Source organism: Macrotis lagotis, chromosome 1 (genome assembly GCF_037893015.1).
Source record: "Macrotis lagotis isolate mMagLag1 chromosome 1, bilby.v1.9.chrom.fasta, whole genome shotgun sequence".
Classification (NCBI taxonomy): domain Eukaryota; kingdom Metazoa; phylum Chordata; class Mammalia; order Peramelemorphia; family Peramelidae; genus Macrotis; species Macrotis lagotis.
This window is the reverse complement of record NC_133658.1, coordinates 407192290-407253237: the sequence shown is the minus strand read 5'-3', so window position 1 is coordinate 407253237 and position 60948 is coordinate 407192290. Positions and strand designations below refer to the sequence as shown.

General features: G+C 34.4%; 1 protein-coding gene across 1 annotated transcript; it reads left to right on the top strand.

Moving 5' to 3' along the window:
* Positions 1-1693: 1693 nt before the first annotated feature.
* LOC141503052 (butyrophilin-like protein 8) lies at positions 1694-33934 on the top strand. Its single transcript, XM_074208208.1, has 6 exons — positions 1694-1711; positions 3113-3239; positions 8801-9148; positions 9362-9637; positions 31178-31204; positions 33351-33934. Exons 1-6 carry the CDS (start codon positions 1694-1696, stop codon positions 33932-33934), a joined length of 1380 nt encoding a protein of 459 aa, XP_074064309.1.
* The last annotated feature ends 27014 nt before the right edge of the window (positions 33935-60948 follow it).

Below are 60948 nucleotides of genomic sequence, written 5' to 3'. Positions count from 1 at the left end.
ATTTGAATCTGTCATTTGATTGTCTTTGAAGACTTCTGTCATGAGAATAAATACATCTGTTTTAATATTTGTTTATAATAACTTTATAGCATTACCTTCAAAATGTTGTCCAGAGTTTAAATGACTTGATTTACGATTATATAGCTACTATGTATACATTTGTTTTCAGGGCTTGCCTAGCTAGTTTATTCCACTGATGATTTTTACATGCATGTATGTATGTGAGTAAACTAAAACGAACTGGCAATTATTTTCCATGCCTAAACAAAGGGAGCCAAGGAGAGATAGAGATACCTAAAGAGACAAGAGACAGAGTCAGGAATTGAGCCCAGTATGAGCCCTCTCTGGTACACATACATTATAACTTCAAGAGGGAATAAAGAACAACCTTCTTTGAGGAAAAAGAACAAAATGACATATGAAAGACTTTAGGTTTCAACACTGGCATTATCCAAAGTTTATATAGTTTCAGTGGAAAATGGACAAGGTAAAATAGTTTTGTCACATTTTTAAATTGGAAACTAAATGGGCATTGATTTTTATCTCTCATCTTGTTATAACTAATGCCTACTTTTAGTTTCACTTTTTAAAAATTCTTACAAATTTTAATTTATTTTTTAATTCATTTAATTCTTTAAAACAAAAAAATAGCAATTTTCCATTTGCAAATCAGATATTTTTATGATCAGCCCCAAATAAACAGACAGTAAGACTAAAAGTTGTATTTCTCCTCTCATTCTTCTTCTGGAGTTGAATGCTTTTCTAAGTGAGCTTCAATTATTATTTAGATTACAAAATATATACAGCATTTCCTACTACAGGTATAAACTTACTACTCTACTTTCCTCTGTAAATCTTACCTGAAATACCTGCATTTCTCACATTATAGCAAATATGAGTTCCATGTGTATATCCTCTTTTAGGTGCTCTACCATTAGCTTCAGCTATTCCCTTCTGTAAATCCATGAATACAAAACCATTCAGAGTGATATAAAGTACAGAAACAGGAGATTTCATGACTTTTTTTATACCCATCGACTACCATGTGTTCTCTCTTACTCTTTTCCTTCAGAAGGAAGTGACAATTTGCTTATCCTCAATTATGATCTTAGTTTTCCATGTTGCTTTCTACCAGGAAGTCAAGTGAACTGATTCAACCATTTTGGAAAGCAATCTGATATTATGCCCAAAGGGTTATGAAAAGGTATATACTCTTTGACCAAGCAACATTTTTATTTGGTATGTTTCTTAACATGATGAGGGGAAAAAGGAAAATAAATTACATGTACTAAAATATTTATAGCAGTTCCCTTAGCTGTGGCAAAGAAGTGGAAATTGAGGAAATGCCTGTCAATTGAGGAATGAATAAAGAAATTGTGGTGTACAATTGTGTGGAATATTGCTGTGATATTAGAAATGATAAGCTCATTGTTTTTTGAAAAAAACATGGAAATATTTGCATGAAATATTGAAAAGTACTGTGATAGCAATAGTGAAAGTTACAGTATAAAGTAGCAGCAATATTGTCCTAACCACAACTTTGAAGGACTGAGTTCAAATCAACTACAAAGGACCTATGAAAGAAGTTACTATATACCAGCAGAAAAAGACCTAATATATATGTGTATACTATGGTTTATGGTTTATATTATATGTGTATTTGTGTGTGTGTGTGTGAACATATTTGGGTCTAATGGCATCCTTCTCTAAGGTAGGTTGGTAAAAGAAGAAAAAAAATAAAAAGTACACAGTAGGAAACAGCATAAGAAGCAGAGAGAGAAAAAAAAGGTAGCTTTGAAAACAGAATATAGAAATTATTTAAACAAAAACAAATACTGTAGAAATGGAAATCCAGGTTTTATGTTGAATCCTCTTTTTATTTTTTTGTGTACTTGGAATTTGTTGTCTTTTTTTATTTAAATTCAACATGAATAGAAAAATAAAAAAAAATTAACAATCACTCTGGATAGCCAGTCAATGAACCTTTTTTAGTAAGCACTTACACTCTGTTAAATGTTGAACTATTATCCTAAATCAATCAGAACTGACTCCAGCACATTCTCTGGAATTACCCTCCCATTCTACTAATATCATCAACCAATTAACCAATCCTTTCTGTCCCAATTCTACTTTGCCTGCCACAGTCACATAACCTTTATACAGTCCTTTTTTTCCCAAGAAAGGAAATGGACTAAAATTTTCCTCCTTTCCTTGCTCCTGTGCACTCTCTCCCCAAGAGATTTTTCAACTGTTGAGCAAATGGTAGCAATAAGGATAAGGAGGAAGAGTAGAAAGTCTGGATTCTTATTTCTGATATGCAAAAAAAGGCACATTTTTACACAGCTTCAGAACTTTATATTTTATCTATAAAATAATCTTATGAATTACCTAGTCTATATATGATAGATGAGAAAACTGCTGGTCAGAAAGGGTGAAGTGATTGCTCTGAAATGGTACCGATCATCTAATTTCTAGTTTAGCTATCTCTCCAGTTTTATATAAAAATCATAGACCAAATCTTTTAACAATGAAGCATGGAGTTGAAAGATCAGTCTATGAAACTAAAGGAAATCTGGAAGAGGTTACAAAGTTGTCATTAGTCTTTGACTTTTCATCTTTCCTTTTTGCTCCATTTGTTTTAATATGACTTCTAGAATCATCCATCTCTGTTCTGCCCTTTCTGTCCTATTGGGCATAAAAATTTGCTCTACTCAGTCTTGTAAGGGAGACAACCCTCTTTCAGATGTTACTCTTAGGGATTTGAGAAGGTCATGATCAATAAATATGTTTTTCCCTATGTAATTTTCCAAGGGTATCATATCTTAGCAATTATGGGACTCCTGCTAATCACAAACCAGGGAATTATACTCTTACTTCTTTTTTTTTTTTTTTTTTTTTGCAAGGCAATAGGATTAAGTGGGTTGCCTAAGGCCACACAGCTAGGTAATTAGAAAGTGTCTGAGGTCTGATTTGAAGTCAGGTACTCCTGACTCCAGGGCCAGCTGGTGCTCTTATCCACAGCACCTCCTAACCACGCCTTATACTCGTACTTCTGATAGGACTGTAGTGATTCCCAAAATCTACTAAGCTATACATTTGCATTTTGTTGCAGGTTTTGTTAAACAGACCCAGAGATATGTTGAATTACCCAACTTTTCAATGCCCCAGTCAAGTCTTCCATCTTTATGAGTATTGTTTCCTCTTTCTTTCTGCCCTTAGTCTCATAAGACTGGGATCAGGTAAGTCTCCCTGTCTATTTGTTCCATTCTCACTCTTCTTTTTACCTTCAGGTCTATTCTGATCAATTGAACTGGACAAATAATGAGAAACAAATATGTGATAGATATAATAGCTCAGTTGGTTAGATGCTATACTTGTCCATTGAAGCCCACTAAAAACAAATTCCTATTTTGAAATACTGCCTTTTAATCCTAGTCAACTAAATTCAAGTTGCTACTATTATACTATGGGCAATTCTAATCATCCTTACTTCTAGAGAAACAAGACAAAATAAGCATTCCTGGTCTTTTTGTATTATTTGAGGGGAACTAAAATGTACCTTTTTCACCAAGGAAGTCTCCTAAGTCTGGCATAATTGAAATTTCTAGTCACTTCATTGACTGAAATCAATGAAATACTCCATTAAAATATATTTCCTCCTTCCCTCCCTCCCTCCCTCCTTCCTCCTACCCATCTTCATTCCTTCCCATCTTCATTTTTTCCTTCATTCATTCTTTCCTTCCTTAAAGTATTTATTCATTGTCTGTATGATAAATTTTGCTCAGTGCTGAAGAAAAACAGGAATGTAAGACAAATTAGAATATGTGTATACTTCAAAGAACTTTCATTTCATTGGTTTGGGTTCACCCTCTCTGTCTGTCTCTATATCTACACATGCAGACCAGTTTTCATGAATATATATTATATATATATATATATATGTAACTCATAAACTATCCAAACTTACTTAGACTGACTCTTGGAGAGCTCTCAATCATATAGTTTTGCTGACACCTCTTTTTCTTTTCTTTTTTTAAGGGGGGTTATCTGGAAAAATGTGCCCATTTTCCATGATGTTACAGATTTCACAGACCATGGTTTCATAATCATATTATCTAGTTTGTTCAAAACTCAGGGAGATGACTAATATGAACCCAATGACTTCAATCTCATTTTGCTTAGGGAAACTTCTGAAATTAGTGAAATAAGAACATTGAACTTTAATAGGTGAAGTAAGTTCTGCCCCTTATTTATCTTATTGATCTACTCCCTATTGATATTTTATTCTGTCCCTTTTGGTGCAAAGACTGGGAAGAACAAGGGCAGCTAGGTGGTGCAGTGGATAGAGCACTGGCCCTGGAGTCAAGAGTACCTGAGTTCAAATCCAGCCTCAAACACTTAATAATTACCTAAAAGTGTGGCCTTGGGCAAGCCACTTAACCCCATTTCCTTGCAAAAACCTAAAAAAAAGAGTGGGAAGAACAAGACAAATGATAAAATAATTTTGCATTCTGTCCCCCATTCCATTACCATACTAATATGTCTGAGCATCATCTTATCCCATCTAGTGAAGAATGTTAGATGTATCAGTATAATAAATGGAATCCTTTGGGCCCAAGGAACTTCTACATTTTAACGGACTGACCAGTGATCATATCAATGTGAAAATTCTCTTAAAAATGCTGGATTTCAACCCTTTCATGATTGTGAATCAAACTATATTTATAAAATATATGAAGGGTTATTATGGAAAAAGAGGAAAGTAGAAAAAAATCAGAAAAGCTATAAAAGGCAAAAATAGGACCAACAAGCACATTACAGAAAATATGATTTTATTTCAACATAAATAATACTTTTATAATTTAAAGCTATCTCAAAATAGAATGGATTTCCTTTTACATAGTAGGGTCCTCAACCACTGGTAATGAGCAAATGATGACCTTTTAGGAATATTGCACAGGAAATTCTGGCATGTGATGGAAGTTTAGATGAGAGCTAAAATCCCTTCCAATAGTAATATTTAATTATTTTATGTTATAAGCAAAAAATTCAAGGTGGAGTTAAGTTAGCAGGGAATTGCCTGATTTCTTCCCCAAACCATTTCAAATAACTTTAAATAATGACTCTAAGTAGATTCTAATGTGACAGAACACACAAAAGACTGAATAAAACAATTTCCCAGCTCAAGGTCAACTTGGAAAAGATCAGTGGGAAGAGTTTGTTGCACTGGGCTTAGAAAGTACTCATGGTGAAGTCCCAGGCTACAGAATGAGCCTGTCCCCAACCAGAACAGGCTGTAGGGCAACTAGGTCAGAGGCAGTGGTGGTAATTTCCAGACCCCTCAGCCCAAGGATTCCAAAGACAACTTGGAAGGTCAGTAGGAAAACTCTGTCACACCAGAGTGAGAGCAGTGCCCAGGCCTGTACAGGACTCAGCAGCACAGACCTACCCTAGCAAACCAGGAGTTACTGAATCAGTAGCAGTTGCTGCTTCCAGAGCTTTCAGCCTAGGGATGGTAAGGAGGTCAGAAGGTAATTACAGGAGTCTCTCTACTATCAATGAGGCAGAACTCTGTTGTTTTGCTGATACTCAGGATCTACATCCGAGTCTGGGGTCCCAATTCCAAGAAGAAGAGCAAAAGCAGAACAGAAATTACTGTCTTATTGGAGCAAGGAATCTTCTCCAAGTTCCAGGGAAGAAAGGAGTGCTTGTGCTCACCTACAGAAAAGAACACAGGCCAGGAATGTAGTGAAAAACCTCTCCTTAGATCATAAGACCTTGAAAGAATTGAAAACTTGCAGGTCCCTAGAAGTATTTCTGCAAACAACTGCAAAACCCCTCAAAAGTTTGGGACAGTGAGTTCTCCACCCTAGAAGCAGAATCCCATGTTAAAATGAGCAAATAACAGAAGAAAAAAATATGATCACAGATAGTTACCATGGTCATCAGGAAGAGCAAGTAAAAAATATTCAGAAGAACATAACAAAGTTAAAGCTTTTATATTCAAAATCTCCAAGAAATATATGAAATAAAGTCAGGTTATGGAAGTGCTCAATAAAGAATTTTGAAAATCAAGTAAGGGAGGTAGAGGAAAATTAGAAAGAGAAACAAGAGTGATGCAGGAAAATCATGAAAATGAGATCAGCTTGTTGAAGGAGAAACAAAATAAATACTAAAGAAAATAACTTGTCAAAAACAGATTTGGCCAAATGGAAAAGATACAAAAGCTCACTAAAGAAAATATCTCCTTAAAATATAGAATGGAACAAAGGGAAGCTGATGACTTTGTAAGAAATTAAGAAACAATAAAACAAAACCAAAAGAATGAAAAGCTACAAAAAAAAATGTGAAATATCTCTTTGAAAAAACAACTGACCTGAAAAATAGATCCAGAAAAGATCACTTAAAATTATTGGATTACCTGAAAGTGATGACCAAAAATAGAACCTAGAAATAATTTTTCAAGAAATTATCAAGTAAATTAGCTTGATATCCTAGAAGCAGAGGTTAAAATAGAAATTAAAAGAATACACCACTAACCTAAAAGAGATACCAAAATAAAAACTGCCAGGAATATGATAGCAAATTTCAGATCTCCCAAGTCAAGGAGTAAATACTGCAAGTAGCCAAAAAATTCAAGTATCTTGGACTGTAAGGATAATGTAAGATTGAACAACTTCCACATTAAAATATCATAGGGTTTATGGTATTCCAGAAGGGAATAGAGTTTGAATTACAATCAAGAATAGACTACTCAGTAAAAGTGAATATAATCTTTCAGGGGAAAAGATTAACATTGAATGAAATAGGGAAGTTTCAAACTTTCCTGTTGAAATAACCAGAACTGAATTTGAATCAAGACTCAAGTGAAATATAAAAAGGTAAACAGGAAAGGCAAATCATAAGGGATTTAATGATGATGATGATGATGAACTGCTTAATTTCTTGCATGGGAAGGTGATATTCATAATTGAAATGAAATTTCTCATCTATTAGGGCAGTTCAAAGGAGCATATATAGAAAAGTAATAAGTGGGAATTTAATATGAAGGAATAATATATTAAAAAGTGGGGCAGTGGATAGGGCACTAATTCTGGAGTCAGGAGGATTTTAGTTAAAATCCAGCCTTACTTGATATTTATTAGCTGTGTGACCTTGAGCAAGTAACTTAACCCCATTGCCTTACAAAAAAAAACTCAAAAAAAGAGATGGAGTTAATGGGAGATAGAAGATTGTTCTGGGAGAAAGGGAAAGGGGGAGGTATAATGGAGTAAATTATTTTATATAAAAGAGACAAGAAAGCTTTTGCAGTGGAGAGGGTGAGCAGGGAGGTGAGGGAGAGGCAGTGATCCTTGCTCTCATCAAAATTGGTTCAGAGAGGTAATAACATGTACACTCAATCGGGTATAGAAATACCTATCTTATCCCAGGGGAAAGTAGGAGGGGAAGGGTATGGGAGAAATGGTGGGGGAGGTGATAGAATAGAATAAATGGAGTTGGGGGAATAGGATGGAGGAAAATACAGTTAGCAATAGCAACTGAGAAAAAAATAATGAAACAAGCTTCTTTAATTTGGACCTCAATTCTCAAACATAGAGAACTGAATAAAATTTATTAAAAAAGTCATTCACCAATTGATAAATGATCAAAAGATATGAACAATTTTCAGATGAGGTTATAAATGATATCTATTTAAATTACTTTCAAAATATCCTAAAACACTATTTTTAGGAGAAATGCAGATTGAAACAATTTTGAGGTACTACTCTATACCTATTGGATTGGCTAATAGGACAGAAAAAGAAAATGACATGCTGGAGGAAATGTAGGGGAAATGAAAATGCACTGTTGGAGGAGTTATGGAATGATTCAACCATTCTGTAGAGCAATTTGGAACTATGCCCAACTGGCTATAAAACCCTTTCTATATTTTGACCTAGCAGTGCCACAACCAGGTCTGCATTCCAGAAGAGAGGAAAAACAGGAAGAAAAAGGAAGTCTATAAGAATATTTATAGGATTTCTCTTCTGGTGGCAAGGAGCTGGAGATTGAGGGGATGTTGATCAATGGGGAAATGACAGAAAAAAATTGATTAAGATGAAATGGTATTCTGTTATAAGAAATGATAAATGGGATGCTCTCAGTAACAAAAAAACTTTACATGAGCAAAGTGGGAAATGTACTATATACAATGTAACAGCAATGTTGTAGGATGATCAGCTTTGAAAGACTTCCTTTTCTTAGCGATGTGATGATCCAAGAGAACTCTGAAGGACTTACGATGAATACAATTCATCCCCAAAGACATAGTTGATGGTATCTGAATACAGATTGCAGCATATTTTATTTTTACTTTATTTTCCTTGAGAGTTCTTTTTTTTCTTTGAGGGTGTCCTTTGTTTATTTTCACAATATGACGGTGGTAAGGAGGTCAGAAGGCAATTACAGGACTACATTTTTGAGTTATGTCAAATAACTTATCCAATGAGGTGAAATGGGGTGGGAAGAAGGGAATTTGGAATTCAGGTTTTTAAAAGTGAATGTTGAAACTTGTTTATGTGTGTGTAACCAAGGGAAAAATAAAATAAAATATGTAAAAAAAGAAACACATGAATAACTGAAAAAGTATGCAATTCAATCTCATAATCCTTGTCTAGTGTCATTGGAAGAGGGAAAGGTTTCTGTCCTGAGTGAAGTAGTTTTAAATCAAGAAGGAGCTATATGTAACCTTCCATTCAAGTTCTGTGCATTATCCTGACAAATGTCATGATTAATAAACCTTTTCTGCTTATCCCTACAGGTCAATTTCAGTTAATTGGCCCAGATGACCATATTCAAGCATTGGCGGGAGAAGATGTTGTTTTCTCCTGTCATGTCTCACCAAAAATGAATTTAGAGGACATGGAGGTGAGATTCTTCCGGAACCATTTCTCTTCTGTGCTACTTCTATACAAGGATGGGAAAGAAGTAAAAGAGAAGCAAATGCAAGAATATCAAGGAAGAACAGAGCTTATGCAAGATGCTATCATTGAAGGGACAGTCTCTTTAAAACTAAAGAACATAATTCCTTCAGACAAGGCATTATATGGATGCTGGTTTAGCTCTAAAACTTTCTACCAGCAGTATACTTGGGAACTCCAGGTAGCAGGTCAGTTACTTCTTCAATGATGTTATCTTTAGCTAGAACATGCTACTGAAGGGGTCCATGCTGCTGTGTTTTCATACTTTGATGAAGGGAGATAGAAACAAATTCATAAACTAGTCCAGAGCTAGATAAGTTTTATTTTGAATATCCTTGAAAATACTTCTGAATATACTTGAAATGCTTTTTTGGTTTGACTTTATTTCTTGTTTTCTGCAGCTCTGGGGTCAACCCCTATTATTTCTTTTGAGGGATACAGAGATGGAGAGATCTTGCTATTGTGTCAATCAGTTGGGTGGTTACCTGAACCAAGTGTGCAATGGAGACAGGATCCAGGACATTTGTTAACAAAGCATACAGTAGAGCAGGATGATAATGGCTTCTTTTTCATAAAAACTAACCTTTCTATAAATGAACATTCAAATAAGAACATCTCATGTTTAATTCTGAACCATGTCCTCAAACAAGAGAAGGAATCCAGGGTGCATATAGCAGGTGAGTAGAATGAAAAAGAAGGCAATAAAAGGGATAAGTGCTTGATGGCTTGATAGAAAATGTGGTCCTTAGCCTTGAATTGACTGTTGTGTGTATGTTAATTTTATGCTTTTGAAAAATGAAAACTGAAGGTAAATAGGTTCAAAGTTCATAGTCACAAATGCTTTGGAAAAGATGTGTACCAACATTTTTGTTTGTTAAATATAAAACTATTTTACCTAGTCAATGAAATAATTGTTATGAAAAAATTCATTTTATGACCAATGAAAGGAATTAATACTTTAATTAGCACAGACTTAATTTCTGGGATGAAAATGAAGGGAATTTTAGGAGGGAGTGAAAATTACCTCCTAGAATTTATGATAGAGAAGAGAGATGAATGAATTTTCGCTGTAGCCCATAGAAAGTCAAATTTACTTATCACAACTCAAGCTTTCACAGATGAATTTTATGTCCTAAAACAAAGCTTATATCCCCATCAGGTACTAGGCTTTCGAGGATATATTTTATGCTATCTCTTGAGTGTCCACCCAAGTGATTTCCTCCAAGAACATCAATTTAGTGGACCATTCTAAAGAACTTTTAGAAAGAGACTTTTATTTAATTTTTTTATTTTATTACATGCAAAGATAGTTTCCAACATTCATAAGTTGTAAGATTTTGAGTTCCACATATTTATCCCTCCCTTCATCTCCTCCCTAAAAAGATCAAGTAATCTGATATAGATTATACATGTGCAATCATGCTAGACATATTTCCATGTTGGTTATGTGAATGAAGAAGCAGAACAAACATGGAATTAAAAAAATATTTTAAAAAATGAAAATAGTTTGCTTTAGTTTATATTCAGACTCCACAGTTCTTTCTCTAGATGTAAATGGCATTTTCCATGGTAAGTTTTTCAGAATTGTCTTTGATTATTGTATTGTTCAGAAGAGATAAGATGGGCTGCTAGATGGCACAGTGGATCAAGCACCGGCCCTGGAGTCAGGAGTACCTGGATTCAAATCCGGTCTCAGACACTTAATAATTACCTAGCTGTGTGGCCTTGGGCAAGCCACTTAACCCCATTTGCCTTGAAAAGAAAAAGAGATAAGTCTATCATTGTTGATCCTTATACAATGTTGTTGTCATATACAATGTATTCAATGTTCTCCTGGTTCTGTTCACTTCTCTCAGCATCAGTTCATGTAAGTCCTTTCAGGTTTGTCTTAAATATGCTGACTCTTCATTTCTTACAGAACAATAAGTATTTCTTTTTTTTTGGCAAGGCAGTGGGGCTAAGTGACTTATCCAAGGTCACACAGCTAAGTAATTATTAAGTGTCTGAGATCACATTTGAACTCATGTCCTCCTGACTCCAGGACCAGTGCTCGATCCACTGTGCCAGCTAGCTGCCCACCCTCAGAACAACTGTATCTCATCACATTTATATACCAAAACTTGTTCAGCTGTTCCTCAATTAATAGACATCTCTTCAATTTGAAATTCTTTGCTACTACAAAAAAAGCAACTATAAATATTCTTTACATGAGCTCTTTTTTGATTACTCCTGCTTTATAATATAATTTTAGATCTAGTGCAACTAAGTCATTTTACTTTGTATTTCATTAATTCCTTTCATCTTCTTGTTTCTCCTGATGAATTTTGTTACCATTTTTTGAGATCTATAAAGTAATTTGTAGTATTATGACTGGTATGGCACTGAATGAGTATATTAATTTAGGTACAATTATTATTTTTATTATATTAACTTGACCTTTCCTTGAGCAATTGATACTTTTCCAATTGATAATCTTACTTTATTTGTGTGAAAAGTGTGATGTAATTGTTTTCATACAGTTCTTGGATTTGCATTGGCAGGGAGACTCCCAAATATATTATGTTATCTATAGGTACTTTAATTTGCCCATCTACTGCCTTCCTTGGATATGGTGGCTGTTTCTCAGGGCCCCTATCTGGAGGCTGAGAAAACTTGAAATGTTCCATGCTGATGAATCGACTATCAAAAGCCAAGTTATCTATACCATATTGCCACAAAACTATCACCAAACATAACCATCTTGATATTATACCTGGCATATGGGAAGGAAACCATATCCATGAGATGAAGGACTCTAACAGCATCCCAACATCACCAAAGTTCTGCTTCCTATCAAATCAGATCAAGTGGTGAAACTTTTCTGGAAAAGGCATTGAGAAGGATGTCTTTGCAAAACATGCCTATCATTATAATAAGTCTAATATCTAAGTCATGTCATCATGTATATACAACATGGTACTATTCGAACATAAAAGACAATCATTGTTCTGCATAGTTACTTTAGAAGGAAGAGTTTCTCTTTCCACCTCTGGATTCTGGGCTTTGTTGTTAATATATAGAAATGCTGATATTAATGTGGGTTTTTTTATATTCTGTTATTTTTCTAAAACTGCTAATTGTTTCAAGTGATTTTTTAAAGTTGATTTTTTAAGATTCTCTAAGTATACTATCACATCAGTTTTGTTTCCTCACTGTGTAGTCTAATTCCTTCAATTTCTTTTTCTTTTCTTAAGATAAGCTAACATTTATGGTACAAAATTGAATAATAGTGGTGATAATAGGCATCCTTGTTTCAACATTGATCTTACTGAGAATGCTTCTAACTTATTCCCATTACATTTGCTGTTTGCTGATGGTTTTAGATAAATACTCCTTATCATTTTAAAGAAAATTTAGTTTGTAGCTATGCTCTCTAGCATTTTAATAGGAATGGGTGTTGTATTTTATTAAAAACCATTTCAGCATCTATTGAGATAAACCTATGATTTTTCCTAGTTTTGTTATTGATATGGTCAATTAAATTGATTGTTTTCCTAATATTTAATGATCACAGCATTCCTGGTATAAATTTTGCCTGGTCATAATATATTAGTCTGTGATAAATATCAGTAATCTCTCTGCTATTATTTTATTTAAAACTTCTGCATCAATCTTTATTAGGAAAATTGCTCTATAATTTTGTTTGTTTAGGTTCTATCTGATTTAGGTATTAGCACCATAAGGACTCCTACTTGACCAATTTTTTCAAATAGTTTATATAGAGATGGAATTAGTTTATCTTTAAAACTTTTCAAGAATTCAATTGTAAAATCATCTGGCCGAGAGACTTATTCTTAGGGAATTTACTGATGTTCTATTTAATTTAATTTTCAAAAATGAGATTATTTAACTATTTTATTTCCTCTTCTATTAATCTGGGCAATTTTTTATGTTTTGTAAATATTCATGCATTTTGTTTAGATTGTTAGATTTGCTGGCATACAGTTAAGCAAAATAGTTTCAAATTATTGCTTTAATTTCCTCTTCATTGGTGATAAGTTTATCCTTTTCATTTTTGATACTGTAAGCTGATTGTGAACTTTCTTTTTTTAATCAAATTAACCAAAGGTTTAGCTATTTTATTTTTTTATAAAACCAACTCTTTTTTTATCTATCTATCTATCTATCTATCTATCTATCTATCTATCTATTTACTTATTAGCTCTCTTACTTTTAATTTTACTGATCTCTCCTTTGATTTTCATAATATCTAATTTGGTATTTTATTGAAGAATTTTTATTTGCTTTTTTCCTAACTTTTGTTAGTTTCCTGCACAATTCATTGATTCCCCCTTTCTCTATTTTATTCACATGTGCAGTTAGAAATAGAAAATGTCAGGCACTTAACCCCATTGCCTTGAAAAATCTAAAAAAAATTGAAATAGAAAATATCCCTCTGATATCTGTTTTAATTGCATCTTGCAAGTTTTGATAATTTGTCTCATTAATCTCATTGTTTTAGATGAAATTATCATTTCTTTGAGTTGTTGTTTGACCCACACTTCCTTAAATCGGATTAGTCAGTTTCCAATTAATTTTAGTCTGTCTTTCCATGGCCCTTTATTACATGCCTTTTTATTGTATCATGATCTAAAAAGAATGCATTTAATATTTCTGCCTTCCTGCATTTGACTGAAAGGTTTTTATGCCTTAATGAATGGCTAATTTTTGTGTGAGTGCCATGTATCACTCTTCTATTTGCATTCAATTTTCTTCAAAGGTCTAGCATATCTAACTTTACTAAAATTCAGTTCTTCCTTAACTTCTTTCTTTTTTATTTTATGATTAGATTTTTCTAATTCTGAGAGACAAAGTATCTTTTGCTATCCATTTCTTCCTGTAATTTCTTTAACTTCTTATCTAAGAATCTGGATGCTATACATTTGGTGCATATATATTAAGCATTGTCTATCTAAATTTAGGAAGATGTAATCTCTTTCCTTATCTCTTTTAATTAGATCTATTTTTCCTTTTTCTTTGTCTAAAATCAAGATTGCTACCCCTACTGTTATTGTTTTTTTGTTTATTTGCTTTTTATTTCAATTGAAGCATAATATACTCTACTCCAATCCTTACTTTAGATGTATCTCTCTGTTTCATATGTGATTCTTGTTAATAACATATTATTGTATTCTGATTTTTAATCCACTTTGTTACCTACATCCATTTGATGGGAGAATTTACTCCATAAGCAATCACGGTTATGATTCTTATCCTATTTTCTCCCCATTTGTGCTTTTCTCCTTCACTTTTATCTCTCTTTACCAGTGTTTTGCTTCTGACCACCATTTCTCTCAATCCACCCTCTCTTTTATCAGTCCTCCTTTCCTTTTATTTCCCTTTCCCCCCTCCTTCTTCTCCCCCTCTCTTCTACCTCTTTTAATCTCAGCCCCTCCTTTTTCTTTCCCCTTTACTCTCCTAATTCTCTGTAGAGTAAGATAAATTTCTAAATCCCACTGAATGTATATGTTATTCCCTCATTGAGCTAAATCTGATGAAAGTAAGATCTAAGCAATTCTCACCCTCTCTCTTCCTTCCCTCTGTTGTAATAGTTCCTTTGCACCTCTTTGTGGATGTAATTTACCCTATTCTGTCTCTGCCTTTCCTCTTTTTCCAGTACAATGATTTTCATGCCTCAATTTTTTTAACATTCCATTAAAATAAACTTATGCCCCCACCCTCTAAGTATACTCCTTAGATATTTATAAAGAGCTAAAGTATCAGTTTTCCTTGTAATGATATAAAAAATTTTAACTTTATCGAATAACATTTTTTCTTTCCTCTTTACTTTTTTTCTGCATTTCTTTCTGGTTAGCTGCAATATTTTAACTTTGACCTGATAATTTTTGAATTTGGCTACAATATTTCTAAGAGTTTTCATTTGGAGATCTGTTTTTAATATAATAACTTTATTTGTTTTTCCACCTACATGCAGAGATAATTTTCAATACTCATTTTTGTGAGGTTTTGGGTTCCACATATTTCTCCCACCTTTACTTCCCCCTTCTCTTGACAGTGCATAATGTGATATAGCTTATAGGTTACACATAAATTCATATTAGTCATATTATGAAAGGAGAATCAGAAAAAAGGGGAAAATATGAGTAAAAAATAATGTAAAAACAAATTTTAAAAATTGAAAACAATGTGGTTTGCTCTGCATTCAGATCCCATAGCTCCATATCTGAATGAGGATAGTATTTTCCATCACAAGTCCTTTAGAATTATCTTTAATCATTATACTGTTGAGAAGAGTTGTGTCCATCATAGTTGATCATGTTGCCGTTAATGTGTACAGAGTTCTGATTCTGCTCTCTTCACTCAGCATCAATTCATACAAGGCTTTCCAGGCTTTTCTGAAGCCTACCTGTCCATTTAGGGAACCTTTACAGTGGTGATCAGTGAATTTTTTCAATGATTTTTTTACCCTCTGATTCTAGCATATTAGGGCAGTTTTCCTTGATAATATCTTGGAATATGTTATGTGAGATCTTTTTTGATTAATCATGATTTTGGGTAGTAAAATAATAATCAAATTATTTTCCCCGTATCTATTTCCAAGTGAGTTGTTTTTCTAATGAGATATTTTACATTTTCTTCTATTTTTTCATTTAAAATTTTATTTGATCAATTCTTGGTGACTCATAGAGTCATTAGCTTCCACTTGCCCAATTCTAATTTTTAAGGCATTATTTTCTTCAGTTAGCTTTTATATCTGGAAATATTTTGTTTTTTTTTTAAAGTTTTTTTTGTAAGGCAATGGGGTTAAGTGGTTTGCCCAAGGCAACACAGCCAGGTAATTATTAAGTGTCATTTCAAAACTTTAAATTCTGGGGCAGCTAGGTGGTGTAGTGGAAAAAGCACCGGCCTTGGAATCAGTACCTGGGTTCAAATCTGATCTCAGACACTTCATAATTATCTAACTGTGTGGGCAAGCCACTTAACCCCATTTGCCTTGCAAAAACCTAAAAAAACCCCTTTAAATTCCCAATTCCTTACCTTCCTATGACCTCATGCCACCCCTCTTGTTGAAAAACCAAGCAATTTAATATAATTAGATATATGTATATTATTTATGCAAAACATTTCCATAATAGTCCTGTTGAAAAGGAACTCTAGCCTCCCCCACAAAAATATCAAACCCAAGAAAAATAAAGAAAGGAAAAAATAATATACTTCGACTCTTATTCAGACACCATCAATTTTTTTTCTAGGGATGGATAGCAATTTTTATCATAAGTTCTGTATTACTAGGAATAATTAAGTCATTAACAGCTGATCATCTTACAAAATGGCTGTTTCTTTGTTATACAGAATATTTCACTTTGCATTGGCTGATATAAGACTTTCCATGTTATTTTTCCTGAGCATATTCTGTTCATCATTTTTATAGCAGAATTTCATTATCACATTCCAAAATTTGTTGAGCCCTTCCCTAATTAATGAGGATCCCATCAATTTCTAATTCTTTGCAACACAAAAAAGAGCTGCTATATATATATATATATATATATGTATGTATATATATATACATACATATACATATATATATATATATTTCCTTTTCTTTTTTTAACTCTCTTTTGGGATACAAACATAGGCTATAGCTAGGTCACAGGGTATACTTTGTAGCCCTTTGGGCATAGTTCCAAATTGCTTTGCAGAATAGTTGAATCAGTTCACAACTCCACCAATTCATTAATGCTCCCAACAATGATCCTTTTATTTTTCTGTCTCATTAGCCAATCTAATAGGTAATATCTCTGAAATATTACTTTAATCTCCTCCTATTGGTAATGAGTTAATTCACCCTTTTCATTTTTTGATACTAGTTTTCTTCTTTCTTTTTAAAAATCAGATTAACCAAAGATTTATGTATTTTATTGTTTTTTTTTTTTCAGAAAACCAACTCTTAGCTTTATTTTTTAGTTCAAAACTTTGGGGCAGCTAGGTGACCCAGTGGATAGAGCACTAGCCTTTGATACAAGAGGATGGAGTTAGAATCTGGCCTCAGATACTTGCCAGTTACTAGCTGTGTGACCTTGAGCTAGTCGCTTAACCCTGACTGCCTCACATCCAGGGTCATCTCTGGTCATCCTGATTCATATCTGGCCACTGGATCTAGATGACTTTGGAAGAGAAAGCGATACTGGTGAGTTAGCATAGCATACTCCTCACTCAAATCCAATTCATGTGCTTGCCACAGCATCATTCCTCTGATGTTGTCTTATTTAAAAATGAAAGACAAACATTATTAATTCAAAAATTTTATTGCTTTAAATAATCAGGATTATTTTAATTTGAAGAATTTTTTACATATGACTGCAGACAGGTTTCATTTCTTCATCTGAAAATGGCTGGATCAAATCCTTTGACCATATGTCATTTGGGTAATGACTAAGTTTGACTTGATTCTTTATATATTTTAGAAATGAAGTCTTTATCAGAAACACTGGCATAAAAGTTATTCTCCAGCTTTGAGCATACCTTCTAATATTATTTTTATTTGGATTAAAAAAAACTTTTCAATTTAATGTGGTTAAAATTATCTACTTTGTATTTTATAATGTTTTTTTATCTTAACTTGGTCATAAACTCCTTCCCTCTCCATAGACATGAAAGACAGTCTATTTCTTGTTCTCCTGATTGGCTTATGATATCCCTATTTATGTCTAAATGCTGTTTACATTTCAATCTTATTTTGGTATAGGGTATGAAATGTTGGTTTATATCTAGTTTTTGCCTTAGTATTTTTGAGTTTTTTCCTTGCAATTTTTGTCAGTAGTGAGTTCTTATCACTAAAGCTAGAATCTTAATGGTTTACTATATTCTTTTATTACTGTTCCTTTTTTAATTTTTTTATACATTACTAAGATAGTCATGTTGTAAGAGTAAACATAACACCCCCCCCAAATAAAATAAAGGGAAAGAAAGAGAAAAGAAAATGTGCTTCAGTCTGTGTTCATATACCATCAGCTCTGTCTCATGGTGGGTCACATTCTTTATCATAAGTCCATCAGAGAAGTTACTTCCACAGCTGATGATGCTGATTGTAAATCCCTCCATCTATTTCTCCCCACTATCAGTTATATTTTTCTCTCTCCTTTCACTCTGTCCCTCATCAAAAGTGTGCTGTGGCACAGTGGATACAATGGCACAGCCAAGTGACACAGTAGACAGAGCACCATCCCTGGGACCAAGAGGCCCTAAGCCAACATCCCACCCCAGAGAGCCAGCACCCACCCAGCCCCGTCCTGGAAAGGCCACTCCATCCCACCACCTTGGAAACAGTAAAAAAGAAAATGTGTTATATCTGACTATCCTCTCCTTTATCCCCTACCTCCCCATTCCTTCCCCCTGTCCCCTTTCTCTTCTTTTTCTTCTAGATTTTTATGCCCTATTAAGTATGAATGTTGTTTCCTTTCTAAGCCATTTCTGATGAGAATGAAACTCCCTCATTCCCCCTCCCCTCCCCATTTCCATACCATTGCAAAAGCTATCTCTTGACTCTTTTACATGAAATATCTTACTCCATTTTAAAAATATATTTTACCTTCAAATTAGGCTCTATCCTATGTCTTGACTATAAAATCTCCTTCTAATTGCTCTAATAAATGAGAAGGTTCATATGAATATTATCTATATCATTTTCCCATGCAGGAATACATGCAGTTCATCATCATTAAATCCCTCATAATTTACTCTTATCATCCACTCTCTATACTTCACCTGAGTCCTGTACTTGAAGATCAGACTTTCTGTTCAGCTCTGGTAGTTTCAACAGGAACATTTAAAATTACCCTGTTTCATGGAAAGTCCATCTTTTTTCCCCTGGAAGAGGATGTTCAGTTTTGCTGGGTAGTTGATTCTCAGTTGCATTCCAAGCTCTTTTGTCTTCTGGAATATTATATTCCAAGCCCTACAAGCCCTTAATATGGATGCTGCTAAATCCTGGGTAATCCTGACTACAGCACCACAATATTTCAATTGTTTTGTTATGGCTGCTTGTAGTATTCTCTCTTTGACTTGGGAATTCTGGAACTTGGATATAATATTCCTGGGTGTTATTTTTTTGGATCTCTTTCAGTAGGAGATGAGTAGATTCTCTTAATTTCTATTTTGCCCTCTGCTTCTAGGATCTCAGGATCATTTTCCTATAGAAATTCTTTCAAAACAAAATTAAGGTCCTTTTCTTGATCATGACTTTCAAGTAGCCCAATAATTTTTAAATTATCTCTTCTGAATCTGTTTTCCAAATCCATTGTTTTTTAATAAACTATTTCACATTTTCTTCTAGTTTTTCATTCTTTTGATAGTTTTATTGTGTCTTGATTCCTTACAAAGTGATCAGCTTCCTGTAGCTCCATTCTACATTTGAAGGATTTGTTTTCTTCAGAGCTTTCTTATCTCCTTTTCCATCTGGCCAATTCTGCTTTTTAAGGTATTTTTCTCTTCATTAACTTTTTTGAACTGTTTTTTTTTCTTTGACCTAAACTAGTTTTTAGTATGTTATTTTCTTCAGAATTTTTTTGAATCTCCTTGACTAAGCTGTTGACTTGGTTTTCATGTTTTTCCTGCATCTCTCTCATTTCTCTTCCCAGTTTTTCCTCAACCTTCCTCACTTGGTTTTCAAAATCTTTTTTGAGCTCTAAAATAGCCTGAGCCCAACTTCTATATTTTTTGGAGTCTTTAGATGCAGAAGCTTGGACTTTCTCATCTTCTGATTGTGTGTTTTGATCCTCCATGGGACCAAAGTAATTTTCTATGGTCAGGTTCTTTTTTTTTTCTGTTTACTCATTTCTCCAGCCTGTATCTGGTTTGGGATGCTTCCTGAGCTTTTGAGAGCCCCACAAGGTTCTCAGTATATGAGGCTCTTGACTGCTCTCCTGCCTGTGTTCTTGTCTGTGGATGGCAATAGGGAGCTCCTAGACTATGACCAGAGTCTGAATATGGACAAAGCACAAGTCCTGTCCCAAGGCCAGAGGAGAGATCTCAAAAGTCTCCCCCCCATCCCCTTACCCTCTGTGGATTGAGCACTCTGGTCACAGCTGCCAGGAGGCTTGCTGCTGAGGCTCTATGTTTCTGCTTCTGTTTACTATGATCTGGGCTTCCCTGAGGACCACAGCTATGCTGATGGACAGGGCTGCACTGAGGAATGTGCTGGCTCCCACTCATTCTGGTAGAGGTTTCCCCACTGATCTTGGAAGTTGTGCTTCATGTTCCAGGTTACTGGGTCAGGAAAATGCTTCTGCTTCTGGGAGCCAGCACTCCCCATGACCTAGGCACCTAATGGTCTGTTTCAGGAAGACTGGAGCTCCTTCCCTTTGGGGATAATCCTGGTTATACTGTCACCCCCTCCACCCCCATGGAACAGAGTTTACTCCCAATTATCCAGGCTACCTTGGGCTAGAGAACTGCCTCATTGGATTTTTCTGTGGGTTCTGTCTCTTGAAAATTTAGTTAGGGCCATAATTTTAAGGTTTTTGGAATATTTTTGAGAGAGCTCTTAGGAAAGTCTGTTCTCATGCTGCCATCTTTGCTCTGCCCCCTACTATTTCTTTCGTACCTAATTTGTTCCATTGATCCACCTCTCTATTTCTTAGTTAGTACCAGAGATTTCTAATGATTACTGTTTAATAATACAATTATTAGATCTGGTATGGCTAAGCCACCCTTCTTTGCATTTTTTTCATTATTTCTCTTGCTATTATTGACCATTTGTTTCTTCAGATGACTTTTGTTACTATTTTTTCTTGCTCTATAAAATATTATTTTTGGTAATTTGATAGGGATGGCACTGAAAAAGTGATTTAATTTAGATAGGGTTGCCATTTTATTATATTACCTCTGCCTATCCATGAATAATTTCCTTTTTTTTCAATTGCTTAAATCCAACTCTAGTTGTGTGAAATGTCTTGGCAATTATCTCTCTATAGGTTTTGGGTTTGTTTTGGGAGGTAAGATTTCCAAGTATTTAATGTTATCTATACTTACTTTAAATGAAATTTCTCTTTCTATTTCTTGTATAGAGTGAATGTCTTGTTTCCTCTTTGTTCATTTTAATTCTTTCAATTGCTTTTTCCTCTCTTAGTGCTAAAGCTAACATTTCTAATATACTATTCAATAATAGTGGTGATAATGGGAATCCTTGTTTCACCTCTGATCTAATTGGAAATGCTGATAGTTTATCCTGATAGTCTTGCTGTTGGATTTTGATAGATATTGCTTATCATTTTGGGGGAAATTCATTTATTCCTATACTCTCTAGTGTCTTTAATAGGAACAGGTGATCAAAGGCTTTTTAGTATCCATTGAGAAAATCAATTATGCTGAATGTTTGCCTAATTTTGACTGATCTCTGCATTCCTGGTATAAAACCAGGATCATAGTGTATCATCTTAGTGATATCTTGCTGTATTCTCTTTGCTAAAATTATATTTAACATTTTTGCATCATTGCTCATTAGGAAAATTATCATATAATTTTCTTTGTTTTGGCTCTTCCTGGTTTAAGGATAAATACCAAGTTATGTCATAAAAGGAATTTGACAGAATTCCTTCTATTTTTTTCAAATAATTTCTAAAGAATTAGAAAGCCATCTGGCATTGAAGATATTTTCTGACATGAACTTGTTTAAATATTTTGTTTCCCCTTTTTTTAATCTGGCAGCTTATATTTTTTATAAATATTCATCCATTTCATTTACATTGTAATATTTTTTGAATACAACTGGGCAAAATATCTTTTAATTATTACTTTAATTTCCTCTTATTGGTGATAAGTTCACTGTTTTCATTCTTGATACTGGTTTTCTTCTTTTTTATTTAAGTTATATTAAACAAAGTTTTATCTATTTTATTGGGGTTTTTTCATAAAACTTTTTTTCATAGTCAACTCAACTTTATTAGTTCAAAACTTTTCTTTCTCTCAATTTTATTAATTTCTCCTTTGATTTTCAGAATTTCTAATTTGGCATTTAATTAGGGATTTTTAATTTTGGCAAGTTCATCAATCTCTTCTTACTCTATTTTATTCATGAAGGCATTTAGAGATATTAAATGTTGCCTAACAACTACTCTGGTTGCCCCCCGACAAGTTTTGGTACAATGTCCCATTATTGTCATTGTCTTCAAAGAAACTATTATTTTTATGATAATGTTTGATCCACATGTTCTATAAATTAGGTTATTTAGTTACCAATTAATTTTAGTTTATCTTTCCAGGGCTCATTATTACATTTACTCTTTATTGCATCTAATCTGAAAAAGAATGCATTTAAAATTTAGGTTTTTCTGCATTTTATTTTGAGGTTTTTTAGGTCCTAATACATAGTCAATATTTTGTAGGTGCCATGTACTCCAGAAAAGTATATATAGTCCTTTCTATCCCCATCAAATTTTCTTCACAAGTCTATCATATCTAACTTTTTCTAAAATTCTTGCTTAACTTCCTTCTTGCTTATTTTTTGATGGATATATCTAATTCTGAGAGAGGGAGCTTGAGGTCCCCCACTAATTTAGTTTTGCTGTCTATGACCTTCTATAACTCATTTAGTTATTCCTTTAGGAATTTTTATGCTTTACCACTTGGTACCTACAGGTTTAATATTGATATTAAAAGGTGTCTCTGGCATATTTTAGAAGGATGTAGCTTCCTTCCTTATTCCTTTTAATTAGATCTATTTTTGTTTTTGTTTTTTCCGGGATAAGGATTGCTATCACTGTTTTGTTTTCATTTTTGTTTTTGTTTTCTTGCTTCTGCTGAAGGGTAATATAATTTGCTCCAGTCTTTCACCTTTACTCTGTGTATTTCTTGCTGTTTAATATGTGTTTCTTGTAAGCAGGATTCTTGTAAGTAGGATTCTGGCTTTTAATCCATTCTTCTATCTACTTCCATTTGTTAAAAATTTGAAGCCATGAGGTTAAATGACTTGGCCAAGGTCACACAGCTAAGGAATTATTAAGTATCTGAGGCTGCATTTGAATTTAGGTCCTCCTGATTCCAGGGCCAGTGCTCTATCCACTGTGCCACCTAGCTACCTCACCCACTTCCATTTTATGCAAGAGTTCATCCCATTCATGTTCACAGTTATGATTACTCACTGTGTATTTCCCTTCATCCTATCTTCCTTGGGTTAATACTTTTCTCTCTCCATTCACCTTATCCCTCCTTACCAATGGTTTACTTTTGATTGCTTACTCACTCGATCTGTCCTTTGGTCTTTCTCCTACTTTTCTGTAAGATAGTATAAATTTCTAAATCCAGTTAGAAATGTATGTTATTCCTTCTTTGAGCCAAATCTGTTGAAAGGAAGATTTACTCAGTGTTAACACTCTTCTTCCCCCCCCATTATAATAGATCCTAGTGGTGTTATTATGTAGAATTATTTATCCTCTTCTCCCATTATAATTCTATTTTGAAAAAAATGTATTTACTTAAGGCAATGGGGTTTGAGTGACTTGCCTAAGGTCACACAGCTAGATAATAATTAAGTGTATGTGGTCACATTTGAACTCAGATCCTCCTGACTCCAGGGCCAGTGCACCACTTAACTGCTCCATAATCCTTTTTCCATTTTTTAATTGTTACACACCAATCTTGCACTCATACCCTTCATCAAAGAGTACTCCTTTCAATTGTTCGAATAGATGTACTATTCTTGAGTCACAAGCATTATAACATTATGATCAATTTATATTTATCCCCTCTCTTCAAGTACATTCCCTCTCACTATTCTAATAAATATACAAACCTAATGAACTAAAAGTATCATCACATAATAATCAATTTATACCTATGGTCTCTCTCTCTCTCTCTCTCTAATTACACTCCTTTCACTTGTCCTAATATAAATACAATTCTCTGGGGCTACCAGCAGTGCCTTCTCATGTAGGGATATAGTTTAGTCTTATGGACTGTTATTTTTTCTTTATTTTTACTTTTTTACTTAGCTATTATGTCTTGTATTTGAATATCAAATTTTCTTTTCATTTCTGGTCTTTTTTTTTATCAAGTAAATTTGAGAGTCCTCTCTTTCATTTAAAATCTATCTTTTCAGGGCAGCTAGATGGCACAGTGGATAGAGCACTGGCCCTGGAGTCAGGAGTACCTGAGTTCAAATCCGGCCTCAGATACTTAATAATTACCTTAGCTATGTGGCCTTGGGCAAGCCACTTAACCCCACTGCCTTGCAAAATCTAAAAAAAAATCTCTTTCCCCCCTGAAAGAATTTGCTGAATTTCACAGGGTAGATGATTCTTGCTTGCAATTCAAGCTCCTTTGCCCTTTAGAATATTGTATTCCAAGCCCTCTGATGTTTTAATGTTGAATCTAACAAGTCAAGTGTAATCCTGACCAGTACTCCCTGGTATTTAAATTTATTCTTTTTTTAGTTGCTTGCACAATTTTCTTCCTTGGCTGAGAATTCTGAAATGTTGCTACAATATTTCTTGGAGTTTTTATTTGGGAATTTTCTTTAGGAAATGATAGATGGATTCTTTTGTCTTCTTGTTCTGAGATATTAGTGTAGTTTTCCACAACAATTTCTTGAAAAATATTTGGCAGCCTCTTTTTCCAATTGAGACTCTAGGTAGACCATTAATTCAGATATACTTAGATCTATTTTCCAGGTCAGTTGTTTTTCCTAAAAGATACTTTACACTTTCTTCAATTTTTTTCAGCCTTTTGGTTTTGGTTGTTGCCATCTTAGTGTCTCACAGAGTCATTAATTTCCATTTAATCAAATCTAAATTTTAAAGCTTTATTTTCTTCAGTTAGGCTTTGTTTCCCTTTCAAGTTGGTTAATTTTACTTTCAGATGAGTTGTTTTCCCTTTCCAGTCAGTCAACTTTACTTTTAAAAATATAGGTTTTTTCAGCCAATTTTTCATAATTCTTCTGTATGATGCTAATTTTCTCTGTTTTTTCTCCTTCCTCTCTTCTTTAGATTTTAAAGTCCTTTTTGAGCTCTTTTAAGAGGTGGGTTTTGATAACAATTCATAAACACCATCGAGACGTCATATGTAGGCACTTTGCCACTACTTTTCTCTTCTGAGACAGGGTTTTATTTTTACTCTCTATTAGAATAGCAACTTTTTGTGGTTGTTTTTCTTTTTTGATTTTTTGCTCATTTAGATAATTGAGCTCTGCTACTGGGGCACGGGAAGTATAGTGCCAAATTTTTGGTACTTGGGATTGGTGGTTTGATACCTTGCTTTCTGCTCTGGCATCTCAGGTGTTCAAGATTTATTTCCTGAACTAGGGTAACCCAATGACACACAAGCATTCTGGAGTCTGAACCTTGCTCTTGGAGCTAGACTTGGGACCCACAGTGATAGCCTGCTGCACCACTGGCCTGCTGAGCTAGAACCTGAGCTGGGTTGTAACTAAAAGCCTCCCTCTGCCTTTGCAGTTCTTCTACCTATTCTGGGCCACATTCCTCTTTTACAAATGTGAGACATCTTTTCTGAAGTACCTCCAAGTATACCAAGCTGTAAACTTGATTGGCTCTGGTTGAAAATTTGCTTCATTCAGTTTTATTGTTGTTTATTGTTGTTGTTGTTGTTGTTGTTGTTGGGTTGTGTCATCCTTACAAAGATCCCATAGTTCTCTTCTAACCAAACTAGGGAGAGACATACTATTTTCAGCTTTTTTATTTGTTTTTATTTGTATTTTCTTTCTCATTGCTTTAGCTTATTGTTCTGATTCTTCTTTCACAACATGACTAATATGGAAATATTTAATTGTAAGAGTATACAAGTGTGCATCTACATTAGATTAGTTGCTCTCTTGATGAGGGGAAGGGAAAGATATAGGGAGATCATTTTATAAAAATGAATGTTGAAAACCATATATGACATTCAAGTTCTTTCAGTCTCTCTAGGTTTCTGTTTTCTTAGCTAAAAATTGAGGGAATTTGATTAGATAAAGTGTAATGTCTTTTCTCAATCATTATTTGTGACATTTAATCTATAATCTTAAGGATCTAGTCAAATAAGCAAAACTCAGTAAGTAACATTAATGGCATTCCAAAGTGGAATACGAAGGATATTGAACTTGGGGTCAAGAAGACTTAGGTTAAAACCCCACAGCAGACAATGAGAAAATCATTTATCTTCTCATTACCTTAGTTTCCTCATTGGTAGGAAAGATGGAGTCTGGTTGTTGATTTTTTTTTCAATTTTACATTTGCTATTAAAAAATTGTCAGTTTCATTTCTGGTCAAGATGATAGAAAGAAGCCAGGCCCTGTGCTAAGGTATTCTGATCCTCCCTCATATATAACATGAAACAAACCTCTTAATGGAAATCTGATCAACAAAACCCAGAAAGAGAAGCTAGAAGAAAAACACTTACTTCAAAATCTGTCTTCAGGGACCATGGGTATGCCGAGCACAGAGCTCAGACAGCCAGTGGGGGCGGGATGAGAGCTGGACTAGACTAAGATCAGCCCCTGAGTTGTTTGCTCTAAGAAACAAGTGGTGGCATGGCCATGTGACTGATGGTCTGGGATTTAACAGGAGGGCTGGAGAGTAAGTTCCAGCCTCTAGCACCCCTACTGGCCAGCTGGAGATATTACATTAAGCAAAGTCTCTAGCACCTCCTAGTGGTCGGCCCCTGTAGAGTTACTAAACCCAGTGAGTAAAGCCTCTAGAGATTCTAAAAACAAACCTCTGTGAAGCAGCCCCTCCCCCAACACAAGGTATTAAGAAAATGAAGAAAGGTCAGCGAAAGGGGGGTCCATAGAAAAATTCCTAGAAGGAAAAGACCCTAACTCAGAGTAATATAGAACCTCTGAGGAGAATGTGATTTGGTCTCCAGCAGAGAAAGACTTCCTTGAAGAAATCAGGAAGAAGTTTAAAAATCAATTGGAAAATCTGGAAAATTTGGAAATCTAAGAGAAGGTTACTTTGCAATAAAAACAATGGAGAATACAATTGGACAAATTTAAAAAGAAAATAATTCTCTCAAAACATAAGTTAGTCAAATGGAAAACTCCTTCAAAAATAGAATTGATCAATCAGAAAAGGAGTTGCAAAAAGTAAAGAAAAATCTTCCCTAAAAACAAATGCAATTGTCAGAAACTAATGACTTCATGAGACAACAAGATTATGTTAAACAAAACCAAAAGATCAAAAAATAGAAGAAAATGTAAAATACCTCATCCGCAAAACCACTGATCTTAAGAATAGATTGAGGAGGGATAACCTAAAAATTATTAGTCTTCCTAAAAACATTGAAAAGAAAAAAAAAGTCTGGACTCAATATTATAGGATTTAGTGATGGAAAACTGCCCTGATATCATGGAATCAGAGGGCAAAATAATTATTGGAAGAATAGATTGATCCCCTCTGGAAAGGGGTTCCAAAATGAAAACACCGGGGTGGCTAGGTGGCGCAGTGGATAAAGCACCGGCCCTGGAGTCAGAAGTACCTGTGTTCAAATCTGGTCTCAGACACTTAATAATTACCTAGCTGTGTGGTCTTGGGTAAGCCACTTAACCTCATTTGCCTTGCAAAAACTTTAAAAAAAGCAAAATGTAAACACCAAGGAATATTTTAGCCAAATTCCAGAATTATCAGATAAAAGGGAAAATCCTGCAAGCAGCCAGAAAGAAACAATTTATATATACCAAAGAGACACAGTAAGTATTACATAGGACCTGGCAGCATCAACATTATGGGATTAACGGGCCTGTAATTCAATATTCTGAAAAGCAAAGGAGCTTGGAACGCAGCCAAGAATTCATTATCTGGAAAACTGAGCCTTTTCTTCCAGGGGAAAAGATGGACAGACTTCCAACTTTTTCTGATGAAATGACCAGAGCTTAATAAAAAATTTGGACTTCAAACACGAGACTCAAGAGAGACATGAAAAGGTAAAATATAAAGGGGGGGGGGGGGAAGAAAAAGAAAAAAATTATCAAATAAGATGAAAATGGCTATATCCCCATCTGAGACAAAGACTATAACAACTCTAGAGAATTGTAACTCTATTAGAGAGAATTTAATTAGCCAGAAGAGAAGGACACTCATGATTTATTTGAGAAACTGCTATCCAATAAAATGAAACTGGCTGTATCCCTTCCTGGGAGAAAGATTCTAATAATTCTCAATAATTGTAATTTTAGTAGAGAAAATATATTTAGCCAGAAGTGATGGACTCTCATGACCTTTCTGTGACTCAGATAGAATGATTTTCAAATAATACCTCCTTAAAAAGGAGGTCAGTAAAAAGATGGAAGGATGGAAAAGACTGAATGGTGTAAATATCATTACATACAAAGTACCTATTGCAATAGAGGGGAAGAAGGGAGGAAGTGAGAAGCACCTGAATCTTACTCTCATCAGATTGGTTTAAAATTAACATACATTCTCAGTTAGGAAACTTATCTTACCTTTAAAGTGTTAAAAAGGGGGAAAGGGGAGGGGGAGGAAAGGGGGAACCAATAGGAGGAAGAGAAGGAAGGAGGGGCAAAGGAAAAGGAGAAAAAAGGGAGGGAGGTTGGATATAGGAGGGCAAACACACTAAAGTTGGTGGTATTCAGAAACAATACTGGTGAATATGGATAAAGGGGAAAAAAACTAGGAAAAGAAAAACAGAGGGAAGATAACATGGAGGGCAATAAAGAGTTAGTAATTATAACTTTGAATGTGAATGGGATGAACTCTCCCTTAAACCGTAAGCAAATAGCAGAGTGGATTAAAAACCAGAATCCTACAAAATGCTGCTTACAAGAAACTCATTTGAAGCAGAGGGATACATATAGAATAAAGGTAAAAGGTTGGAGCAAAATATACTTTGCTTCAGCTGAAATGAAAAAAGCAGGGGAAGCAATCTGATCTGAAACAAAGCAGCTTCAAAAATAGATAGTATTAAAAGAACTAAGGGAGGAAACTATATCCTCCTAAAAAGTACCATAGACAACAAAGTAATTTCAATACTTAATATTGTACACTCTAACAGCAACATGGGAGTGATGATCAACCTTAATGGACTTGCTCATACCAACAGGGCAACAATCAGGCACAATTTTGGAGTTTCTGTGATGGAGAATGTCATCTGTATCCTGAGAAAGAATTGTGGAGTTTGAACAAAGACCAAAGACTATTACCTTTAATTTAAAAAAAAAAAAGGTTATCTTATTATGTAGTTCTGTTATATCTCATACTTTATGGTTCTTCCTTAAAGAAATGATTTCTCTTTCATCACATTCAGCTTACATCAATGTATACCATGGAAACAATGTAAAGACTAACAGATTGCTTTCTGTGGGGGAGGGAAGCAATATTGGGGGAGGAAATTGTAAAATTCAAAATTAATAAAATCTTTCAAAAAATTGTTAGTTTCAAATTCTCCCTCATTCATTGGGAAGGGAAACAGTATGATCCCTTTTTTCCATGTGAGGTCACAAATAATATATTTTCATATTTGTCAAAAATAAATAGCACAAGAAATAAAGTAAAAGAAGTCAGTAACAATCTACACTAAGAATTCATTAGTTCTCTCTTTGAAGTTGGATTGCCTTTTTCATCATGAGACTTTTGGAATTATCATGGATTATTATATTGATCAGAGTAGCTAAATCTTCCACAGTTCTGCATCATTAACCTATTCCTATTGCTGTGTACAATGTTCTCCTCAATTTGTTCACTTCACTTTGTATCATCAGTTCAAATGAGTTTTATACAGATGTTTCTAAAACCATCCCCCCTTTTAAAGGTTTTTGCAAGGCAAATGGGGTTAAGTGGCTTGCCCAAGGCCACACAGCTAAGTACTTATTAAGTATCTGAGGTTGGATTTGAACTCAGATACTCCTGACTCCAGGGCCAGTGCTCTGTCCACTGCGCCACCTAGCCGTCCCTAAAACCATCCTTCTTATTAGTTCTAATTGTATGGCAGTGTTCCATTACATACACTACAACTAAATTATTAATTCACTAAATGCCTAAATGATGAGCATTCCCTCAATTTCTATTTCTTTGTCACGACACAAATAACACCTATAAATATTTCTGTATATATTTTTCTTTCTTCACTTTGGATGCCAATCTAGTAGTAGTGGTATTGCTAGATCAAAGAATATGTACTGTTTGATAGTCATTTAGACATATTTTCAAATTTCTATTCAGAATAATTGGAACACTATGTGGTTCCATTAATGTGTCACTTCTTCCACATCCCCCCAAATATCATACATATAAATTGTTTTAATTTGCAGTTCCTTAATTATTAGTGATTTAGAGCATTTTTCATATAATGACAATGATAGCTTTGATTTCTTATTCTGAAAACTATATGTTTGTATCTTTTAAAGGAGTCTGTCTTCATAGCATCTAAGATCCTAGAAGCTATAAAGCTATACTCCTTTGGTGCTAGGACTCCTCTTTCCACTACACTATGTCATCTCTGAATGAATTATTTACAATAATTAATAATCACATCAGTATTCTTATTGTTAGTATCATTATCTTGATTGTCATTATTATCAATAATTTTCTCAGAATAAATTCTGATATTACTTCTAATTTGTCTTGGGAATATTGTGTGGGTATCTTACAGATCAGTTTTTCCAGACCTCCTCCTGGAGCAAAGCTTTCTTTGCGATGTTGTTTCTCATCTTACCTGCCCTTGGTTTTCTCATTTTTACCTGGAAAAATCAAGGTAAAAGTTATTAAGAGAGTACTGCAAAATTCATTGTGAGTTTTCACTACTACTATGAACTTCTTTTATATTTTTTTTCTTGTGACTATCCGGGGGCAAGGATTTCTGGGATAGAGTTATTCTCTGGGATAGACTTATTGCCTTTAGATTTGATTTCTGTAAAGCTTTCTTCCTTTAAAAAAAAAATCATCTACCCAAGTATATTTCACACATAGTTTTGTATTTCTCTTCATTTTTAGGGAATTTGAAGAGAAACCTTGGTAAGTTTTATTTTATTATTTATGTACCAAGTTTTCTTTTGAGGAGGTTCTACTTCTCAGTGTTATCTCATCTCTGATTTGTTATTTTTAGACTTAAAGAGAAAAACAAAAGAAGCAGGTAAGAGAACAATTTTCTTCTCATGTCAAATTCTCTCCTTTTCTCCACATATAATATATGTTTATCTCTCCTCTTTTCTTTCCATATTTAATTTTCGTTGCATCTAGTCCCAGAAATAACATTTAGTTCTCTGTTTTCAGAATGGATGGAAGCCACTAAACATTCAGGTAACTGAAACTGGGTTTATTTTTTGTTTTTTTTTCCCCACTGTCTTGGTGTCCTTCTTTTCCCACTCCAAGCAAATCTCCTGCTCTCCTGTTACTTCTTCCCTTATCTCCAGCTCTAAAAAATATAACAGAAGAAGAAAAGAGAAAAAAAAAACACGAGTTATGGAGAAATGTTTGTGTTTGTTGCCTAAGCCTTCAGTGTTATAAAAGGGGTTGGAAGAGTAAATGTGATATACGGCCAGGTTGTAGGTACAATCACAGGCTTTATTTGAATTGGAAAAGGACAATGGAAGAAAGCTGTTTTGGGTTAAGGGATGGAATTATTTTATTGGTGTCATTATTATCTGGATATTCAGGAATATCTTTGTATCTTTTCTTTCTTTAATTTGTTTGTTTTTACAAGGCAATAGAATTAAGTGACTTGTCCAACATCACACAGCTAGTAAGTATAAAGTATTTGAGGTCACATTTGAACTCAGGTCCTTCTGACACCAAGGCCCATGCTCTATCAACTATACCACCAAGCTGCCCCATGTATATTTTCTAATTAATTAATTAATAATACTAGTTCCTCTTTCTCATCTATTTCTGAGATTTAGTCCTTGATTACTAGATGTTATTTAAAAATATAAAGAAACATCTTTTCCCATAATCAGTTGTTTATATTTCTTTATAGTGAGCTTAAATTCATATTATAATTACTGCATATCCAACCTGTTAAAAATAGAATCAATAATAAAGTAAACATAAGAAATTACAATGTATTAGTTTTGATAAATATCAGTCAGTCATCATATCATATAAAGTAACATGTGAAAACAATAGAAAAATCTTTTCTAGAATTTTCTTTATTTTCTTCCTAAGATAAAATTTAAAAAGTTTTCATAAAAAAAAATCCTCAGGCAACTAGGTGGCACTGTGAATAGAATTCCCTGAAGTAGGGGGACCTGAGTTCAAATATGACCTCAGACACTGACTGTGTGACCTTGGGCAAGTCACTTAATTCTGATTGTCTCCAAAAAGAAAGAAAATAAACTCTTTATCTTCTTTCTATTTCCTATCTAATTTTCTCTTCTCAGGCCAAAAATATAATATCTTCAGTCTCTGTCATGTCATCACTCTGAATAGTATCTTCATACTCATTACACATAAAATTATTACTATAATGTTTCTTCATAGAAATAGTAGTTGTCTTAGAAAGTTTTTCATCTTCCTTTTCTTTATTCCTGCCATATTATTTCTCTATAGATCTCACATATTTAAAATAAGAATTCACATTTTTTCTGATTCTAGTGAAAGAAGCATCTCATGGAATGATAATTATAATTGTAACTTCTGACAACCATGGTCTTAAAGAAACATTAAGTTTCTATAGCCTCTTTCAGATAGGCTTTTGAAATAAGTGTTGCATTGGCAGTACATGTTTTTAACCTAGTACCTATTAAATTGCATTTTTAAAAATGCATTGATACTTATTTCAATATAAATTAATTTCTATTATAATACTATGCATTTTATTACATGTATTTAAAAAAATTATCCAGAGAAGGGATCCATAGGATTCACTTCCAAAGGTTAATAACTCCTGAACTCCATGATCTCTGGTTTGAATTAGGTCTCTCTTCCCTCAAGAGGTTGTCCTTGATCTCACTTTCTCTCGTACTTTACATACACACTTTATTCCTGCAGAAAAAGAGATTAGATGAGTCTTCAACTTTGTAATTGTCCTAAATTACTTTCCCAAGACTTAATTTTAGGAATGAAAGCAGCCAGCAATAATTAACATGAAATTTGGGGTATATGCTTTCAATTGGGTAAGATGGGGGAAAAGAGTTATTGGGAGGAAATAGTCAGTAAAATTCATCTGGGACTGATATTACTTGACCTTCCTCCTCTTCTCAACTTTCTTCTTTTCACTTTTCCCAGTTTCTCTTCTTATCACTTCTCCCTTTTCTTTGCTTCTTTTGCTATATATTCTCCCCTTCCCATCTAATCATTCTCTCTGTCTCTTTGTTTTTCTCTGTCTCTCATTTTCCCTCTTCTTCCTCCTTTTTTCTTCTCCCTTGTTCTATTTGTACTCTTATTTTCTAATGTTCTAATGTGCTCTCATTTTTTTCCTCCTTACCTTCTTTCTTTGTCCACCTAGTGAGAATTACTCTGGATCCAGATACTGCTCATCCCAGACTCCATGTATCTGAAGATAAGCAATTGGTGACCCATGAAGACAAAGATCTTCCAGTGATGAAAACTGAGAAAAGATTTAAGTTTCCATGTGTGGTGACATTACAGAGATTTTCCTCAGATGACCATTATTGGGAGGTAGAGGTTGGGGAAATGAAAAGTTGGTACATTGGGGTGTGTTGGAGTGGGGTGAATAGAGAGGAAAAAAATATCCCATTCTTTTCCAAAGGTTACTGGATTATGGGACTGATGAATGACTATGAGTATTTCATATTCAAGTCCAAAATTAAGGCCCTAAGTCTCTTAGTACAGCCCCGTAGAATAGGAGTTTTCCTACGTTTTAAGGCCAGGGAAGTCTCCTTCTTCAATGTGACTGGAAGATCACATATCTATACATTTACTAACTGCCATTTCCAAGAGAATGATTTTTATTATCCATACTTCTCTCCTGTTAGAAGTGGCTGGAAGGAACATTCAATACCCATGTCAATATCTCCTGTAGTACCTTTGGAAGATGACATTTCCCAGGCCATACTTCTCTCCTCTTAGAAGTGGCTGGAAGGAACATTCAATACCCATGTCAATATCTCCTGTAGTACCTTTGGAAGATGACATTTCCCAGGTCAGCCTGTCAATAACTAAACACCTCCTTTGTCATTCCAAGAGAATTTAATCCATATTTTCTTGAGTGTTTTCAAGCTTTTCCCAGAGGCCCTTTCTTGTTTGCAGGGATACAGGTACTTTGAAAGTATAACTTAGCAGAAAAATAAGGACCTTAGTCTTATTTCTCTACCATTTGGCATGAAAGAAAGATAAACTCTTCCAAGCTTGAGCAGCTATTACAAACCATATCTTTTCTCCTTCATGTGCTTTTATCCTCCCCTCCCTCTCATCAGAGAAGCTCAACTCTTACTTGGAAAAGGTGAGGGCAATATTTGAGCCTCCTGAGATTCCCAAGAGAACTTTCCAAAATATGGATAAATGTACCTAATTCAATATAATTGATATCTTGAGGATGGCAAATATTTACCTGAGGAAAGATTAGAGTAACCTTACTAAGAATTTTTAGACCACCACAGCAGATCATGCAAAGAAAAATCTAATGTAAAAAATACTTCTGAGTTATTTAGAGGTAAATGATTATTATCTTCCAAACTGTGCTCTGCTCTAAAATTCTGAAAAGCCGCAGAAACTCAATTTTAAAAGTTTAAAATATAAGTTTTTCTCCCAATTAGTTTGAAAAAAATTCACTTCATTTTGTTTCATTTCTATTTACTAAATGTTTGAAACTTTGAATTAAAGTCTTTGTTAAAACATTTCCTTAAACAAAGAAATATGGAACATTTATAAAACTTTGACTGGGAATCAGTTCTACTTGGAACAGGATGAGAACAAAAGATCCTCACTTTGTGAGGATAAGAAAAAAGTTAAACTGAGAATTTTAAAGTCAGAGGAAAGCAAGAATTAAGCATATGTTAGGTAACCTTTGGAAAATTAAGGGACAGTCCCTCCCACCTCCAGTCCCCACCGAATTGAAATGAAATGTGTGCCATGATTTAAAGAATTATTAAACAAATTGCGTTTTGTTTTGTAAGATGACAAATATGATCAATTCAGAAAAAAAATGGGAAATTTTGTACAAATGATATAGAACAAAAAAAGCAGAAGCAGGAAAAAAATATTTATAATAATTAAAATCATAAATAAAAATCTTATTTTCTTTTTTTGACTCTAGCATTCACTGCATTTGAATGAGGCATAGTTACAAGAAATAGGTCTAATTCTCTCTTTGAAAGTTATTGGAGGGGCAGCTAGGTGGGGTAGTGGATAAAGCAGCGGCCTTGGAGTCAGGAGTACCTGGGTTCAAATCCAGTCTCAGACACTTAATAATTACCTAGCTGTATGGCCTTGGGCAAGCCACTTAACCCCATTTATCTTGCAAAAACCTAAAAAAAAAAATAAATGTTATTGGAGTCCAGTAGCAAGATAAAAGTCATGATAATTTGTTCTGTATGTAGTGAATAATTTTAGCATATTCAATTCCTAACCAAGTTCTCAGTATTCCACAGTCCCTGCTATAGTCACTTTCTATGGCAATTGAAAAAATTGTTCTCATTCATCTATCCTTCAAGGAAAGTATTCGCATGCTCAGGGGAGACACCCTATTAACTCACCAATGGATTTGAGACTACTTCACTTCCCTCAAACTGGTTGAGCCCATCTGCCTAAATGGTATACAGGCACATTCTACAGCTTCTTGAAGCCTCAGGTGAGAAAGTTGGGTGAATCATAAAGACACTAAAAATAGAAATCAACTCTGAAAAAGAGTGGTTAGCCCTTGAACCAGAGGAATTAATGTTCCCTAAATTGCTCTATACCTCAATAAATAAAATTAACACTTAATTGAAGCCAAACATTGTATAATTATAATAACCAATTTTTGTCCTAAGAAGAGATAAGGAAATGTAGCTTCCTTTAGTGATTGTAAAGGGGGGAAGGAGGTAGCGCTACAGTATGGCAACTACATATTTCTTTCAAATATGGTGAATACATATTTCTTATCATTTTTCTTTGTTACAAATGAAGGCTTCTAATAGCATAGAATTGGATGGTATGGGTGTTCTGATATAAGAACAAGAGTACCAAGAAACATTTAATCAAAAATTAAAACAAAACAAGGAAGATTTTTAGAATTCAAAAATAACAAAAGTAATATTATACAACTTCATTTTCATCCTGGACTCTTCACTCACATTCACACCATATATTTGTCAATTGCCAAATTTCTTCTATTTGTATCATCTATTACATCTTTTCCACTATTGTCACTTATGACCAAATCCAAGCTTAGCTATTAACCACCACTTGTCTAGGCTATTACAATGACCCTCTATTCTTCCGGCTTTATCTTTTCATACTACAATCCATTCTCCACATAACTAAAAATAATTTTCTTAAAGTGACAACTAACTATTTTATGCTTCTACTCAATGTTTCACTCCAAATAAATCATAAAATCAATTTTAAGCTCATCAGTGTAGCATTTAAAACCCTTTGAATATAATGTTTTTAGTTTTATTGCACCATAAGGGAGTAATGGCTCCTGTTCACAAACAACACAGAGCCACCAAAGTAGTCTTTTTATTGCTCCCCAGAAATGGTACTTCCTCTTCTATCTCTGTGCCTTTATCTATCTTGGAATGCACTCCTTTCTCACCTCAACCTCTAAACATCCCTATATCCTTTCAAGGGTCATCCCAAATACCACCTACAACATGAAGCTTTTCTAATCCTGTATTGCCATACTTATGTACATTGTATTTTCACCCACTAGCTTATAAACCCTTTGAGGGCAGGGATAGTAGTGGTGCTGATTTGCAAATCATTTATCAGCCCTAGTTGGTTCCATCTGAAATTTCCTTCAGGATAACTTGAGCAGTTGCTCCACTTTGTATCTTCAGAGCTTAACAAAGTCTGGCACATAATAGGTACTTAATACTGTTTAATTACTGTTCCCTGTGCAGAAAAACAAAACAAAACATTCATGTTATATACCAAAAATGTAGAAAAATAGAAGCATGCAAAGAGTACATCCCAGCACAATCCACAGCATCAAAATTATTGATATAACTGCAGAAAAAATAATCATGTTACCAAGTAGGAGTAATACATGCCAAAAGTATGCTATGCTCTAAAAAATAATGAATGAGTGAAATTATGATTTAATGAATGTTTGTGTGTATGTATGTGTGCGTGAGCATGAAAAATCTAGAATGTCTTAGAACTAGTTTTTGTAGGCAATAGAAACTTCTAACACATTACTAATGATTCAAAACAAAGACTTTTTCTATTTTTAGATGACTCATTGAAACAGGAACTTAGATGTCTACTAGAGTTCTTATTTGTAACATTACTAAAATGTTCATCTCTCTAAGTTACCCATTAATCAGGATATTCTAAGAGTACTACTGCAAAAGAGTACTACTGCTACTACTTCAAGCTACAGTATTTAAAGTTGAGATGGGAACAACATATCTCTATGTTAACCTCACATGAGTTTGTTTTTTGTGTCTTTGTTTAGCCTATATGTAATTTCAGAGGGATATGAAGACCTCCAAACAGTTTCTTTGCATTAAAATCCATGCCTTTATCCTCTCATTCTTCCACATCTCACCTGATAAAATATGTTTTTTGATCTATTCAAACATCAGTATCCTGCAACTATCTACCCTTAGGCTCTTAAAGGGGTAAGAGCTTATTTAGAAGATAGAACATAATATGTAGTACCCATTTATTGCTAGTCTCCCTCAGACCTCATCTTCACTCAGTTTCTATTTTCAATACCAATTCCTCAAGTTTTGACAGTGTAATGGACTCACCTGATCTCATCCAGGACTCTGTCTCTGCTTGAGACAATTATTCAAATGGCAGAGGTCAGTAAATGGGATCTATTCCAGCTTTCTTCATATTTTCAGTTCTTATTATATTTTGCTTTTACTGAATTACTTTTGTTATTCCCTATGACATTACACTTTGCTCAATTTTGGTTTATGCATTGGGCTTGCAATTGATAATAATAGCAATAAAATTTCTATTCACAAAAGTCACTATCATTAAATGTTGAATATTATTTCCCTCATTTGTTTTTAATTTATAGTAAGTCCCTTTTTTCTCTTCTTCTTTTCCTTCTCCAAAACAATAGTTTGACCTTGACTTGAAATCCAAAAATATTTTGACTATGCCACAAGCAATCATAATAGCATCATCAACACAAAAAAAAAGATAATGTGAAAAAAGAGCATTCAATGAAAGGAAATGAACCCCCATTTCCAGGAGGGTCTGATAAAGACCCTGAGAAGAAAGAAACCTTCAGACAACATTGTTTCATTCTAAAGAGAGGATTAAAGACAGCTAATGAGGGTCATCCTTTCTTTGCAGGTCACTCTTAAATAGGCAATTTTGAGGCCTTTAATGTCTAGACAGTTACAAGTAAAATTTCATGAGGTCAAGTTCATGCCACTACTTGACTAATGATGTATGGCATTGAATTACAATACTCAATGTGTTATAGGAGTCACTACTAAATCTAGAAATTAAGAGCAACCTTTCATTCACATAGCCTTTTGGAATAACATATTCTGCAATTCCCTTGTTGTTGCATTACTTTCACAAATACTAAAAACATTAAAAAAAAAAAAAAAAACCTCTGGAACAAACAACGCCAATTTTAGATACTGCCTGTGGGATTCAGTTACAGATTATATGACTATATGACATGGAGCTGGGAAAAAAGGACTGAAAAAATAATTTGAGTCTTTCTCACAGAGGCTACTCAGAATAGGAACTCAGGCCTTGCTGACATATCTATCTTTACTATGAGGGAGATGAAGTTGCTTAGCACCTTAACCGCAGGTTTCATGCAGCGGTAGAAGGGTCAAAGCCAATGAATGAAAAGGATTTCCAAAATAGTAAATACTAGAAAATGGTAAAAACAAGAAAGAAGCTCTAAGACTAAAAACTCAAGAGAAAAATTAAATGAACCCAGCCCATGAACAGATTAACAAAAAGAAACAACAACCAAGTAACACAGAAACGTAAGATGGATAGAATCTTGAAAAGAAACTAATGCTCTTTGAACATGTATAATGTGAAAGAAAATGGACCAATATTACCAAATTAAAGATAGAATTTTATGTACTCCTAGAAATAATGGACAATAGCAAATCAATATTGTATATGATTTATAAAATTAAAAAATAAGTACTGAAATAATGGAAAAATAATTGAACAATTGAATGACAAATTGAGACAATAGAGAAGTATAAATGATTTGAGAGAATAACAGATTTAAAACATAAATATACTGGAGAAAATTTGACCGAAGAGAACCAAAAAAATTATTAAAAGAACATGATAAAAGTACTCCTGATTGGGCAACTTTAACTGAATTTATTAGAAGTTCATTGAACAAGTCAAAGTCATGGATGCCCAGAAATAACTGAAAGATCATAGATTTCTTAGAAGTATATGTGCAATCAGAAAGCCTGAATGCTACAATGCAGAGACCAATATAAGAAAACTGTTCATAATTTCAGAATAAGGGCAACAAATCAGTAATTAGAATAATATATAAATCACTAACAGAAAAATAAAAAGCTTCCCTTGATTTTTGTTTTTTAGATTTTGTAAGGCAATGGGGTTAAGTGGGTTGCCCAAGGTGACATAGCTTGGTAATTATTAAATGTCTGAGGTCGGAATCTTTTTCTTTTTTAAGAAAGATTTTATTTATTTTGAGTTTTGCAATTTTTCCCTTAATCTTGCTTCCCTCCCCCCCACAGAAGGCAGTGGTAGTCTTTACATTGTTTCCATGGTATACATTGATGTAAGTTGAATGTGATAAGAGAGAAATCATATCCTTAAGGAAAAAAATAAATTGTAAGAGAGCAAAATTATATAATGAGATAATGTTTTTTTTAATTAAAGGTCTTTGGTCTTTGATCAAACACCACAATTCTTTCTCTAGATACAGATGGTATTCTCCATCACAGATACCCCAAAATTTTGCCTAGTTGCTGCACTGATGGAATTAGCAAGTCCATCAAGTTTGATCATCATCCTCATGTTGCTGTTACAGTGTACAGTGTTTTTCTGGTTCTGCTCATCTTGCTCAGCATCAGTTCATGCAAATCCCTCCAGGCGTTCCTGAATTCCCATCCCTTCTGGTTTCTAATAGAACAATAGTATTTCATGACATACATATACCACAGTTTGTTAAGCCATTCCCTAATTGAACAGCATTCACTTAATTTCCAATTCTTTGCCAACACAAACAGGGCTGCTATGAATACTTTCGTACAAGTGATGTTTTTACCCTTATTCATAATCTCTTTGGGCTATAGACCCACTAGTGGTATTGCTGGATCAAAAGGTATGCATATTTTGTTGCCCTTTACACGTAATTCCAAATTGCTCTCCAGGAATGTTGGATGTATTTTTGTCCTAGATTTCCCACATCCCTTCCAACATTGATCATTGTCTTTCTGGTGATATTGCTCAGTCTGAGAGGCGTGAGATGCTACTGCAGAGATGCTTTAATTTGCATTTCCTCTAATAAGTAATGATTTAGAGAAACTTTTCATATGACTATGGATCACTTTTGATTTCTTCATCTGTAAATTGCCTTTGCATATCTTTGACCATTTGTCAATTGAGGGATGGCTTACTTTTTTTAAAATTTGACTCATTTCTCTGTATATTTTAGAAATGAGTCTTTTGTCAAAAATATTAGTTGTAAAGATTGTTTCTGAGTTTATTACATATCTTTTGATATTGGTTACAGTGGTTTTGTCTGTGCAAAAGTGTTTAATTTAAAGTAATCAAAATTAGCTAGTTTGTTTTTAATGATGTTCCCCATTTCTTCCTTGGTCATCAACTGCTTCCTTTTCCATAGATCTGCCAGGTAAACTACTTCTTCATCTTCTAGTTTGCTTATAATATTGTTTTTTATCTCTAAATCCTGCATTCATTTTGTTCATATCTTGGTATAGGGTGTGAAGTGTTGGTCTAATGTAAGTTTCTTCCACAGTAACTTCCAATTTTCCCAGCAGTTTTTATTGAAGGGAGAGTTTTTATCCCAATAGCTGGACTCTTTGGGTTTATCAAACATCATATTTCTATGATCATTTCCTGCTATTGCACCTAGCCTATTTCACTGATCTCTTAGCTGATAGCAGGCAATTTTGATGACTGATGCTTAGTAATATAGTTTTAGATATGGTAAGGCAAAGTCACCTTCTTTTGCACTTTTTTTCATTGAATCCCTGGAAATTCTTGACTTTTTATTTCTCCATAGGAATTTACTTACATTTTTTTCTAACTCACTTAAGTAATTTACAATTTTGATTAGTAGGGGACTAAACAGGTAATTTAGTTTTGGTAGAATTGTCATATTTATTATATTAGCTCGACCTATCTATGAGCAGTTGGTGTTTGCCCAATTATTTAAATCTCATTTTATTTCTGTGAGAAGTTTTTTGTAATTATTTTCAAAAAGATTTTGATTCTGCCTTGGCAGGTAGACTCCCAGGTATTTTATGTTGTCTGAGGTTACTTTGAATGGGATTTCTCTTTCTACCTCTTTCTGCTGTATCTTGCTAGACATATATAGAAAAGTTGAGGATTTATGAGGGTTTATTTTATATCCTGTGACTTTGCTAAAGTTGAAAATAATTTCTAGCTGAAAGAATTACAGGAAGACATAGACAGAAAAACTCTATTAGTAGCAGAACTCAACTTTAAGGGATCGAAGGGCCTGGAACAAGATATTTCAAAGAACACGTAAGCTTGGAATGCAGCCAAGAATCTACTTTCCTGAAAAGCTGAGCCTTCCCTTCCTGGAAAAAAGATGGACATTTAAAGAAATGGAAGAATTCCAACAATTTCTGATGAAAAGACCATAGCTAAACAGAAAATTTGGACATCAAACAGGAGGTTCAAGAGACACATGAAAAGGAAAAAAAAATGCAATCCAGTAAGTTGAAACTGGCTATATTCCAGCATGGGGTGGGGGGAAGAGACTCTCATAAAATCTGAGAAATGTAACTCTAACAGAGAGAATATCCCTAGGCAGAAATGATGGACATCCATGACCTATCCAGGAGACTGCTATCTAATGGGATGTAACTGGCTTTAACCCCACTTGGGACACAGACTCTAATAACTCTCAGGAATTTTGACTCTATTCAATAGAATATACTGAACTAGAAGAGACAAACACTCAGAATTTTCTATGACCTAGATAGAATGATCTAAAAAAAATACACTACCTCCCTAAAAAGGGGGACAAGAAAGAGACGGGAGAAGGGAGGGGATTGAATGGGACAAATCTCATTATACCAAGAGGTACAAAAAACCTATGGTAATAGAGGTGAAGAAGGGAGCAGAGGAGAAACACCTGAATCTTCTCATCATACTTGGCTTAAAGTCAACCTATACATACTCAGTTAACTTATAAAACATCTAAACTTTCAAGTATTAAAAGGGGGAAAGGGGAGAAGCGATGGAGAAAGGGAAGGGGAGTGGGGGAAATAAGGGGAAACAACAAAAGGAACTTAAGGGAAAAAGGGAAAGGGTAAAGAAAGGGGAGGGTGTGATATAGGAGGGCAAACACACTGAAGGGGGTGGTATTCAAAAACAAAATACTGGGGAATATGGAGAAAAGGGGGGAAGGGGGAAAAATACAAACAGAGGGAAGATAGCATGGAGGGCAATAAAGAATTAGTAATCATAACCTTGAATGTGAATGGGATGAACGCTCCCTTAAAACGTAACCAAATAGCAGAGTGGATTAAAAACCAGAATCCTACAATATGCTGCTTACAAGAAACTCACTTGAAGCAGAGAGATACATATAGAGTAAAGGTAAAAGGCTGGAGCAAAGTATATTTTGCTTCAGCTGAAGTAAAAAAAAGCAGGGGTAGCAATCCTTATCTCAGACAAAGCAGCAGCAAAAATAGATAACATTAAAAGAGATAAGGAAGGAAACTTTATCCTCCTAAAAGGTACCATATGCAATAAAGTCATTTCAATATTGAATATATGTGCACCCAGTGGGACAGCATCCAAATTCTTAGAGGAGAAGCTGAAAGAATTACAGGAAGACATAGACAGCAAAACTCTAGTACTAGGAGACCTCAACCTCCCACTATCAGATCTAGATAAATCAAATCATAAAACAAACAAGAAAGAAATTAGGGAGGTAATAGATTGTTAGAAAAATTAGATATAGTAGACTTATGGTGGAAACTGAATGGGGATAGAAAGGAATATACCTTTTTCTCTGTAGTACATGGAACTTATACAAAAATTGACCATGTACTAGGACATAAAAACCTAATGATCAACTACAAAAAGGCAGAAATAGTGAATACATCTTTTTCAGATCACAATGCAATAAAAGTCATATGCAATACTGGGCCAAGGAGATATAGACCCAGAGCAAACTGGAAACTGAATAACCTCATTTTAAAAAATGAGTGGGCCAAAAAACAAATTATAGAAAGAATTAACCATTTTATCCTAGATAATGATAATAGTGAAACAACATACCAAAACCTATGGGATTCATTCAAAGCAACTCTCAGGGGATTATATTATAGCTCTAAATGCTTATATGAATAAATTGGAGAAAGAGAAAATAAATGAACTAAACACGCAACTAAAAAAATTAGAGAAAGAACAAATCAAAAATCCCCAATCAAATACCAAATTAGAAATTTTAAAAATTAAAGGAGAAATTAACAAAATTGAAAGCAAAATAACTATTGAATTAATAAATAAAACCAAAAGTTGTTATTATGAAAAAAACCAATAAAATTGATAAACCTCTGGTCAATTTGATTAAAAAAAAGAAAGAAGAAAACCGAATTGCTAGTATTATAAACGAAAAAGGTGAACTCACCACCAATGAGGAGGAAATTAAAGTAATAATTCGAAATTATTTTGCCCAACTCTATGCCAATAAATTTGATAATCTAAGTGAAATGGATGAATATTTACAAAAATATAACTTGCCCAGGTTTAATGAAGAAGAGATTAAATACCTAAACAACCCTATCTCAGAAAAAGAAATTCAACAAGCCATTATTGAACTCCCTAAAAAAAAATCTCCAGGGCCTGATGGATTCACAAGTGAATTCTACCAAACATTTAAGGAACAATTGGTTACAATCCTATGGAAAAGTAGAGAAAGATGGAACTCTGCCTAACTCTTTCTATGAAACCAATATGGTACTGCTACCTAAACCAGGAAGAGTTAAAACAGAGAAAGAAAATTATAGGCCTATTTCCCTGATGAATATAGATGCAAAAATCCTAAATAAAATCTTAGCAAAATGACTACAACAAGTCATCACTAGGATAATACATTATGATCAAGTAGGATTTATTCCAGGAATGCAGGGTTGGTTCAATATTAGGAAAACTGTTAGTATACTCAATTATATCAATAACAAATCTATCAGAAATCATATGATCATATCAATAGATGCTGAAAAAGCTTTTGACAAAATACAGCATCCATTCCTATTAAAAACACTAGAGGGTGTAGGAATAAACAGACTGTTCCTTAAAATAATTAGCAGTATCTATCTGAAACCATCAACAAGCATTATATTCAATGGGGAGAGGCTAGAGGTATTCCCAATAAGATCAGGGGTCAAACAAGGGTACCCATTATCACCACTACTATTCAATATTGTGTTAGAAATGTTAGCATCAGGAATTAGAGAAGAAAAAGAAATTGAAGGAATTAGAATTGGGAAGGAAGAGACAAAACTCTCACTCTTCACAGATGACATGATGGTCTACCTAGAGAATCCCAAGAAATCATCTAAAAAACTACTGGAAACAATTAGCAATTTTAGCAAAGTTGCAGGTTATAAAATAAACCCCCATAAATCCTCAACTTTTCTATACATGTCTAGCAAGAAACAGCAGGAAGAGCTAGAAAGAGAAATCCCATTCAAAGTAACCTCAGACAGTGTAAAATATTTGGGAGTCTATTTGCCAAGACAGACTCAGAATCTTTTTGAAAACAATTATAAAACACTTCTCACACAAATTAAATCAGATTTAAATAACTGGGCAAATATCAACTGCTCATGGATAGGGAGAGCTAATATAATAAAAATGACAATTCTACCAAAACTAAACTATCTGTTTAGTGCCCTAACAATCAAAATTTCAAAAAATTACTTTAATGAGTTAGAAAAAATTGTAAGTAAATTCATATGGAGAAATAAAAAGTCAAGAATTGCCAGGAGCTTAATGAAAAAAACAATGCAAACAAAGGTGGCTTAGCACTACCCGATCTAAAATTATATTATAAAGCATCAGTCATCAAAACTGTTTGGTATTGGCTAAGAAATAGAGTGGTGGACCAGTGGAATAGACTAGGTGTAAAAGCAGGAGAGGATTATAGTAATCTGCTGTTTGATAAACACAAAGAGTCAGGCCACAGGGATAAAAACTTCCTCTTTGATAAAAATTGCTGGGATAATTGGAAGTTAGTATGGAAGAAACTTATATTAGACCAACACCTCACACCCTTTACTAAGATAAGATCCAAATGGTTACAGAACATAGACATAAAAAACAATACTATAAGCAAATTAGAAGATCAAGGACTAGTCTACCTGTCAGATCTATGAAAAGGGGAACAGTTTATGACCAAGGAAGAGTTGGAGAACATCACTAAAAACCAATTAGATGATTTTGATTATTCCCTTTAATTTGGAAAAAAAAAACAGATATCTTATTGTCTGATCTGGTTACCTCTGAGAATTCTGTTCTCTTTAAGGGTATGATTTCTCTCTCATCACACCCAATTTGGAGCAAGGTACAACATGGAAACAAAGTAAAGACTGACGGAGTGCTATCTGTGGGGTGGGGGTGGGGGGAGGGAAGCAAGATTGGGAGAAAATTGTAAAACTCAAATAATATCTTTAATAAAAAAGAAAAAAAGAAAATAATTTCTAGTAGTTTTTTAGATGAGTTTTGGGGATTCTCTAGGCATATCATCTTGTCATCTGCAAAGAGTGAGAGTTTTGTCTCTTCCTTCCCAATTCTAATTCCTTCAATTTCTTTTTCTTCTCTTATTGCTGAAGCTAACATTTCTACTACAATATTGAATAGTAGTGGTGATACTGGGCATCCTTGTTTCACCCCTGATCTTATTGGGAATGCCTCTAAGCCTCCCCCCATTGAATACAATGCTTGTTGATGGTTTCAGATAGATACTGCTTATTATTCTAAGATCTAAAATTTTATTATAAAGCATCAGTCATCAAAACTGTTTGGTATTGGCTAAGAAATAGAGTGGTGGACCAGTGGAATAGACTAGGTGTAAAAGCAGGAGAGGATTATAGTAATCTGCTGTTTGATAAGCCCAAAGAGTCAGGCCACAGGGATAAAAACTCCCTCTTTGATAAAAACTGCTGGGATACTTGGAAGTTAGTATGGAAGAAACTTAGATTAGACCAACACCTCACACCCTTTACCAAGATAAGATCCAAATGGCTACAGGACATAGACATAAAAAACAATATTATAAGCAAATTAGAAGATCAAGGACTAGTCTACCTGTCAGATCTATGGAAAGGGGAACAGTTTATGACTAAGGAAGTGTTGGAGAACATCACTAAAAATCAATTAGATGATTTCTATTACATTAAATTAAAAAGTTTTTGCACAGGTAAAACCAATGTAATCAAAATCAAAAGAAAAGTAGTAAATTGGGAAACAATCTTTACAACTAATAATTCTTACAAAGGACTCATTTCTAAAATATACAGAGAACTGAGTCATATTTTTGAAACAAAAAGCCATTCCCCAATTGACAAATGGTCAAAGGATATGCAAAGGCAATTTACAGATGAGGAGATCAAAGCAATCCATAGCCATATGAAAATTGCTCTAAATCATTAATTATTAGAGAAATGCAAATTAAAGCTTCGTTGAGGTACCACCTCACACCTCTCAGATTGGCCAGTATGACCAGGAAGGATAATGATCATTGTTAGAAGGGATGTGGGAAATCTGGGACACTATTACACTGTTGGTGGAGCTGTGAACTCATCCAACCCTTCTGGAGAGCTATTTGGAACTATGCCCAAAGGGCAACAAAAATGTGCATACCCTTTGACCCAGCAATACCACTACTGGGTCTATACCCTGAAGAGATGAGGAAAAAAGGTAAAAACATTACTTGTACAAAAATATTTATAGCAGCCCTGTTTGTGGTGGCAAAGAATTGGAAATCCAGTAAATGTCCTTCAATTGGGGAATGGTTTAGCAAACTGTGGTATATGTATGTCATGGAATACTATTGTTCTATTAGAAATCAGGAGGGATGGGATTTCAGGGAAACCTGGAGGGATTTGCATGAACTGATGCTGAGTGAGATGAGCAGAACCAGAAAAACACTGTACACCCTAACAGCAACATGGGAGTGATGTTCAACCTTGAAGGACTTGCTCATTCCATCAGCACAACAATTGGGAACAATTTTTGGCTGTCTGGAAAGGAGAGTACCATCTGTATCCAGATAAGGAGCTGTGGAGTTTGAGCAAAGTACAAGGACTATTCCCTTTAATTCGGAAAAAAAAAACCCAGATGTCTCATGGTTTGATCTGGTTACCTCTGAGAATTCTGTTCTCTTTAAGGATATGATTTCTCTCTCATCACACCCAATTTGGATCGAGGTACAACATGGAAACAAAGTAAAGACTGACAGAGTGCTATCTGTGGGGTGGGGGTGGGGGGAGGGAAGCAAGATTGGGGGAAAACTGTAAAACTCAAATAATATCTTTAATAAAAATTTAAAAGTTAAAAAAAGAAACAGTTCATTTATTCCTACACTCTCTAGTGTTTTTTAGTAGGAATGGGTGCTGTATTTTGTCAAAAGCTTTTTCAGCATCTATTCATATGATCATATAGTTTCTGATAGGTCTGTTGTTGATATAATTAATTATAATAACAGTTTTCCTAATATTGAACCAGCCCTGTGTTCCTGGAGTAAATCCTACTTGGTCATAATGTATTATCCTAGTGATAACTTGCAATCATTTTGCTAAGATTTTATTTAAGATTTTTGCATCTATATGCATCAGGAGATAGGTCCATAATTTTCTTTCTCTGTTTTAACTCTTCCTGGTTTAGGTATCATCACCATATTGGTGACATAGAAAGAATTAGGCAGAGTTCCATCTTCCCTTATATTTCCAAGGATTTTATATAAAATTGGAATCAATTGTTCCTTAAATATTTGGTAGAATTTATTTGTGAATCCATCAGGCCCTGGAGATTTTTTCTTAGGGAGTTCAATGATGGTTTGCTGGATTTCTTTTTCTGAGACAGGGTTGTTTAGGTATTCATACTCCTCTTCATTTAACCTGAGCAAATTATATTTTTGTAAATATTCATCCATTTCACTTAGATTGTCAAATTTATTGGCATAGAGTTGGGCAAAATAATTCTGAATTATTACTTTAATTTCCTCTTCATTGCTTGTGAGTTCACCTTTTCTTCCTTCTTTTTTTAATCAAATGGACCAGAGGTTTACAATTTTATTTTTCCCATAAAACCAAATCTTGGTTTTATTTATTAATTCAATAGTTATTTTGCTTTCTATTTTATTAATTTCTCCTTTAATTTTTAGAATTTCTTATTTCATATTTAATTGGGGAGGTTTTAATTTGTTCTTTCTCTAATTTTTTAGTTTCATATTTAGTTCATTGATTTCCTCTTTCTCTAATTTTTTTATTGTTTGAATCCCATAGTTTTTGGTATGTTGTTTCATTATTGTCATTATCTAGGATAAAATAATAATTCTTCCTATAATTTTTTGTTTGATCCACTCATTCTTTAAAATGAGGTTATTCAGTTTCCAATTATTTCTGGGTGTATATCTCTTTGGCCCAATATTACGTATGATTTTTATTGCATTGTGATCTAAGAAAGATATATTCACTATTTCTGCCTTTCTACAATTTATTAATTAGGTTTTTATGACCTAGTACATGGTCAATTTGTGTATAAGTTTCATATACTGTGGAGAAAAAGGTATATTCCTTTCTATCCCCATTCAATTTCCTCCATAAGTCTATAGTATCTAGGTTTGCTAACAATCTATTTACCTCCTTTACTTCTTTCTTGTTTATTTTATGATTTGATCTATCTAAATCTGAGAATGGGAGGTTGAGGTCTCCCACTAGTCCAGTTTTGCTGTCTATGTCTTCCTGTAATTCTTTCAGCTTCTCTCTAAGAATTTGGATGGTATCGCATTATACATATTCAGTATTGAAATCACTTTATTGTCTATGGTACCTTTAAGGAGGATATAGTTTCCTTCTTTATCTCTTTGAACACTATTTTTGCAGCTGCTTTGTCTGAGATAAGGATTGCTACCCCTGCTTTTTTTTTTACTTCAGCTGAAGCAAAATATATTTTGCTCCATCCTTTTACCTTTACTCTATATGTATCTCTCTGCTTCAAATGAGTTTCTTATAAGTAGCATATAGTAGGATTCTGATTTTTAAGTCACTTTGCTATGCGCTTATGTTTTTTTTCTTTTTTTTCTTTCTTTAAATTTATTTTTTATTCTCATTTTGTAAAATGTTTTTCTTTACATTAATAAAATATATTTGTTTACAAGTAAACAAAATACCCCTCCCCCCATGAATATAGATAGACTTGCTTGGGCCAAAAAGTAAAGGGGGGGAGAAAAAATTAAAATTAAAAAAAATAATAGTAATAATTTTAGGTATGGCCAGGTGGTGCAATGGACAAAGCACCAGCCCTGGAGCCACAAGCACCCGAGTCCATATCCAGCTTCATAAACTCAATAATCACCCAGCCATGTGACATGCAAGCCACCTGTTCCCCACTGCCCTGCAAAAACCAAAAAGAATAAAAAAAAATACCCAAAATAAAATAAAATAGTAATAATAGTAGGGGTGGCTGGGTGACAGACAGAGCATTGGCCCTTGAGCCAGGAGCACCTGGGTCTGAATCCAGCCCCAGACACCCAATGATCACCCTGCTATGTGGCCCCAGGCAGGACACCCAGCCCCACTTGCCCTGCACCCTCCCCCAAATAATAATAATAACAAAAAATGTGTTTCAGTCTTTATTCCAACACCATCAACTCTGTCCTGAGTGGATCACATTCTTTATGATAAGTCCATCACAAAAGTTACTTCCATATTTTTCCAAAGTTGCCATGGCTGATCACAACTCTTTCCTTTCTTATTTCTCCACTACCATGTACTATATTTTCTCTCTCCTTTCACTCTGACTCTGCTGTAGGGTTGCTGAGTGGCACCGCAGACAGATCCCTGGTCCTGGGACCAAGAAGCCTTGAGCCCCCATACCACCCCTTAGGCCCAGAATCCACCTGGCCCTATGGTCCTGGGCAGGCCATCCAATCTCAGCCCCTTGCAAGAAGTAAAAAAAGAAAATGTGTTATATCTGACCACTGTCCCCCCATGGTCCATCCTCTCCTCCTTTATTCACATCCCCACCCCTTCCCCTGCTCCCCCCTCCTTCTTACTCCAGATGTCTATACCCCATTGAGTATATTTGCTGTTTCCTCTCCTAGCTATCTTTGATGAGAGCAAAGGTTCCCTCATTCCCCCTTGCCTCCCCCCTTCCATATCATTGCAATAGCTCATTGAAATAAAAAAAAATCTTATTATGTGAAATAGCTTGGACTATTCCCCCTCTCCTTTTTCTTTCTCCCATTCCATTTCCCTTTTTTTCTTATTGACTACATTTTTACACCATATTTTATCTTCAAATTCAGCTTCTCCTGTGCTTCTACTATAAAAGCTCCCTCTACCTGCTCTATTAACTGAGATGGTTCATATGAATATTATCAGTATCATTTTTCTATACATGCAGTTCATCCTCATTAAGTCCCTCATATTTCCCCCCTCTCCTCCAATCTCCATGCTTCACCTGAGTCCTGTATCTGAAGATCAAACCTTCTGTTCAGCTCTGGCCTTTCCAAAAGGAACCTTTGAAATTCCCCTGGTTCATTGAAAGTCCATCTTTTTCCCTGGAAGAAGACATTCAGCCTTGCTGGGTAGTTCATTCTTGGCTGCATTCTAAGCTCTTTTGCCTTCTGGTATATTGTATTCCAAGCCCTACGAGCTTCCAATGTAGCTGCTGCTAAGTCCTGTGTGATCCTGACTGCAGCTCCACGATATTTGAACTGTTTCCTTCTGGCTGCTTGTAATATTTTCTTTTTGAATTGGGAGTTCTGGAACTTGGCTATAATATTCCTGGGGGATGGTTTTTTGGGATCTCTTTCTGGGGGGGGGATCGGTGGATTCTCTCCATTTCTATTTTGCCCTCTGCTTCTAGAATATCAGGGCAATTTTCCTGTAGTCATTCTTTGAAAATGATGTCAAGGCTCTTTTCCTGATCATGACTTTCAGGTATTCCAATAATTTTCAAATTATCTTTCCTAAGTCTGTTTTCCATATCAGTTGTTTTTTCAATGAGATATTTCACATTTTCTTCTAATTTTTCATTTTTTTGGTTTTGAAGTATTGATTCCTGATTTCTGGTAAATTCATCAATCTCCCTGAATTCTATTCTTTGTCTGAAGGATTTATTCTCCTCAGAGAGTTTTCTTTTCTCTTTTTCCATCTGGCCAATTTTGCTTTTTAAAGCATTCTTCTCCTCAATAACTTTTTGAACTGTTGTATCCATTTGACCTAAGCTGTTTTTTAGCATGCTATTTTCTTCAGCATTTTTTTGGATGTCCTTGACTAAGCTGCTGACTTCATTTTCATGTTTTTCCTGCATCTCTCTCCTTTCTTTTCCCAGTTTTTCTTCTAACTCCCTCATTTGATTTTCAAAGTCTTTTTTGAGCTCTATCATAGCCTTAGCCCAATTTCTGTTTTTCTTGGAGTCTTTAGATACAGGAGCTTATGTTTCCTCATCTTCAGACTGAGTATTTTGATCCTTCTTGGGCTCATTTGCAAAATATTTCTCAATGGTCTTCCTCTTGTTTCTTTGTTTGTTCATTTTCCCAGCCTAAGCCTGTTTTTGGGGGTGCTTCCTGAGCTTTTGGGACACCCCCACAAGGGTCTCAGTGTGTGAGGTTCTGTCCTCCCTCCTGGTCTGTGAATGACCATAAGCACCTCCCTCTGCCACGGGGCTGAGGTGGGGGGCCTGCTGTTCTATGGGGGGGCCTAGACTGGGATGAGGATCTGAATGTTGTCAGAGCCCCAGAGTCCTTTTCCAGGGGAAGAGGACTGAGCTTGCAGTTTCGTCACTCCCCTCCCTCAGCTCAATGGGCTCATGCCCTGGGGGCTCCTGCTTATGGGCTCCACCTGCTTCTGTTTCCTGGTCTAGGCTGCTGAAAGACCAGGCTGCAGGCTGTGTGCCCTGAGGGCTGGGCTCCACTTGCTTGCTCTGGCAGAGGTCCCCCGCTGTTCCTCCACTTTGTTCTTGTGCTCCCCAGGGTGCAGCTCAGGAGACTCCCCTGCTGCTGTGAGCTGAGGCTCCCAGTACCCTGGGGCTGCCTCTGGGAGGCTGAAGTTCTTTGGCTCTGGCGGGCCACCCCTCTGGTGGGCCACCCCTCCAGCCCTGGGGAGCAGAGCCTTTCTGCTCTTTTCCAGGTTATCTTGAGTAGGAGAACTGCCTCACTGGGTCCCCTTGTGGGTTCTGTCTTTCGAAAGTTTAGTTAGAGTCCTTAGTTTATGAGTTTTTATCAGAGAGCTCCTAAGACTGGATCCCTTCATGTTGCCATCTTGGCTCCGCCCCCTATGTGCTTATGTTTTAAGGGAGAGTTCATCCCATTCACATTCAAAGTTATAATTACTAACTCTTTATTGCCCTCCATGCTATCTTCCCTTTGTATTTCCCTCCCTTTTTCCCTTTATCAGTATTTCCCAGTATTTTGTTTCTGAATACCACCCCCTTCAGTGTGTTTGCCCTCCTATATCCACCTCTTCTCTTTCTTTCCCCTTTCCCTTTTTCCCTTATCCCTTCCCTTCTTTCTGTTAGTTCCCCTTCTTCTCCCCCTCCCTTTCTCTGTCCTCGCTCCCCTTTTCCCCTTTTAATACTTAAAATGTAAGATGATTCTTAAGTTAACTGAGTGTGTGTGTAAGTGAACTTTAAGCCAAGTCTGAGGAAAGGAAGATTCAGGTGTTTGTCATCTCCCTTCTTCCCCTGTATTACCATAGGTCTTTTGTACCTCTTAATGTACAAATCATATATATATGGGAATATCAGGAGATTTTAGAACTTTGCCTGTCTTCTCTCTGCCATCTTGGCTGGAAGTCCCATCACCATTCCTTTATATTACTAACAAGATACAGCAACAAGAGTTAGAAAGAGAAATCCCATTTAAAATAATTTCAGTCAACATAAAATACTTGGAAGTCTTTCCTGCCTTGGCAGACTCAGAAACTCTATGAAAACAACTATAAAACACTTTTCACACAAATAAAATCATTAAAAACCTGGATAAATATCTACTGCTCATGGATCATCCAAGCCAATATAATAAAAATGACAAGTCTACTTAAATTAAGCTACTTACTTAGTGCCATAGCAATCAGACTTTTAAACTATTACTTTAATGTGCTAGAAAAAATTGTAACTAATTTCATATGGATAAACAAAGTCAAGAATATCAAGGGATTTAATGAAAAAATGCAAATTAAGGTGATTTAACCTTACCAGAACTAAAATTATATTATAAAGTATCTGTCATCAAAACTGTTTGGTACTGGCTAAGAAATAGAGACGTGGATCAGTGGAATAGATTAGGTGCAGAAGAGACAGCAGGAAATGATTATGGTAATTCGCTGCAATAAACTCCAGCTACTGGGAAAAGACCTCACTCTTTGATAAAAATTGCTGGGAAAACTGCAAGATAGTATGGCAGAAATTAGGATTAGACCAACATCTCTCTCACCTTATACCAAGATAAGATCAAAATCGGTGCAGGGTTTAGTCATAAAAGGCAATATTTTAAGCAAATAGTAGAACAAGGAATAATTTACCTGTCAGATCTATGGAAAAGGGAGCAGTTTATGATCAAGGATGAGATAGAGAACTTTATAAAAAACAAACTTGATCATTTTTATTCCATTTGCACAAGCAAAACCATTCTAAATCAGATCAAAAGAAATATAATAAATTGGGAAATGATTTTTACAATTAGTGTTTCTGACAAAGGACTCATTTCTAAAATATGTAAAGAACCTTGTCAAATTTATAAAAGAAAAAGCCATTTCTCTATTGACAAATGTTCAAAGAATATATAGACAATTTTCAGATAAGGAAATGAAAGCGAGCTATAGTCATATGAAAAATTGCTCTAAATCATTACTCATTAGAGAAATGCAAATTAAAGCATCTCTGAGGTACCACCTTACACCTCTCAGACCGGCCAGAATGATCAGAAAAGAATGCTCAGTGTTGGAAGGGATGTGGGAAATATGGGAAACATGCATTTATTTTAGTTTTTATAAGGCGATGGGATTAAATGATTTGCCTAAGTTCACACAGTGTTTGAAGCTTGATTTGAACTCAGGTCCTCCTGACTCCAGAGTCAGTGCTCTATGCACTGTGCCACCTAGCTGCCCCTACTAATGCATTTTTGGTGGAGCTGTGAACTGATCCATCTTTTCTGGAGAGCAATTTGGAATTATGCCTAAAGGGCAATAAAAATATGTATATCCTTTGATCCAGCAATGCCACTACTTTGATTCATCAATTTCAAGAGACCATGAAAAGGAGTAAAAACCCCACATGAACAAAAATATTCATAGTAGCTCTGTTTGTTGTGGCAAAGAATTGGAAATGGAGGGAATGTCAATCAATTGGGATATAGCTGAACAAATTGTGGTATAAGTATTTATGGAACACTATTGTTTTATTAGAAATCATTGGGGATGGGATTTCAGAAAAGCCTGGAAAAACTTGCATGAATTGATGCTGAGTGAAATGAACCAGAAGAACATGGGTGATCATGGACATGCTCAGTCCTTCAGTGCAATGATCAGGGACAATTTTAGGGGGTCCATGATAGAAGATAACACCTGTATCCACAGAAGAAACTATGGAATTTAAACAAAGGCTAGAGATTATTATCTTGTCTTATGTATTACATAATTTTGTTATCTCTAATATTTTCTGTCTTCCTTAAGGATATGTTTTTTCTCTCAACATAATCCATTTTGATATCTATATCTCTCTCTATATATATACATATATATGATGTAACAAATGTATAGACTATTAGATTATAAAATTATAAAAATCAGATTATAAAAACTATAAAATTCAACACCTTACAAAAAATGATTGGTAGAAACTACTATTGTATATAATTGGAAAACAAATAAAACATTTTTACAATTTTTTTAAAATTATTGAACTTCCTGAAAGGGATGATCACAAAAAAGGAACTAGAAACCATCTTTCAAGAAATTTTCAAGGAAAACTGCCTATTATTCTAGAGCAAGAGAGAAAAAAATAAATGGAAAGAATCTACTGATTTCCTTCTGAAAGAGATCCTAAAATGAAAAATCCCAAGAACATTATAACTAAATTCCAAAGCTCCCAAATCAAAGAAAAAATATTGCAAGTAGCCAGAAAGAAATAATTCAAGGATTATGGTGCGGGGGTCCAGCCTCCAAAGGGTCCTTGGAACCTGACGGGATGGATAGAGTCGGTGAAATGAGTTGAATCAACAAGGGGGTAAAGGCAGGAGTAGGTTGACTGACTGTCAGCTGCTTGGATTTATTTTTAGAGTCTCAGAATCATGTATGCTTCAAGCGAGCGAGCAAGCGAGCAAGCAAGCAAGCTGAGATCATTTCCTTGGTTACAAGAGTGTACCATTTTCATCATCACTCATATAGTTCATATGGTTACAAGTTTTAATCATGTGATTGCAAGTTTAAGTAATAATCATATAGTTAATCGATTTCTTATCCCTACTCAGACCATGATGACCTTAACCTGTCTGTTACCATATTTATTACTACATTGTATAATTGTTAATTCATTTAAAGTTATTAATTAAGCAATTCTTTTAATGGAAAGTTTTTTATATTTTTTGTGTAGGTAATGTTTTTAGATACACTTCCTTAACAATCTATAGTGAGGGTCTCTATGCTTGTCCACCCATCCGTTAACTCTTACAATAATCAATTTTTCTTTCAGGCCTTGTTGGTAGAAGCCACAGTTTCTGTGACTTTTTTTATTTTTTCCCATGAAACTAAAGCTGCTAGAGTTCACATATCGGTCACCTGTACTAACTATTTTCTCACCATCTTTTTCATATATTCCTGTGTATGGTAAGGGGGACAAAACTATTAATTTCCCTGGAATTCTATCTGACCCATCTTGTCTGTTTTTCCTGTATATATTCTGGCATCTCCTTGGAATTCCCAGTGCTGGGTTTTCCAGAGATTTCATAATATTGAAGCCTTTTGTATGCCTCAGGGAGGGGCAGTCCTATTAAATTTGGACAGAGTTTACAATATGTTTTATTCGAGGAATTTTTCTGAAATCCTTCCTTTATAGTCATTCCAGTATTAGGGTGAATAAATATTGTATTCAATTATAAACCTATAAGTATTGGTGTGCATGAAATCCCTATATATATTGAAGAAGGAAATGTTGTTCCATCAGGCAGTGTGACTGCCTTGAGTCTTCTTGCTGTGACTGTGTCAAACAGCTTAGAGACTCTGGCTCCCAACATTATGGAAAGATAGTTAAGATAACACAAGATTGATCAGTTTCTACATTAAAGCATCATAGGGGACTTCTGGAGTTGAGTCAAGGTGGAGGCATGAAGCTAGAAACTTTCAGGACTTTTTCCAAAACAACTTCATTTGAAGTCTCTAAAAAAACCATTCTGGAATGACAGAACCCACAAAAAACAGAGGTAAGCAATTTTTCATCTCAAGATATCTTGGTGGAGAAAAGAGCTCTCTTATAAGGGTAAAAGAGGAACCTAGCCAAGTGTAGAGGAGAAAACTGGGAAGCCAGTGGGAAGGTCTTTGCCACAGTGAAAATTAAGTACTAGCTCAGTACAGTGGTGCAGTAGGCCAGCAGTGAGGGTACCAACTCCAACTTGGAAGACAAAATTTGAGCTCAGAAATTCTGGTGCAACATACAGGACTGGGGTTGGGCTCCCCTGGTGCAGAGAACACCTGAGATGCCAGAGCAGGAAACCAAGGACAAGACCTCTGTTCCCAACACAAAAAGCCTAGAACTGTGCCCCCTTTACCCTAGAAGAAGAGCTCAACTATCAAAATGAACAATAAAAAAAGAGCATTAACCATAGAAAGCAACTATTCTGATACAGATGATTAAAATGACACTTTAGAAGAGAAAAGGAGTGACAAAATGCCTACATATGGAGATGCAAATGGTTTATGAATTGGTCTCAAATTCAAAAAGATCTCTTTGGAAAAACTCAAAAAGGATTTTAAAATTAAAAAATAGAGGAATAAGAAAATTGGAGAAAAGAAATGAAAGTCATGCTGAATTATGAAAAATTGACTGAAGGAAACAATACCTTTAAATGTAAAATTGACTAATTGGAAAAAGGAATCAATTCCTTTAAAAGAAAAATTTACAACTGGAAAAGGAAAACAATTACTTCAAAAATTAAATTAATCACCTGTAAAAGGGGAGAAACATATCTAAAGGTAAGAATAGTCAATTGGAAAAGGTAAATAACTCATCTAAAACTAAAAGCAACCATGGAAAAGGAAAGACAAAAGCTAATTGAAAAAATAAAATACTCAAAATCAAAATTGAACAAATGAAAACCAATGACTCTATTAGACACCAAGATTCCATGAAACAAAACCAAAAGACTGAAAAAATAGAAGAACATGTAAAAGTAGATTTAGGAAAAAATGACCAACCTGGAAAATAGATCTAAGAGAGATAATTTATGAATTATTGATCAACATGAATGAGAAAAAGAACCTGGACCATATCTTCCAGGAAATTATAATGGAAAACTGCCCTAATATTATACAATAAGAAGATAAATATTCCTTGAAAGAATGCATTAATCACTCCCAGCAAGAGACACCACAATAAAACCTCTAAGAAATATTACAGTCAAATTTCAGAATTCTCAGCTAAAGGAGAAAATTTTTGCTTCTCTGCATATTATTTTAAGATTTTTATGTCCTAATACATAGTCCATTTTTGTAGGTACCATGTAACCCAGAGAATTTTATACATTTCTTTCCATTTCCATTCAATTTATCTCTCATTTCTAACTTTTCTAACAACATCCTTTTTAAAATTATGGTTAAATTTGTCTAATTCTGATAGAGGGAGTTGAGGTGACCCATTGATATAGTTTTGTTGACTATTTAGCTCCTCTTCTAAGAATTTGGCTGGTATACCTTGTGGTGCATATATATATTTGATATTGTTATTAGTACATTGTCTCTGGTACCTATGCAATTCTGACTCTAACTTCCTGATATTTAAATAGCTTTTTTTGGTGGAAATTTTAACTGCAACCTTTTTAGATCATAGTGTAAAAAAGATTACATGGAATAAAGATCCATGAAAGATAAACTGAAAATTACTTGGAAACTAAATACCCTAGTTTTAAAGAATGAGTGGACCAAGCAACAAATCATGGAAATAATCAGCAATTTTATCCTATACAATGATAATGATGAGACATCCTCCCAAAATATGTGGTATGCAGTCAAAGTAGTTATTAGGAGACATTGTGTGACTAAAGTTTTTCATGAACAAAAAAGAGAAAAGAAATCAATAAATTGGTCATGCAGTTAGAAAAACTAGAAAAAAAGAACAAATTAAACCCTCAATTAAAAACCAAATAAGAAATTCTGAGAAGCAAAAGGAGAAATTAGTAAAACTGAAATTAAGAAAAATATTGGGGGGTGGCTAGGTGGCATAGTGGATAAAGCACCAGCCTTGGAGTCAGGAGTACCTGGGTTCAAATCTGGTCTCAGACACTTAATAATTACCTAGCTGTGTGGCCTTGGGCAAGCCACTTAACCCCACTTGCCTTGCCAAAAAAACCTAAAAAAAAAGGAAAAAAGAAAAATATTGAACAGATAAATAAACTAAGGTTTTATGGAAAAATCAATAAAATAGATGAATATTTAATTAATCAGATTTAAAAAGTAAACAACAAAAATTATCAATATCAAAAATGAAAAAAGAGAACTTACCACCAAAGAGGGTGGAATCAAACCAATATTCTGCCCTCTATTCCAAAAAATCTGACAAAAGAAGTGAAATGGATGAATAGTTACAAAAATGCAAACTATCCAGATTGACAGAAAAGGAAATTAAATCCTTAAGCCCAATTTCAGAAAAAAATGAAAAAATCACCAATGAACTCCAGAAGAAAACATCTTAAGAATCAGATGAATTTACAAGTGAATTCTACCAAACTCTTAAAAAATTAATTCTAACCTGTATAAACTAGTAGAAAAAAAGAGTTTATCCAATTCTTTTTTATGACAACAATGTAGTGTTGATACTTAAACTAGGAAGAGTCAAAACAAAGAAAGAAAATTATTGATGAATTTCTCAAATGAATATTGATGCAAAAATTTTAAATAAAATATTAGCAAAATGATTACAGCAAGTTATCACTAGGATACAACACTATTATCCATGTAGGATTTATAACAGGAATGCTGGGTTGGTTCCATACTAAGAAAACTATCAGTATATAATTGACCATATCAATAGCAAAACTAACAGATATCATATTATCATTTCAATAGAAACTGAAAAAGCCATTGACAAAATGCAGCATCCATTCCTATTCCTTTAGTTGTTTTTTTTTTTCAAGGAAATGGGGTTAAGTGGCTTTCCCAAAGCCACACAGCTAGGTAATTATTGAGTGTCTGAGACCAGATTTGAAGTCAGGTACTCCTGACTCCAGGGCTGGTGCTCTATCCACTGTGCCACCTTGCCACCTCTACCCATTCCTATTTAAAGCATTACAAAGCAGAGGAATAAATGGAATTTTCCTTAACATGATAAAATGATCTAACTAAAACCATCAGCAATTATTATATATATTGGGTATAAACTAGAAGCATTCCCAAAAAGATCAGGGGTGAACAAAGATGCTGATTATTGAGATTATTATTCAATATTGTATTAGGAATGTTGCCTTTAGCAATAAAAGAAGAAAAAGACATTGAAGGATTTAGAACAGACTATGAAGAAACAAAATTCTCACTCTTTGCAGATAACATGATAGAATACCTAGTGAATCCTAGAAAATCAACTAAAAAACTAATTGAAGCTTTAGCAGTGTAGCAGAATATAAAATAAACCCACATGAATAATCAACATTTCAATATATTATCAGCAGGATATTGAAAGAGAAATTTCATTTAAAGTAAATGTAGACAGCATAAAACAGTTGGAAATTTATCTCCTATGACAAACTCAGAAACTCTATAAAAACAATTACAAAACAGTTTGCAGACAAATAAAGTCAGATCTAAATAACTAAACAATGTCTATTTCTCATGAGCATTCTGCAATAATATAATAAAATGACAATTCTACATAAATTAAATTATTGATTCAATGGTATACCAGTCAACCTTGTCAAAAATTATTTTGCAGAGCTAGGAAAAATTATAAAAAAACTCATTTGAAGAAACAAAAGGTCAAAAATATTAAGGGAACTAATGAAAACTAAATGCAAAGGAATTTAAAACTACATTATAAAGTAGCAGACATCAAAACTCTCTGATACTAGCTAAGAAATGGAGAAGGAATCTGTGAAATATAAAACAAACATGGTAAATGACTATAGAAGTCTTCAGTTTAATAAATCTATAGACTAACTTCTGAGATAACTCACTATTTGACAAAAACTACTGGAAAAAGGTCAAAAATAATATGGTGAAAAGTAGGGCAACATCTCACACCCTATATCAAGGTAAAGTTAAAATAGATACAGGATTTAGACATTAAAAGTGATACCATAAGCC

Excerpts from the sequence above, each read along its gene's own strand:
- LOC141503052 (XM_074208208.1), top strand. Across the intron at positions 9,149-9,361 it reads TTGGGAACTCCAGGTAGCAG|CTCTGGGGTCAACCCCTATT; the intron begins GTCAGTTACTTC and ends TGTTTTCTGCAG. Across the intron at positions 9,638-31,177 it reads ATCCAGGGTGCATATAGCAG|AATGGATGGAAGCCACTAAA; the intron begins GTGAGTAGAATG and ends CTCTGTTTTCAG.